General features: G+C 37.0%; 1 protein-coding gene across 1 annotated transcript; it reads right to left on the reverse strand.

Moving 5' to 3' along the window:
- Nucleotides 1-9,579: 9,579 nt before the first annotated feature.
- On the reverse strand, nt 9,580-32,365 carry hs3st2 (heparan sulfate (glucosamine) 3-O-sulfotransferase 2). Its single transcript, XM_014989333.2, has 2 exons — nt 30,086-32,365; nt 9,580-10,910 (listed from the first exon to the last, which is right to left on the reverse strand). The coding sequence occupies exons 1-2, from the start codon at nt 30,580-30,582 to the stop codon at nt 10,292-10,294; spliced, it is 1,116 nt and encodes a 371-aa protein (XP_014844819.2). The 5' UTR covers nt 30,583-32,365; the 3' UTR covers nt 9,580-10,291.
- Between the last annotated feature and the right edge of the window lie 39,724 nt (nt 32,366-72,089).

Here is a 72,089-nt window from a genome sequence, read left to right on the forward strand (position 1 = left end):
GTGTGATTGCAAAAAGCTTTGCCACAATCTCTGATAATTTCCCTCAGAGACGTTATCCCAGGCAGGCAGAGGCAATCTCAGTGGCTTTGGCTTTGATCCGATTATTGTCTCCTGTTCTCCAGAGTGAGGCCATTAGTTACACAATTACAGAGAGTTATATTCAAGAACGATTTAGCCGGGTTTTTTTTTCTTCTTTTTTTTCTCCCCATTTCTTTCAAAATGCCTACACAGTAACAGCCAATGAGGCAATATATCAGCTGAGGTCATTCTCCATTCGTGTGTATGACACTAATGGCATTAACTCACACCTTGAAAACAACCACGGCAGCTTTATGTTTCTGTTTTATTAAAGGAGCTTTCATAAATCCCCACCCTGGAATAACAAATTACATCCAAACAAGCAGCACACATTTACTGTATTGATCAGCGAGTAAAAACAAATGAAGAATGATTTCAATACTGTGTCAAACATGCAACAGTGATTTAGCTACTGTGTAAATTTTGTATAACTAGAGATGTGCTGATCAGGTTTTTTCCTGCCGATTCCGATCACATAATTATTATTATTTTAATCAAAAGCACTACCGGTTACATTATGTGGAAAAAGGAACCATGAATTCACCTTAATTTAGACAAAAACTTGTTTTTAATCACTTTTTTCAAGAACAAAGCAAAACAGGCATTGTGCAAATTGTACTGCTATCGGTAATACTATCTTTAGCAGACTGAAAACACGTGAAGGCTCTGAAGAGGCTAAATAATGCAAAGAGTCAAAATAAAACCTCTCAACATTGCCAAAAAGTTCAAGTATAAAACTTAAGATTCAAAGGCAAATACAGGTTCCATTACAATAAACAATCCTGAGTTACTGAATGAAAACTTCCTGTTTTCTAGCTGATTACTGCTAGCTCTGATTGGACGTTTCTGACTGAGCGGAGTAATTATGCAGATCAGGGAGGAGATCGATTATTTTTTCAGAGATTATCTGTCTCATGTTAGGACAGCGAAAGTTTTAATACGTATGTAAAATGTATATATTTTTTTTAAGTTAGATGTTGCAGCTCTAAGCAGAGGTTTGGTGTGAGAGTCACTACCAGGTGGAGCAGAAGCGGCGCTCCGTCTGTCAAATATTACTACCTGTAAGCGCGTAGCGGCGGTTCAACAGCGAGATCAGAACCAGCGCCTTACACCGCAGCTCGATGACTTAAATAATTTTCCAGGTTATTTGTTTAGCTTTCTGACCGTCATGCTAATCCGGGTGAGTGTTTGTAGCTGTGCGCTGCTTTACCTGCTATCTGATCGCTCCATATGTCTTTTTTACTGCAGTGAGCCTCGATATAGCCAAACTCCGTCAAGTATGGCTTTGTCAATTTTCCGCCGCAACATGCAAACTTCCCCATTCACTCAGTGCGTCAAAGTTCCACATCGCTTAGGATTTGTTGCTGCGCGTTTGCGCAGTGTGAAGGAAAGAGGAGACCAGCTGCACAGGCAGGCTGCGAAATGAGATGCAGGTGATCGGATTGTGTGATCGGCAACAAGAGACCGTGATCGGCGATTACCGATCATACACTTTTTCACGGAAATCGGCCGATTATGATCGGTGGCCGATCGATCGGCACACCTCTATGTATAACCGTACAGCTACTGTTTTTTTCCTCACCAAGTGACTGGATTTAGTTAGAAATGGGCTTTAATATGCGCTCTGTGTGGAGCTTTTGGAGCAGAAATAGCCATCTCAGAGTACTACAATGGAGAGCAAGAAGAAGCAATTCATTATAGAGTAAAAATACATTCAAATATATATTTTTAATTACTCCAATCTATATTTCTCAGAGCTGTGTCTGCTCTAAGAAGTTTTTATTTTCAAACTTTTTTAGATGTTTGAATGCGTCTCTTTATGGAGTGTATGTAAATCATTTGGTGTGACCTGTATGTGGTAAGAAGTCTAAGCAAGTGTTGGTCACTTGGCAAAGCTCCTTGTTGTGGTCGGCTCTTCTGAACAAGCTCCTGGCCACGTTTGCTTAGTAAAGCACTTTAATTATCTCACAAACGCAGGCTGGCTGCATTTATCAGGCCTCCTGGAGAGAGTGTCTGTTATCGCTGCCGTCCCTTCGTTTCCTTCAGGAGTCCCCTGGGTGTTATTCTGCGGAGAGAATTGACTTCCTTCACGATCTCACATTTAAATGGGAGGCAGAGGGCATAGCGTGGTTCTCTTCTGCCAAAAAAACAACAACAAAAAAATCAGAATGATTGTTTTAACTTGCAAAACTGTAGCCTCCAAAACAGCTGCTAAAATATTCTTTTGAAATGTACTTCTTACCAAACAAAAACACTTTCAGAAAATATCTACTGCCGGTTCGAGACTTGTTTGAGGAAAACATCGTCCAGTGAAATGAATCACCACTAAAATTTACTCTTTCAGTTGTGCTGAAATTTTTTTTTTGTTATTATAAAGAACTAGAATAAGGTGCTGGTTAGCTAAAATTTTAAAATCTCAAATCTTACTACTGAGCTGGAGAGTTGTGAAAGTGTCTCATGGCCAGCACCGATAACATCTTGGAGTCTCCTCTTGTTTCCTGGCAACTGGAAGAAGAAGAAATTAAGCAGTTGTGCACAAACATGGATCGCATCGTAGCAACCCTCTCTCCCAGAAATAAGGTTTCCTTTGTTATGTTTTAGGGCAATGTTTGTGTACACTTACTCATAATTTAATGTCTGGTGGCAAAACAATAAAAAGGAAACAATTTATGATGATGAACTCATTACAGTAAATACAAGTTTGACTATTTAGAGTTGGGGGAGGGTAACATTTACATAGCACTTTTCAGAAGACAAAATGTAAGACTAAGAGCTTTACAGAAGCTGAAACAGAAGGACAGACAAAAAAAATCATTAGACAGTCACATACAAAATATTAAAGTAAACAGCCAGGCCTGTCTAAATATGTTATATTATGAACTAGAGATGATTAAATGGATCTACTGCAACAGTCTTGCAATTTGTACCAATATTTATAAGCAATATTTTTTCAAGGAGCTTATGCCATGGACACCATATTCACGTTGGGGGCTAATTACCTTATTATTTTAAATTTTTAACATCCAATCCCTGATGTGGTGCCCTGCGTAGCTCTACATAAAAGATGAAGTGAAGCCATGGACCAAATAAATAAATACATAAAACTGGCAAGCAGTATTTTTTTTAATCTCTTGACATTAAATATGTCTCATCTACTTGATTACCTCATAAAAAAACTGTTTAAAAAAAAAAAAAAGATCTTTTGTGTCCCCAATTACTGTTTCAGAGGACAGCATCCCAGCTTTACATGTGAAAACATTTATTTGTTGCCTCAGAGAGTGGTATCCCAGGAGCTGGTACTCATCCGCCATTGCTACTGGTTAATTAGCCTTCTTTCTCCGGGGAGGACTGTTCTCAATCTGACCTTTACTGAAGGTAAGGCATGTTCAACAGACCACAGGAAATGAGGTGAGTGGAAAAGGTTTGCGATGGTTAGTTGTGTGCATGTTTGTGTGGCTACTCGACAGTGATCATGTATGTTCTTCCCTAATGGGAAACGTAGAAGTTTAGAGCAGAATTTGCCATTTGCATTGCATCAGGCTTGAGGAAATTGGAGACACATTGATATTATTTTGAAAAAAAGTACCAAGATCCATCTGCAGAGGAGATAAGTGTTTTTTTTGGGGGTTTTTTTTTCAACTGCTTTTAATTCAGAGAAACTGCTTGAAGTACCCGACGATGCACAGTGACAGTTCCAGGGAAAAAACCTGGGTGCTGATGACATATTCAAAAGGTGCATCGATGCAGATAGAGGTTAGCTTGCATGCCATCTTAGTATTTAATGAGATTTCCTCTGGAGGGGTTACAGGCTGCCAGGTTTCGAATCATCCAACAAAACGTCTGTTCTCATTGTCCATTGGAAAAAAGGGAACACGATCATTATCTGGCATGGCTTTGGCTCATTAATGGGGACAAGAAGATGTCTCGATATAAATACTTCAAATCTGTCCTCCACAAGTAGAAGTCATATTGTAGAAACTGAACCTCTCAGCAAGAAACAAGGCAGACATCTGTTACACACGGAATTGTCGAGCGATGCCATAAAAGTTTAGCCGAGCTGAAAAATTTCACACAGTGTAGCACTTCAAATATTACAATGCAAGGTTTCCCCCAGAAAACTTGCTAAGCCCGGTGGTCAGGGCGTCGAGGCGGTCCACCGGTGGTCAACCGTATTTTTGTATTAAAAGATGTTAAGTTGACAGGAAATGTAAAAGTATTACTGTTTAATTATATGTTACGGGAAAAGATCTCCAGTGAAATGCTATTTAAACCCACAACTAGTCTAAAAACAACAAATTTGCACTTCTGTTTAATCCAAATTAAGTCAGCGGCTCCATCAGACCCCCAAGGGCTTCAGGGGCCCCATAAATGCTAATATATTAAAACAGACCACAGATACAAATGTAATACTTGTTTATTGAGATTATCAATGCATTTAAATTTTGTTCAGTTGTTTAGGCATACATAAATTAAATGATTTTAAATTGTTTAATATTTAAATACAAGATTTTAAGGAACTTCAAAGAACAATATTCATAGTTAGATTGTTTTGTTACCATAGCAACAATCTGATGCTGTGAGTTTAATCTTTGAATTTACAAATACAAATTAATAAACTGCGATGATAACTTATTGCTTTTTAGGCTGACCAATTAAACTACTCCCTTCTCCCATATTTCACTAAATCTAACACAGAAGCTGTTAGAGGTGCTGATATTTTTAGCAACAAAAGGGGCCCCTAAATCAAATTCTGCTCAAGGCCTCATGCAGCCTTGGACCAGCCCTGCATGATGAGGTAATCTGCTGCACTACGTAGAAATGCGCAACAAACAGGAGATTTAATTCAATGCTGCTAATGTGGCTTTAGTAGCTGTTCCATTTCGTGTCTGTTGAGTTTTTAATCGTCACAGAAACTGTTTTGGTTGGTCGAGTTTAAGGCATTCGACCGTGCCTGACGGTCACGACTTTCTCAGATCTCCGTGCGGCCGTGCGCATTAACTCTAAGTAGACAACACATTTGATATGGTTTGATGGATCGTGTAACTGGAAAAATAATACTAAAAATAATAATAAAATAATGTAAAATCAGCGTTAAGCGTGACTCCAAGGAGAGCGTTAAAGCTCCTCACCGGGCTGAACCTGCATGATCAGGTTAGCGCTGCTCGTTATCCACAAACGCTCCGGCCAACCGGGACCACAGACATAAACTTTACAGGGAAGAGACACAGAGCCACACGCTGGACGATATGTTGAACATATATGCTCAGTCTCTGGCTTTTTGTCTGAATAAAAAAAGAAGAGAGCCAGAAAAGCTCAGGGTGGAGAAGTAAAGGAGCATCTGAGTCGATCTTGTGACACAACAAGTGACTGATGGTCTTCTGATGCTGCTCTTTTTGCCTGACCTCACATGCTTGGGACCTCAGCACAGTCGGTTCTGAAAATGGGGGTGGTACCAAGTAATTGTTATTTGTGGAAAACACTTATGACCTAGCAGAGCCTAGTAGAGTCGTGCAAGGTAAGTTCCAGTGTAAAACGTTTTTTTATACTTTTGTTCGCCGCAGTAATAAAACACCACTTATAGCGAAAACTTTATTTTATAACACAAAAGTTGGCCTTTAAGTAGATGTAATTTCTGCTCCTTTTCTGACCAGATGTGTCATTGGGACGCCTAAGGGTGTCTGGACTCATTTTTCTCTGAACAACCGTCTCACAGGGAAAGCCTCATTTACATTAGTGAGCCATGCTACAGTTAATTGTCATTGTTAAGCATTCCAGAGAAAAGTTTTTAGAAAGCAGATAGAGATTTATTGAGATTTGTAGCTATCAGCAGAAACTTTCATACTGATGGACACGTAACGCCTTTTCTTATCGGATAGACTTAAGGCTTACAAACAACACAAAGGGTCACCTCGATAGTTTGGCTGTTGAATCGCTGCTCGGGCTATCACCATTTATTTCTTGAAGTATTTATCGAGTTCAGACTGCCTGTTGTCAGAAAATGACATGAAAGTAACTTTTTGCCTTGAAAAAGGGGAATAACCAATCATAAGATATCAGCATTTCAAATTTTCAGGATGTTTAAGTTTTCCAGTTCTAAAATCTGATATTTGCCCTTTAAATGATCTTTGTTTTGTGTCAGTCTTTCATTTTGTGATCTTTACAACATCTCATATTTCACTGCTGCTTCTCTTTGAGATGTTTGGTGTTAAATTTAAGAGCTTTAGCAGCAGCAGTTATAAAAGCCTTTTGGACTCATTATGTTTTCATTTAATGAAGTGGAAAATAAATTCGCTCTCGCTTAATGGATTCCAGTATGAACTGTTAGACATTTCTGATGAGAGCCAGAGGTTTATTTTACCTCAGAGTCTTTCAAAGTTCATGACATTTACAACAGCTTCTTTGGTATTTACGTTGAAGGTTAGAGTGGTCAGTCAGACAGCTTTTAGTTTTCCACTGAACCTTTGTTTCTTTATAATGAGAAGTTATTACAATATATACACAAGTAGCATTGCAGGTGTTGGATTTGATGCCCTGGAAAAATATTCAAAAAATATATTTCAGTATAATGCTATGATCCTCTATAGGAGTTACAAAAAATGACTAAAATATTCATCTGATGTTTTATGACTAAAACAGAAAGACGCCATCTATAGGACTAATTAAACATTAAAGTATACATTAAGTGTCATGTGGTGTGTGTGCTGGAGAAGAGTTTCCTTAGTGCCATGTCATCCAGCCCTAAGCATTCTTGGGGAAAACTTATAATTAACTGAACGGAGATAAGGTTGAGCTTATTGCTAAACTGGTATATCTTCTGATGGCTCACTAAGTAGCAGCCAGCTGCAGACAGCACTGGCAGGTTAATCAAATATTAATAAGGAATATCGCAAATGACAGTTTAAATACTGCTGTTGGCCAACAGACATGAGTTCATCAGTTGGAAAAGCAAGTGAATACCCAATTTCCTTAATATGGTGGGTCACATTGTCGCATTAGCACATTAGTCTAACCGTGCCTGGATAAGGCGCCTGGACTCACAAGGCGTGCAGCAGGGGATTAAGCAGTAAAAGTGAAACGTGAATAGATAAAGTCAGAGAAATCTTTCATGCAGTAGCCCAGGCATACAGAGACTGGTGTTAGTTTTCACCCATTTCAGTCTGTGTGGTTTTCTTCTTTTAATCCGTTCACATGGGGCAATATTAGTTATTTTTATGTAACTATGTTAAAGTTAACTATGTTAAGCTGAAAGTGTTTGCATTCAGAGCTGGGAAACTCTGGTTTCACCACACCTGAATCAAATGCATTATAAGGACTCTTGGAAATTTAGCTTTTCCCAAGAAGGAAAAATAAATAAAATTGAAAAGACACATGAACAAGATCTTAGCTCTAGTAGTTGCATCTTAACTCCTAAAATATACCTTGACTTTTTGGATTGTGTTATTGATCCCCTTGATTTCTTATATAAAGTTATGCTATATATATAATTAAAAGCTAATATAAAATTAATTATTTTTCTAAACTTTTTTTTAAATGGACATGCACTTAAATTAAGACGGTTTTGTTGTTTCCAGTTTAGAGCATATTGAATTCAAAAGTTAATGGAAATCATCATCAGCATGCTGTTATTATTAAAATGATTAAAAGAGGACCCAGTTTAGGGTCTTGACCCATGAGGACTATTAACAAATGGTCCTGTTAGATGTTCTGGTTTTACATAAAACCCACATGCTGAAAAGTCTAACCTGACTCAGAGGTCTTGTGCGATTTTGCTGTAGGAATCTACATGACAAGTTTTGAGCTTATAATGCAAATTCACATGCAAATAGTTTGAGACTATTACTGAAGCATTATTGTTTTTTTTTTGTTGTTTTTTTTTTCAGATACTGTACCCATTATTACCCCCTTCAGAAATTCCCCATCTCTTCCTTGTCAAAGATGCGTTGATGGAAATCATTAATGACAACTCTGATTGGCTTCAGGGTGAAAACTCAAGAGGTTAATGCAGCTGCTCAGCACGGAGAGCCATTCAGAGCAGTGACAGCATTAAATCTGTCAAGGAAGAAAAAAAGGATTGCGAACGAAAATGACATCAAGACATGCAGAGAAGCATTTGGAAAGGAACATTTTAACTTTTAACAGGATCGCTGGAAACTGTCAACCTCAGTAATTCGGTATGTTTCATATAATCTTCTCGGTGGGATATGGGTGAATAGTCACTTAAAAGTACATTTTTGATTCACTCTGTGTGTAGAAGTTATATTGTCATCCCAGTTTTACTTCAGGGACTAACTTTAAGCTCTGATTCTGCCTATTTTAGTTCAAGTCATTCAGTAATTTATGAAGCCAATATATGCTTTTCTAAAGAATTTGCATGGGTAGCCTGGAAAGGTTCTTCAAATTGATGAAAAAAAACAAAAACAAACGGGTCATAAACTCTACCCTTTAGACCTGAGGTGACTAAGCCTGGTCTTGTAGAGCTAACATCCCGCATCTATTGGATACATTTATTCTCCAATACAGTGTATATCAATTGACTGAAATCCCTAAGCATGCCATTTAGCTCTGCAGAGGCCTGGTAACAAAGTGTTTATTTGAATTTGGTGGTTTAGAGAATTGATGCATCTAAAAATTGCAGAATAACAACTCTCTAGGACTGAACTTGGGCATCCCTGGTCCATACCTGCTTGTCACTGCAGTGCCTGTCTCCAGCAGAAACTGGGAAAGATTTCAAAATTCATTTTTTTTTTGGAACCAATGTGAATTGTTGCCCTCAGCTCTTCTTCTTTAGCTGGAGGGATTGTCAGGCTTTACAGCTGTTCTCTCTGCCCAAGTTGGCTGGCTGTTTTCTGTCATAGTCTATCATGCAGAGGTTCTGGGTTCTGCTCTCTACAGCAGAAGCATAGAGACAAAAACAGGGCTTAATTTAAGACTATACTGGATGTGAACAAAACAAAAAGTCACAATTAATGGAAATCAATTTCACAACCAAACTTTAACTGAGTTGATCCATCCATGTTAGTGTATTTTTTTGTGTCTGGACGTCATTTTTCGGCTCTCTCTCTTAAGACTTTATGCTGATTTAGTCCTAACCAGCTCAGAGAAGTCACTCTGTCATGATCTCATCAGGTAGAAAGGATGACTTGCATATGATCATTGCAGGTTATCATTCTCATTTGAATCAGAAAGCAGAATTTCAAAACAAAATCAAGACATTTTAGTGCTCTAAGGATTCCAAGCGAGATCGGTCAGAGTTTTAAACTAGCAGCAAAATATCATTAATTTGACATGTTATTTATTGACATAGACATAAATAAAAGGCTTAATAATAGCAACTTTGCAATCATAGTATCCAGACATTTTTTAACAGTCATGACCAGAGTGTGTATGCAAATGTGTGTAAAATGTCAGATTTCTGAAAAATTGGTGTTATACTTAAAAAGACACCATAAAATATGTCTTTTCCATGCAGCCTTACTGAAAAAAATGTATTGCCAATAAATGTTTATGGTATTTAGGACTTTTATTTTGATGATCACAATAAGAATACAAACACAGAAAAAAAAAACTAAAGTCCACCAAAATTTAAATATATATATATATAAAAGTTAAAGGAGATCTTTGATTAAACCTATTAATTTGTTAATTCTCACAGTATTTTTCATTTCTGTTTTCCACACTTTATGTCTGCAATAAAAACAAGTTTAACTGCAGAAAAAAACTGACAGGCTGATTTTATTATTCATCTGACATTATGGGGTGACTTCATGTGGAGTGCTCATTTTAATAGTAAGGACAGCAGATCATTTTCAGAGGAAATAATGAATAAATAAGGAATCTGGATAATAAATATTTAAGCTGCGTCATGATTGTGTGGATGGTGATGGCAAATGGTGGGAAAGCTTTGTGACGTTTTTTTGGTAAATAAGTTGATCCATTAAAATAGATTGAATAATATTTAATTGGTATGTTGATGAGACGAAAACTTGTTTGGTATATATTTTATGTATCAATAAATAAATTACACTTCTCCCCAGATGACCCACAGGATAAACCCATATTTATAGATTTATAATCTTAATACCACTTATTTGATCATAGTATGAACTCTGTTTATTATTCAGTTAAATATATTTTAAAGGTATTCTCAATTAACTTGTTTCCAGAGGTAGGCATTTTTTATAAACGGTTCTCTCTCTTTTTGTTCAAAGTACATTCAATCCCACTTGAAATCTTGTCCCACAGTCTCATAGAATTTGATGTTAAAAGGTCTATAAAACTCCTGGAGCTGCTCTATGACCTCCTGCTCAATCTGTACGTGAGTCCTGCCCTTGGATTTGCCGAGGCATCGAGGTTGGCTGCTGCTTTCGGGCTTCTTCAAACAGGGGAAACCTTTGGTTCGATTGAAGTAGAAGTGCTTGTCCGTGATTATCCGTTTCAGCCCTAGAAAGTCCTGGACACGGCCCATTTCCCCCGCTGGGTCCGTTATCAGCCGCTCACCGCTCACAAAATGCATCTGTGACAGTCGAAAATACTGCAGCCAGTTTTCCAGGTGAAGGATGTACATTCCAATCCGAATGGCGTTCCAAGACGTGTCCACAAGACCCAGGCTTCGGTTTTTGAAGGCTAGCTCTTCGAATGTGGGAATGTCAGGCTTCTTCGATAGAGTCTGGGTATAGTCAGAGATGGCTCTGGTGACAGGGTTTCGTACCACAACAATCAGCTTAGTATCATGAGACATGCTGGAGATGCGGTGAGGTGCCTCTCTGGTCACAAAATAGCTGGGAGTCTTCTCTAGCGTTATCTGGCTGTCGAGTGTGCGTGGCATCAGTCCCCTAGTGTGAGAAAAAAAAAAAAAACGTGAATAAGCTTTTTTTTTTTTTTTGCTCTTCTAGGAACACTTCAAAATGCTTTTCTTTTTATGGATATGTACGTCAGGGGAATGCTCCAACTGGAGCATAAAAACAGCACCTGAAACTTTATGCATATTAGAAAAGTTACAAAAAATAATAATAGGCTACAAAAGTAAAGTGACAGCTACTAATATCACAATGTACAGTTGGTATTAAAAGTCAAGAAAAAAAAATGAAGCCTTCTTGCTTTGACCAAATTGTACACTTACAAAATATGTGGTCAACAAAAATACATGACATCCTACTAAATATATTAAAACTGTGATAAAATGCATAAAGGTTTAGTATGCCAGAGCAAATTAATGTTGACTGTATGAAAGCTGTAAATTGTACGCTTGGTTTTATTTTATGACGCAGTAAACATGCTCTTAATAATTTTACTGCCTTTATGAAGTCATGCTAGGTCAGCAGTCCTTCATCATGACTTAGGGGAGTTTGTACAATCAACCTTCAACCGTGGTGGCCTGCGGCCTCAGAGAGTGAAATCGCTCAAACCCTAAGATTAGGAGCTTTAAGTTCTGTTTTTAAGAGCTGTTTCTTATCTGGGTTTTTTTTTTTTATTAATGTTGGCTTATTTCAAATGTATTTTATGTGGCTCTAATTGTAAAAAAAAATTAAGGGCATTTTGTAAAATAATCTTGTCTAGTAGAATGTGCAATTTATAAGTCAACCCTGTTTTGTTTTTTTTCATGAGTGATCAAAAACATTTTAATGTACTTCAAGCATTTGGAAAGCCAAAGTGCAGATTCATTAGTGAGGACAAAGCTTCTGCATTGCTTAACATGATGTAAGGCACATGTGTCAAACTCAAAGCCCGCGGGCCACATGTGGCCTGCCATGTCATTTTATGCGGCCCCCCTACCGTTTTATAGGTCCATAATTGACTTAAAATAGGTTTTGAGCACGAATTGACTACAAACTACATCTCCCATAATGCATTCCGATTACCAGCCAGCATTACGGCTTCTCGCCACTAGAGAGCAGCAGAGTCACCTCAAGCTGCTTATTGATTTTCCCTGCAAATAAAACTGAGACATCGACAAGCTAACATCAAAACGTCCAAAACAAGAAAAATCGATTTACAAGTAAGACTGTGAATGAAGATGTGTGTGAGTTGGTGTCAGGGCGGCAGGTCGCGCTAGACTTTTTTTGTTGTCTGTTATCTTGACCGACAACATAAAAAAATTGGTCCTGTACTATTTTTATCCGTGAAATTACAATCATATTAACATCGGCTATTTAGTCGCATTTTATGCGGTTTAGTTGATATTCACCGTGAATCCAGATCCCATCACAAATTAAACAGATAAATGTATCTACATTTTTCTCCGTAGTGGCAAAAACCACTGACTGAGGCCCCAATAACTTTTAATAAATTGAATTAAGCAACTTCACTTAAATTAGCATCACTTCACCCGCTGGGGTCTGAACAACTTCCTCCTGGTTCCCATCTGCAGAAAAATCTGCGCTAATTCATCAGTCAGCTGGATCTGTTTGATCCAAACAGATCAACTGAACTCTGTGAGTGTTTTACCCTGCGCGGTCCGGTGTGCCCTTTTACCAGGAATTTTTTTTTTTTTTGCGTGGTTTCGCTTCTCCGAAACAGTCAGATGTTACGTCTGCAGCTCCTCCAGAGCGCCGCTCTCCTGGGTAACGAGCACCAAGAAGGCTCCATTTGTTAAATCCGCTGGATGAGTTACTTCCAGCAGTTTCTTATTCTTCGCAGCGGCGGAGCCGCGTCCGCAGTGGTTGAGCAGCGGACTGCGCATGTTACAGTCTAATTAACTTCTGCGTCGTCATTTTTTTCCTCAAATGGATTAACACAACGTTGCATTCTCTTTAATTTTCTCTGGTCTGTAATGGAGACTTGAATTTAACGCCATTTCAACCAAAGGTTTGTAATGCGCTTCCTAACCAGACGCTCCAAAGCGTCCGGACCATAACTCTTCAACACGCTGTCAGCTCCCGTTCAGAAAGACGCATTTAGTTCAGAGACCATGAGATGATATTCAGAAAGGATTTTTTAAATTAATTGATTTCAGTTGCCTCTGAGACTAAATTTTTGCGTAAAGTCTATAATGTATATATATTACAGCCCTATCCCTACAGCTAGGAGTGCCCAAGTCTAGTTTTCCAGAGCTACCATCTGCAACTTTAGATGCGTTCCTTCTCTAACACACCTGGATCATTGACTCATTATAAGCCTCTACAGAACTGAGTTGCTGCTAATGAGGGAAGTCAACCTTTTGTCTGGGGTATATTTTAGCAGGGATGCATCTAAAAGTTGTAGTCTGAAGGACTGCAGCTGGGCACTCCTGATTTGTACCGTCAATGTGGCCTGTTGAGGGTGGCCAATATGCTGAAGTGGCCCTCGGTGAAATTGAGTTTGAAACCCCTCATGTAAGGTAACATTATTACCAGGACACTGCTGCAAAATTTGAAAATTGCATAAAATACTCGTCTGAGCTTTAGAGTGCAAGCAAAAGGGATTCAAAGAATCATTTTCAGAACTTTTTGACTCCGAGGAACTGCCTTAGATAAATGGATGACATGTCTTACTCTCGGCCCGGGTCTTGCGTCACCCTTAAATGAGCTAAACTAGACATCTGCACTACCAGTTCTGACCATCACAATTCTTTTATCAAATTTGTTCAACCTAGCATCAAGATTCTTTCTTTCTTTCAAGGTACTATCTATTTTCGTCTGGCACAGTCCTTCAATATTTGGCGGCTGTCACAACTGCATAATGTTCTGATTATTCCAACTCAAATCAAATGTATCCTCAGGGTTTTCTTCTGGGCATTCATAAGAGAGCAAACAGATGTTGCATAAACTTAGATTTTTATTGATTTTTTTCATGTCTTAGAGTTGAAACTACTCATCATTCAAGTTGGTAAATTCATATGCTTTGCTAAAGTATTTGCAACAAATTGAAAATTAATGCGAATAAAATGAAGATAATAACTTGTTTTACATTGTAAACCTATGAAATAAATCTAAACAAACAAAGCTATATGTGAGTCTCAGATTTGCTGCTGAGATAAAACACAAAAACATCCAAATTTTGGATGAATTTTCAGATACTCGACAGTGACAGGTCAGGTTGTATAATCAAAACATGCATCACAATTACCATCATCATACTGCACCAATAATGGGTCTGCAAGCTTCAGGCAAATGACTGCATTTGTCATGTCCATCAAGGAGAGGTTTCCGTCCTGCTGTAATACTTCATTTTGCTTTGGCACTTTGGTCAATAAAAGTTGATTAATAACCAAATGTGTCTGGCAGTTTGGAGACCAAATGCTTCATTTACCATTCAGAGACCAGCCATACATTCATGATTGTCTGTTTTCTCCAGACATAAATGTGACTCAGTTGCATCATCAGCCCAAAAACTCGGCAATTTAGGAGAAATAATCTCATGAGTTCTTTTGAAACTGGTCATTAGGTGAATGACATCAGAAGATGCGATGTCTAAATTTCTACAGTTACTGTTACAGAATGCAGAGCAGTTTCTTTATTTTAGGTACGTTACGACACAGTGCTGATGATAAATAGGACACCTTCTTTATTATTACCAGAGGAAGGGTTCGATTAAAACCTAACCTTTCTCAGAGCTTTCTCTCTCAAGGTAGGGGTAGCCATAGGTTACTGCTAAAGTCTTGGAAATATTGATCCATTTAGTTTTATTTATGATCCCCGAGTTGTTGGCTTGGGTGCCTCAGGGCCACCGGGGAACTATTAATCTTTTATGAGAACGACACCTTTCCGAGCAAACAGCTTTGCTACACACGCAGATGCAGCACACCAACACACACCGGAATAAAAAAATAAAAAAAAAGTTGCAGCTATATCCAAGATGCTTGATAATCTTCAGAGCCCTTATTTCCGCTGAAGGGAGGATCTTTGATTTCTGACTTGTCAGTTCCATGCATTTTTACTATCTTTAGGAAAAAAAAAGATCTGTATGTTCTGGTTCAAAACTGCAACTTGTCATATCAGAACTCTGAACTGACAACACTCACAGTGAAAGTTCGCAAATGTTGCTTTTCAAAATACTACTGCTGGCTGGATTTATGACGGTTACAACTCTAGTCTGTTGACTACATTTCCAAGCATGTCGCATCATTTGCATGAAGATGGTGAGACATTCAGTAAAAAAAGAAGATAATCAATCTGGAGAATAATTCACATTCAGGTTTGCTATTTTTGTTTGAATACAAACTACAAAGGTGAGCCTGTCCATCAGATAAAGTTGCAGCACCTACCTTGTCTGGAGTTATTGATTTTTACAGCTGTTCTGTTTGTTTACTCCCTGGGAGTCTTAGTGCCTGATAGATTAAATGACTGCTACACAGAAGATATAAAACACTGATGGAGCTGATAGAACAGACAAACACATCTCAAGGTGGAAAGCCAGTGAGAAATAATTAGATTTTTTTTTGTAATATAGAAAGCTGCTTGTTATTTTCTTAGTTACCAATGCTCTGTCTATAGTATTGTGATTAATGCAAGAGTTTAATTTAGAAAGTAGATAATATCGTCAAAGCGTTTGTCAAAGTCAGTCCCTGGTAAAAATGTATTTGCATTTGGTAATAAGATGAGATCTAGCAAAGCACTTTTTCAAAGGCGTTAATGTATGCATTACACATTTGGAATCAAAATGCATCTGGAGGCGTTCTGACTCATTTTGACAGGATGGTCTCAAGCTGAATCTGTCAAAGTTGGTCAATTTTCTTAAGAAAAGGCAAATTTTAATATGCACACATAATTGTTGCCGAGCAGTAGAAGGTCAATGATGTTTCCTCCCACCATCCAAAGTCATTCATAAAATGTTAACTGGCCATTTAAAACTGGCAAGTTACAACCAATGATAGGTATGACTGATGGACTGTTAAACAGCCACATCTGGAAACTCGTATCGTTTGAATAAATGTCCCCATCAACAACTGACAGCTTGTGAGCTTTCATAAATGAAAGACGTGAAAAGGAGCTCACAGCGGTTGATATACAGTGCTACTTATAAAATTTGTGTTGAACTTATGTAGTCTAAAGATTGAAAAACATTGATGGCCATTTGACAGCTTCTTGGTTTGCTAACGTGTTACTCTTGGCTAAAGTCCAGCAGGTTGTGGTGAAGTTCTGTGTGTGGAACTTTACCACAACTTGTTCAATGTGTGTTCATGGAAGAAATAGAGTGCCAAAAAAGCACCTTGTAGAGGTAGTATTACATCTTCATGCCAGCTAATGGCACAGCCAGAGCCCATCTGTTATCATTACATCACACCCTTGAGCTGCCTCAGCTGCCATGGTACTTCCAGAAAACACAATGACTCAGCCAGGGCGCATCGAATTGAAAATGGTCTTGTGACATCACACAGATTTCACCATTGGTAGCTAGGGCAGCTGCTACTACTAACGAAGACTACGGCAGATCCAGGCTTTAACGCCACATAAAGTATAGCATCTATTTATGATAAGGATACAGTTCCAGTACTTAGGAATAGGCATTTTAGTTAGATAACTTTGTTGCTTTTAAATTTATTGGGGAAGTTTATCGCTGAAGTTCTTTTTCACCTTGGTTTAATATGATGGTGTGAAAATTACTTTTCTTCCCACAATTATCACTGTTTCACATGCTCTGGCCAGCTTATGCCATGATGGTGTTCTGGAAAGGAAAAGTAGTTTACGATGAGGAAAACTCAGAGCGGCTTCAAGTTATTACTGATGTGCATGAATGTGAGTGGAAATGACTTTTCTTACAACTCTGAAACAAACAATGCTGTTTGTTTCATTCAAGGGGAACATCAAGTGAGTTCAGTTCAGTCTCAGTATTAACTGTGATGCAATAGATGGTGAACAAAAGATGTTCCCTGTAGCATCCTTGTGGATACCAAATTGTAATGCCTCTCCTCTTGGTTTTGTCTATATTGCCTTGAAAGTGTAAAAGTTAAAAGTGTAAGCTGAGGGCATACGTACCAACTGTGTAAACTGATAGACTAAACTGATCATTTTACTTACTTATTTACATTTTCTATGGGCAGGATATACAACCGAGACAACCAAAAACGGGCTTAATCATTAATAGTTCTGTGACTTCTAACTTTTCTCAGTCCATCATACATATAAGTTGCCACAAGATGTCATAAATTTGCAAGTTTGCTTTGGCATTTACATAAGATGCCAAACACCATGTCACTCATCAGGGGCAATGACATTATCAGTATGTCAACTGGTGAGTTACTTTGCAACAGGGTTGGAGGTACAGAGTACATGTGTGTGAATGAGAGGAGCACATGCGGAACGGTGATGCTACAAGGAGTAGAAGTAAAGAAGGTTCAGGACTTTAAGTGGCCCAGAGCAACGGAGAGTGTGGAAAAGAGGCGGAGAAGCGTGTGAATGGATGGAGAAATGTGTCAGGTGTGATGTGTAATGAAAGGGTGTCGGCAAGAATAAAAGGGAAGGTGAACAAGACGGTAGTGAGACCAACAATGTTGTTTGATTTAGAAACGGTGCAAATGAGGAAACGCTATGAGGCAGAACTAGAGGGTGCAGGGTTCAAGATGTTGAGATTCTCTCTGAGAGTGACAAGGATATGTAAGATCAGGAATGAGTGCATCAGAGGGACAGCAGATGTTTTGATTATTTGCAGATAAAGTCAGACTGAGATAGTTCAGACGGTTCCACTTGAGAGGCAGTGATTATATCAGATGCTGAGTTTGGAACCAACATGGCAGGAAGCCGAGAGGTCAACCAAAAAGGAGATTTAAAGATGTGTGGAAAGATTACATGAAGTTACTTAGAGTGAGGGTTTGTTGTGTTATTGGATGCCCGTAAACAAAGTCGGTTTGATATTGCAACCCATTTAAAGGCAAAAACAACGCTTTGTTTTTTATTCAGACAAATTATGACGACTGAATGAGAGAGCTAAGGGTAATCTAGCACAAAACTGGTGTTTACATATCTAAATATTTTGCATGTCCGGTAGTCAGAGTCTACTCGTTATTTGAATGGTTAAAAACAATTAAAATTCAAGTAGATCTAAAAATATGGATAAATAGTGAATTTTAATGCTCTATTTGCATTTTAATCTTTTAAGTTTGTCCATTTGTAAAGTTCAGAGCAAGGATATGAGATGCTTTAGATATGAGATTAAGCTATTGTCCCTTTAGTATTTTCTAAGTGAATCAATAACAAGAAATGAGGCGTCTTTTTTCTTTGTGTTTAGTAAAAGCAAAACTTATGGTCTACCCCTCATTAAAAAGATACTAAAAGCATTATGTCCACTAATATTCCACCTGCCAGTTGTATTTTAAAAGGATTAGTTATGTGTAACCACAGGAAAGGAGAAGATGGTGCAATCAAGTGATCAAAGAGGACCAGTCCTTATTTTCGTATTGAAATCAGGGATGCTTTCATGTCAGTGGGAGCAGTCTGGGGCGATGGGTTCCATGTTGTATTGCTGTAATGTTAATGAGGAACACTGAGGGGTGCCTTTAATATCTACAAAATCTTTTTTGATCTGGTATTTGTAGTGAAGCCTCGTGTTCATGTTCATTTGTCTAGTTTTAACTAAATTAGCATTCACAACTCACATATGGCTCTGTGTGACTGACTTTATTAGATGTTTAAGAACCAACAAAGTTTATCACTTGAAGTGGTGAACGTAGAAAGAGTAAATGAAACGACAAAAAAGATGCATGGCACGGCCCCATTTAATGTGTCTGCTGGTTATTGAGATAGCCAGAGTCAGTGGGAGAACATGCTACACCTGAGGCAGATTTCTAAATCAACCATCAGAAATGTACTTTTTGCTTCTTCTTTTTTTTTTTTCTTTCACTACGCCCTCAAGAAATTAATAACGCTGCACATGCTATCTGAAATGAAAAGATAAAACTGAGTTCCAAATGCTCCAAGTTTCTTGGCTCTTAGAAGATAATAATTATAAGCAATTAGAAAACCCACATAGGTGTACCCACAGACTTGCTCCAAGGGTTACTAAAGTTTATAGAAGTTGGAAACACTTGAAATGAAATGAGAAAACCTGTCTTCCTGCCCTGACAAATGGGAGAACCCGCTCGCACTCACGTGTCCAGACACACATCTTGATTAACAGACATTTCAGAGAAGTGCCTCGATTGATTACAGCCGTCTCACTCAGAATCAACAGCAAATTTCTTTGGGGTAATTTACAATCTTCTTCACGATTCTTGGCCAAACTTTAAGTCAGAATGCATTACAGGCCCGGCCCTGACATTTTAATCCCTCTGGGAAAATGAACTCAAGTGTGAAAGATCTGCTCGATACTGTAAATGAAACCTTCTACTAGGGAACATGGTTGAAAGCTAATTTGTGCAGGATCCTTTACCACTGCAATTGATGTCGTAACTGCAGTTCCCCGCCCCCTGCTTTTTTCCAACCTAAGCAAAGAACAGCTAATGGAAAGTAACAACTGAATCTGTGTAATACCAATGACACCACAGGCAGCCACTACAAACAGTCCGCTGAAAGACGAACTCTAAAAGATAGAAAAATGCTGCACTTTTGATCATTCTTATTACACGAGGACAGTGCTGTATTAGTGTTTATGCTGAAACTTTTTATTTCTTTGTGTGTTTTATGCATCTTACACTACTGGAATTTTTCCCTTTTACAGTAAGTTGAGAAATTAATTTATCATTTTTAATGTGAATATCTTTGGTGAGTGAAGATTGACAAAATGATTGTTACTGCTTGACACAAAAACACATTTTTTAAAATGTGTAAAATAAATGCTTTCCTGCAGCTTTTTTGTCTTATTTTTGTTGCCTCTTAGTATCTCTCATAATGAAATATTTTCCCTGGAGGCCTTGGTTTTCAGGTTATAATCAAGTTTCTACAAGAAGAGAATACTCTGCTTTCTCTCCTGATGACTGCACATCACTTACTCTGGTAAAGTCAAGCTATGAAAAAGCTAAATCTGCCTAATCTTGACATGTAATATATTAATTAACTATGTACCTAAAGCAAATGTACCGGTATTTATTATTTCTCTTTTTCCAGACCAATAATATCTGTGAATTGTCAGGTTTTCTCTTCAGCCCTTGAAAAAAGAAAGCATTTACACTTTAATTCGATTTAAATAGAAATACCAAGAACCAATGTTCACTTGTATAGGCTTTGTTCATTTCTACTTCGATTAATAAGAAAATATAAGTGCAACATTAAATCTAGAACTATTAACATGAGGAAAGAGACTGCTTATTCTGTTCCAGACAGGTGCATCCAGCTGAAAATCCTCTTCCTCTTAAGAACAGTGCAGTCTCATCAGTGATGCACACACTCTGAACATATAAAGGTCAACTTTGACTCATCTCTTTGTGTGCAATCAATGAACTTGAATTTATTGCAGCAATACCAAAATGATTTGATCTTAAAACATAGTTTTACATGGTGTCAGTTAAAGAAAAGTTCCCTCTGCTGCTTTCAGCATAACTTGTACATGTTCTGGTGACCATCTAGAGCCAAAACAATCAGAACTGGTCATCTAGAAAACAGCAACCTATTCAGATGCTTTTCGTTGAACATCATGCATAAAAACATATACATGCTTAAATGACAACTCCGAATTTTCTTTCAAAACCCACTTATGCTTCACTTACACTTTTTTTCTTTATCTGTTTCTCTTCCCTCTCTGTTCTGGACTTTACATAAGCTCCCATAATTAGACTCCCTTTTACTTTCAAACTTCCATCTTCAATCATGCTTGCATTTTGCTCCTATAAATTCACATTTTATGACTAAACTTTATTGAGTGCAAATGTTATGCAAACATTGATCACCAGATGTACCCTGGTTGGTTAATCACAAAGATTTCTATGGTCAGTGGGCTTTTACTTAATGCCACTTGCCTCTCATGGGAAAAAAGCTTAATGTTTGCCATTAAAAAGGTTTGATAATGAACTTTACCCATTAAACAATAGTCATTACATTCCATGGTTGTCTGCTCTCTGGGGTAATTTAGCAACAAAACATCAGCACAATAACTTTTAAAGACAAATTCCCCTGGGTTCATATTACCAAAGTGCACAATAATATAAAGAGAACTAATGGTATCGGTTTGCACTTTATTTGGAATGCAGTTATAAGAAGTAATGAACATATGTACCAAATCTTAGCATCCGATGAGTAAGGATTTAGGTAAGTGGAATTTAAAAACCACGTTTTTAAAACAAGCACAACAGTTTTTTTTTTGTTTGTTTCATTTTAAATTGCAAGCTATTAAAGTAAAAATGTCTTTCCTGATAACTGCTTTGTGTTATTCATATGGTCACACAGATTTGACAATAAGTAAATGTTTGATTTCTATATGATTTTCAGTCTTAACCAAGTTCAAACTATTAATCATGACGTCTCATGAAGAGGCACTTTCAAACAAAGATGGACAACCTGCTGTCCAAACCTACTGACAGTATCCATAACACAGATTCACAGAGCAGAGAAAATGTTCTTGAGCTGGATGACTCTCGTGATGTCTCTGGCACCGTACTTCCTAAAAATGGCATCGCCCTCTCTGCTGATATGACAGCATAAATCTTCACTGCTGAGGCCGCTCCATTATTAAACTATCACTCACTTTGATTACAGATGTGATATCTGATCATTAATCACAAGTAACAGAAACCTGCCACCTCCAAAAGTCTATTAGGAGTTAACAGTCCAGCAGTCCAGGTGATTACAGCAATCCTGCGCCCATTTCAGCTCAGCGAGGAACAGAGGTGAATGGCAATTTAGCATCACGGGAGCCACACGTCTATTTCTCTGATTTAATTGGAGAGAAATTGGCTAAAAATAAAAGGCTGGATGAGCCTGATGTTTCAAGGGACTTTCTTTTTGTCATCAGAAAGCTTCTTGGTCAAATACGTAAATCAAAAGTTTGACGACGCAGTGATGGAGAGGCACAAAAGTAAAAAAAAAAAAAAAAAGAAAAATCTACGTTGAACGAGATCCTATTTAACTGCTGTCATTTCAACTTAGGACTTTTCTCAAATAAGAATTACTCATGGTTTGTCCTGCAAGGGGAAATGACTGACACTTGCTCTCCTTGAGCAATAACACGTTCAATTGAACTGAGCTCTGAACTGTCACATTAACATGTGGCAAGGCAAAAATATCCACAGACACTGAAATAGAGAAGCCTTTGAAATCCAAACATTTACAAATGAGTATCAGTGCTCCTTCTGAGACTTTTCTTTGTTATCTTTTTAATAATACTGAACACATAAGATCATGGCCAAAGCAAGAATATTCTGCTGGGCGAAAATACCATGAATTTTTCAACGTTTTTTTTTTTTTTTTTTTTTAGAATTTTGTGGCGACTAACACTAGACTGAAAACACAGTTTAATTTTTTTTTCTTCTCATTATTCTAATGGTGTCGGTCAGTGATAGTCATGACAACTTACCTTGTAAAACCCTCTCCTCTTTAGTTTTTGTATTTTGTGTGCAGCTTTACTGCAGCATCTTAGCCGATACAAATGGAAAGATAAACACAGAAAAGCCTTCAGCGACTCTTTTAGGTTTTATAGTAAAGCCTCCAGCAATGTGACAGTCAAGGATATTTATATGGAGGGAGCAGACAAATTGCATATCTTCAGAACATTTCACTCTCGGATGATGGAAAAGTACAAAAGAGAGCAGAAAGTTGAGGCAGAGGAGGAACAACTCAGACAGGATTTGATCCTTGGTCAATAGGCATACGCTGAGTCTGACAAGAGGGGAAGGTTAACAAGCTGAAGATCTCCAAAAGGGAACTAAGAATGGCAAAGTACTAAATATATCCGCAGAGACATTGTCTGTAAAGGTGTGTTCTTTTATATTTCTGTGACCAAACAGAAACGGCTTGAAATTAACCCGAAGCTGATAAACATTCATTAATGTACACCATCAATACATAACACAAGAATCATTTAATTTACATTTAAGCAGGGAAGTAATAAGTGGCACATGCTTGTGAAAGTGTTGAAATGGTGAAAAAAAATGTCGGGTTATGTTTAATCAGGAAAGAAAACATTGCATTTACTAAGACTTAACGGGGTAAAACCTGTTCAGTAGTTTTTGCAGAATGAAGACGTGCCTTTATTTAGATGCATTTATTTCTGTATGGATGTCAAAGCATTCATGCAAAAATATAAAGACAAATTTCCCCAAGTCAGAACATATTCTACTCTTATTTCTTTTTATATGTATATAATTTCAATATTTTGCTCCAGGAAATCATTTTCAGGGTGTGTATAAATGAAGAATAAGCCAGTTTCGTAGAAGCAACTCTGCATTTAGTCATCCAGAACTAGTGAAGGCACGTTTTCTGAAATTAAACTCAAGCTACAGAATAGGGGAGAAAAGTTGACTGACTTTAGGTTACTTTGAACATTATTGTCGATACAGAGATCCCGATCTGAGGATTTCAGAAAAAGCTAAAACTATTTTCAATCACAACATTCTCTCAAGTTTACAGAAGACGGTCAGACAAAAATAACAACAAAGCAAGCACTAATGGGGATGAAAGTCACTTGTTGATGTCCATGGGAAACAGATTAAATTCACAGCATTTTTTTAGAGCCACATTACCCCATTTGCTCTCCCAAATGTGCACACATCAGCTTGGGGAAAATTAGGGTTAAGTGCCTTGCCCAGGGCATGTCAACATGTGGTAGAAGGAAGCTGAAATCGGGCCAAACACTATTCGATTTCAAAGCAACTGCTCTGCCCAAAATGCCATTGGTGCCCCAGAATTGACAGACTCAAGATAATAGAAAAGCCACAAATAACGTCTCGTTATTTGGAGAATCACTGAGACCAAAACCATGAAGCAGACGGGGTAAGTCAAAAACAAATAGATAAGGTGCAGCTCCAGAACCCAAGACTGAGGTGAGAGTTTGCACAGGCTCACCAAAATTGGACAATACCAATTTTAGAAAAACTGCACTTGGTCCCACAAGTCTCAATTTAAGTTGCAACATTCAGAATTTGATGCAAAAACATGGACGTTTTTCACAATGATTTCTGGCATGGTTTTGACCCCTAGTGGGGGATGAAAGGGTGGAGCTTAGGTTGATGTTACTTTTTTCTGTATTCACTGACTTTATAATAAAAGTTGTTTACAATGAAATGCACATCAGTATGTGGAGATTAGTGATATATATTACCAAAAGAAAGAATAATTCACTTCATTACTTTCTGCTACTAAAATAATATATTGATTATCAACATTATCTATAACATTCATTTACATTCTGATACACTGACAGATATGAGAACAGTTTTGTGTCTTGTTTAAAATCAGATGTAAGCTGAAGTGGAAAACAACAATGTAGCATAAATACCTACAGAATGTATCAGACGTTTTTAGTTAAATCATTGTGCAGAAAAATTATTCCTTTTTCTCATTCTGCTGTTTAGTGTCAAACAAGCTTATATTAGCTGGTTAATTGAATTGGTTTATCTGCCCAGACAGCGAATCCGCAGTATGTTGCTCAACAGACGTATTACCTTAAATATCAGTAATAGCCCATGCTCCTTTAATTTTAATCCACAACTTCCCAGCTAGTCCAATTTCCTTCTTCTGAACAAGAGAAATGCGCATGAATGTCAGGAAATGTGCTGAAACATTTAAAGGGGAAGCAGGAAAGGCAATGTTGGCTTTCAGAGCCTGGAGAAAACTCTGGTCATGTAGACATAAATGTAATCTAAAAATCACAAAAAATGACTTTATAATACAGGAATCTTAAGATGGTATGTTTTTGAAACCACAACTTTTTGAAATACTAGCTTCATATGCAGAAATGCATTATGAAATTACAGTGCATGAAATAAATGCAGTGGTTCAGTGTTAATGGATTCACCTTCAGGATTTTTCTGTGGACTGTAACTACTCCAATTATTTGCAGAAAATCTACAACATTTTTTCTATAGAGCACAACTAAAATATTCAGGGAAAACAATTTCGCTAGAAAAGCAGAAATACATGTAGCAGCAATACTTTTTGGCAAACTATTAGCTGGCGTTTGCAAAGCAGCCAATGCAGGAGCATCATTCATTTCCCTTGCTGTACCAATGAAAAGGAAAATAAAGAAGACTAGATGTTAGCTTCTCGTGTAGCACTAAGATGGTTTCTACTGTTCATTTGGTGTTTATACTATTAAAATAATCAATATATGCATGTACTTTCCCAAGTCCACACAAATACTGGGGGTCCTCTGTGCAGCTTTACTAGAAAATTTCTGGGAGCAAAATTCCCACACATCTTAATGTTAATGTGGCATGCTAGCATTGCTAGATTTTGCTTCTATTTTATTTAAGTATTGTGATATAACACAGCTGCTTTTCAGTGCGCAATTTTGTCCTTAGCACTTAGCTCAGTTCAGTTATTAATACATTATCTTGGGATATAAAGCTCCTGCATCACTCATAAAGATATAGGCTCAAACTGGCTACTTTAACTGGGGCTACTGTACAAGGGTGCAGGCATTAAATAATGAGCAGCAGGTCCCAGTCTTGAATCTTTGGAAAAATGCCTTATGTGTTGTTTTGTAATTAATGGTAACAAGTGGATGTCGAAGACCGGAATGGAGTGAAGACAGCACATTAATAATGCAGAGTTATGTCTCACCATCGCTCACGCTATAATGTGCAGTTTTCTACGTTAACTGAGAACCAATCGGCTTTCTATCCTCATCAACCTTCTGATGGTACTGTTCCAGAGCACCCTGCCTCCCCGAGCCAATTAATGTGGACGTTTGGAATATTTGCAGCTGCATCCTCTCATACAATTTCGACACTTCTCTAAGAAGTAACTGCAAGTGCTATAGACTTCTGTAAAATCAATAGAGCTGAGATGCCCTTTTAAGTCCTGATGGTGTATGGCAATGTGTTTTTGTTTGATCTTTATGATTCTGCAAGGGAATGGAAAAAGCAGAGGGGAAAAGAGTAAGGAAATTGGTGGCAGAGGAATGTCTTTTTCATCAGATCCTTTATCGTTGTGTGAATACCCGCACACAAAATAAATGAGGCCATGCGTGTGTTCTCTTCAGGAGCCACAGTAATGAACACTGCACCATTTTTCTTCTGAGCCTAAATGGTCTGTCACATGCTTAATGTAACAAGACAGACTGTGCAGAACAACTGGACAGTACACTGAAACTCTGGGTGAGTTAATTTGGTGTTCCAGCTTGTAGATTTCTGCCTGACTCCAAAGGACACATATGTTGATGTATACTGAAAATCATAACGGACTCACTTTGAGTTGGAAAGGTTAACTGATTACGGTGATGGTTACTTGGTATTTGGAAGTTGGTGGCAGGATTGTGTGAAAAAAGCAAAATGTGAATAATTTCTCCAGGATTTTGTAAAATACTCCATTCAAAATTATTGATTTGATCAAAGACATCAACGAGGCAACATGAAATTAATTAGTCGTCGTCTCTTGGAACAGAGTAGATGGTGAATACCATCAAATATGTCTGAGGAAAAGATTTGCTAAACAAAAGAAATGGGTGTAGAAAGTCACAATTTAATGTTTTTCTGAGCAGAAAAGAAAAACTAACCAGACTGAAATATTAAAAAATAAAGATTTTTACTTTTATGTTACAGGTTAAAGGTGCAAAACACAAGTGTAAGGACAGCTGCTAGGAGTATTTTTTTTTTCAATATTTCAGAATTCTGTGGAACCAGTGCTACTAAAAATACTCTCCAGGCCAAGCTGCCTCTGAAACACTATATTTTAAGGGAGACATGACTACAGACACAGTTTTTACGACGGATTCTTGTTGTAACCTTGAGAGTGGAACATCATTCTAGAGGGAACCTAAACCGGCTGCGGCTGCAGTGGTTAACATCATGTTAAAAGAAGGTTACAGAGTAAAAACAATTGCATATTTTTTTAAAAATAAGGATTTTCACAAGACCTAGTGTCCACATAGTATAGTAAATGAAAATAACAACTCTTAGGTAAATATGTTATAGCTGCAATTTCCCAAATTATAATTGTGCGAAAGTGCTTGTTATGGATTTTGCCATATTAAGTGTTGGCTTTTGTGGGAGCTCAGGTAATGTGACCAACATATTACCCAGCAAACACAAGTATTAATGTGCATGGTTACATTCAACTGTCTTAAAAAAACAATCTAAAAAAAATAACAGTTGTGTTTTTTGTTCTGAAAACAAATATATATATATATTTTTTTAAATATTGGTGCTTTGTTCGTCTTCTCCTCTGTTATCACCAATAGTTAACTTACCAACAATAAAAAATATCTAACTCTTTGATTTTCTGGGTTGCAACCAGAGTTGCACCGAGAAGTAGTTAGTATCATGAGATGAGCTGATGTGCAGTTCCACCCGGTGTTTGCTAATTGCTGCTGGCTAGTTTGAAGGAGCTGAGTGGGGGGAGGGAGCTCTGTGAGGTGGAAGCTCAGAAACTCAGAAACTGCAGCTCAGAGACGGAGCTGTGTCTCGAAGGTGGCGCTTGGTCCAATCCTGAAACAATCAAGGTAACGCTTGAGGTATGTTTGTGATGAGGGACTAAAAACAAACTCAAAAAGTTGATTTTGCATAATATTACCCCTTTAAACTACGACGATTTTACATGTTATCCATAAATTTATGCATGTTTTATAAGGTAGGCAAAAATTCACTCAACAAATGCTCATAGATGTATAATTTGTCAAATACACTGCAACCACTCAGTCTGCCATTAACACGTCAGTAAACTGAATTTTACAACAGGGTGTCATTTGTGGAGCAGCATCAAAGATAGTACTGTGCTTTTGTAGGTCCAGTAGTTGGTTTAATATCATTAACTCAGATGAATATATTGAGCTTCATTGAAAGTTATTCGAAGGAGCAACATGGACATTGTTCAGGTGGGAAACAGGAGACAAATCTGTCAAAGGTTGGTCAAAGAGAAGTTTTAGTCATCTAAGCATTCTCTTGTGAAGGTTTAGATGAGTAACACCTGTCAATATAGCTTCTTAACTTAACACTGCTTAAAAAGAGTAAGTGGTCCACTATAATAAGAAAAGCCAAACATTAGCTCAAAGGAAATAAAAGAAGCATATATTGAGCAGGGAATTCTTTTAGAGAGACAAACTATTCAGTCTTATACTTGACAGTCTGGTTTGTGTATGTACACAAACCGTAAGCAACTCGTCAGGTTTACAATTCCCTGCATCAGACTTCTGTCACATAAGTGGCCGATAATCAAAACTGAATTGAAAGAATAGTTTGCTAACAGTTGAAATGGTAGGAAAGCTGACAACTTAGACTGCAAATATACAGATTGTGTTCATACAAGAGACAGCCTGGTTAACGAAACCAGTCTCTTTAAAGGATGGTTTTTGCAAAAAAGCATTTTGTACTGCTGATCTGACAGTAAAAGTTTAAACAGTTTGTGTCCTGGATGTGTGGGGTCTGCAGTCATGTTAGCTGCTCTTTTCCTGACCCTGTATAAGTCCTGGGTGGAGGAAAGGTCGACCACGATGGTCCTATCTGCAGACATAATTGTTTGTTGCAGCTTAGACCTGTTGTCTTTTGTGGACGAGTAGCAGCAGAAAAAAATACATATGACTACCTAGAATATTCAGCAATTGATCTATGCATCCATTGCCTATTCATCCTGATGGGTTGAAGGGGAGGACAGGCTGGTGCCACCAGTGGTCACTCTGGATTGGGTGCTAAGCCCAATCCAGGTTTTAGTAACGTGTGCTTCTATCTTATTTGTGCTCTCTGTTCTTGAATAGTTCCCACTATTATAATCATTTCAGATGAACACATTGTTTTGTAGAGGTACAACACAATGTGGGAGCTGTAGAGGTTCAACTAGGGACAGCTAAAGTACCTGATTATCAACAGGCCTGCTTGTTTGCAGCCATCAGTAATATGCTTTTTTCTGCTCTGGCCAGTATTAAAATGAGCTGGATGAGTCTGTGTTCATTGAAATGCCACCCACAAAACTAGATTGCAGCAATTTCTGCCTTGTGTTTAGTTAATTGTCCGGATACAAGTTAAGATTCATGTCAGAAATGCCAAAAAATTCTTAGCAACAAGAACATGACAGAATACAACTTTATTTTGGACTGTGGGTTATTTATTTGATTATGTTAAGGGTAAAATCTATTCATATTAGCATATAAATACTTTGGTGTCTGTACAAAATATGCATGTGTGTGTGTCATTCTGACACAACACAACCTCTCTGAATTCTAGAGTCTAAGCCGACATTTTTTCTTCTTACTAGAAACCTTCTTATTTTCCTCGGTGGTGTATATGTGTTCTGGATGAACTAATTAATTTAAAACATGTGCTGTCTTCAGGTTCAAGAGCTGGTGTGTCTCAGGATTTCAGAATATCATGGAAGTGTAACCGAATTATTTCTGTAATTTGATTGCTGCAATATTAAATAGATTCATCACACAATGAAGTAATACCTGCCAACTGTTTAGTACTAGAAATGTTGATAATTATGGCCTACAGCTAATATTTTTGAAAAACTATGTTTTTCCAAAAGTATTTCCAACTACAGAAGAACAATAAACAGTATTTTATGATACAGAAATGTCTATTCACTTGAGAATGTGTCTGGAGCTTCACAGTAAATCCACTCAATACTTGGTCAGGGATGTTTTAGCATAAGTTACTGAATCAATATCACATAGCATAAGAACAAGCAGATTGTGACCAAGATGTTGAAGAAGCTATAGGCTCTTCAGCTGGTCTAGATTTTTGGATCTGATGTCTCTCAACCATCTTTAGTCAGCTGTGACTCTGGATTAAAGTTAACTGCACCACACTAACTTAACCTTCAGGACATAAAGCTCTGCTGGCTTAACACAGCAATATTGAACTTTACCATGTGTATGTGTGACTCAGGAACTTTGTGTCTGCTGTGAGTTTCATGGCTTTTGGAGTGGAGAACGATTTAAAAACGTTAGAACTGGCTTTAAGTTTGCTTTGCAGATGGAGCATTTGGAATGCATGAAGGACTAAAGACAAAGAAAAAAACAGAATATGTGCAGAAAGACTAAATTGTTCACATTTCATTTTCGAATTTTTGCTCACCTGTACCAATCCAGCCCCCTGTCGTAGTTTCTGTCAAAAAAGTGCGGTTCTGTTCCGAGTGCGCGCACATCTGGATGTATCCGGATGAACTCCAGCACCGCCCTGGTTCCCCCTTTCTTTACGCCCACTATTAACGCATTGGGCAGCTTCTTGTTCCCATATTTTTGCGCAACACTCATATTTTTCAAATTCGCGTCTGTCCCGTGAGCACCAGGCGAACCTTGCGCTTTGCTCTGGTCCCGGGGATCACTGGATCCTCGCTGAAAACCCGACCTGACATTCAGCGAAGCACAATTGTCCAGCTTCCCAAGAAGTTTCTTCCCTCCTGCGTTTTTGCTCGGCGGGCAGCGTTTCCCGTCGTAAGTCTGGTTTGTCATGACTGCGCCGCGATAAAAAATAATATTGTAGCATAAGTACGCACAGGATAGAGACAAAGTAAATATGAAGGCGAATCTAGCGCTGACTCTGTTCGCAGATGTGAGGAGCCTTTGCGCCATGTCTCCATGGGTTCAAAGTGCTGCATGATTCTCCATTGGAGTTTTCCTCTCCGGTCGGTCTGCGGTGAGAGCCCGGTGAGAAGTGTACAGATTCCAAAGTGAGACAGAGCAGCGCATGTGGACAGGGGTGGTTTTCTCCCTGGCACCAGCTGCGCTTATGTCCTGCGGACTGATGAAGTGATTGAAAACTTGGATCCGCAGAGGAAATGGGGTCAGTCCTCATCGAAAGTAGCTCCCTTCGACAAACTTGAGCGGAACCATCTGTCTTGAAACGCATAGCCTACAAGAGAAGATTTTTTTTTTTATGTTCATCATAATCCTCCTAGTCATCTTTTTTGAGTGCGGGGAAAAAAAGAAAAAGAAAAAAAAAAGGAAAAGATCGACTGCGTCTCAGTGCGCCCGAAACTCTCACCAGCGCAATCTTTCTGCTCGCCTCCGGGGAGGATTTCAGTGCTCATCCCTCCTCTTTCTCTCATTCTGAAGTTGCGAAGTTAGACACTTCCACCACCTGGTATAAATATTTAATCAACATTCTGACGTCACAATATCATAAATCTTTTGGCGTTCTCTCTCTCTCTCTTTTTTTAAGAAACATGCAGATTTTCCTGGAAATATCTGGGTGTAGAGATTTTCCCATTGGGGCAAGAGTATATGTGAATAAAAGTTTAATAAACAAACGAGTTTAAAACACATCTGTGACATCCAGCTATAAAAACGGTATGTGATGTTTGCACTTTCCTGTGGCACAGCTGATAAACGTGGTAAAACTAACATTTTTTAATTCAACTTTGAGATGTAAATGTTACCAATTTGTTTACAATTTTGTTTTAATTGAATTTCCGATTTTTTTTTACTACTATTATTAACTTTCTATTCTTTTCTACAGACCGTTAATTAGTAAAAACACCAACTTACCTGTGTCTACCAAAAAAAAAAAAAAAAAAAAAGAAAAACCTGCAGACTAATATGTCATCTTATTTCTGCTGTGTGTTTGCTTTTCACTTGAAACAGAATGATTCATCAAGGTTCGGAGGTATCCTCATGTTGATAAAAAAACGTTTGACACACATGGGTATTACTAGCCTTAGAAAGTCAAGATCACATGCGAGGTGGATGCAGACTGGAATGCAAAGTTTTTAGCTCCTTTACTCCCATGGTGGGGATTTAGCTTTGAGAGAATATTAACTTCATTGACAGCACAGTGCCTTCTCTGCATTTTATTGGCAACTCTGGTTAACATATATAAAAATAATATAAACCAAAATAAAACCTTTAAAAAAATTGCTTTAGCTCTGTAACCTCGGTTAGTTTTTAAAAAAGAGAAGAGCTGATGCGTATGGGATTCTTTAAACCCATTTTTATCAAAAGAAAATTTTTTGGCAATGACGATAGATGGTGTGTGATGGCATGCATAATGGATAAAGTGAAATGCTTGCTAGATGTTTGTATTGCAAGAAAAGCTGCTAATTCTTTTCTTTTCTTTTTCTTTTTTTTAAGTTGCGGTATTCTGTGATAGTTTATACTGCAGGAAGTTTTTATGAAACATGACAGTTTCAGGGCAGCAAACCGACTTTCAAGCTTTGCTTTTTGTTCTCATTCCAGCAAAAGAAACCATATTCTATATTTAAAAATCATCCCATATATACATCTAGTAGCGTTAAATAGATGCTACATAAGAAAAGCATTCAGCTAACTTTAAAAGTAGGCATCCTATTGTGCTGGACACTGACTGCTGTGTCCTAATTAGCATCACATCGCTATGCTGTCATTTGAGTGTGGCACTTCTGCCAGCTGGACTTCAGCCTAAAACTCATGTTTCCTGTAGGGAAATTTTTCTTGGGTGATTCACACACGCTTTGAATTTTAAAGTTCTTATAAACTACAAAGAATAAGTAACCCTGCTAAGCAGTATGCATTGTCATATTTCTCTTTCACATCACTAATACAGCAAATAATATCAGTATTTTTCACTTCTCCTTTACTTTATTACTGCTAAAAGAGAGTGGAATCACATTTGCACTGTGATTTAGGAACCCAAAACCAGTCAAATATTCCAGCCACTGTGTATTTTTATTTTTTTTTAAACTGACATTATGAGGGTATATGTTATAGGTGTTATTTTAGGTCCGGTTTTGCAGATAAACTTGGAGAAATAAACAAATCTGAAGTGAGAGATGACGAGGCTCCAAATTCAAGGCAGACAGTTGAGTGTGTCAGTTATGATTTACACTCAAAGATGGCTACTTCTTTCTTATCAGTTTGATGGAAAGTCTGCCATGACAAAACAAAACAAAAAAAAAAAACAGGTTAACTGAAAGACGATCAAATTTTGTGTGAAAAATAGACTGCCTTGACTATAATTCAACACAAACTTACCAAAAAAAAGGTGGATTAAAGAAAAAGAAAAAAAAAAGGAAACTGTAAAGAAAATGTTTTTGACTGGTGAAATTGTAAAAGTGTTTTACATAAGAACAGAGAGGAAAAGGAAATGTTAGTAAATTTAACTGCAACCAAGTCAAAGGCCAGATGCATATTGGTAACCTACTTTACACATTAAAACCATATTTAATATATACATTGGATCACTCTCTGTTTTGGAACATCCTGTCATGTTGGTTTCAATCATTTGCTGTTGATTTGAGGTGAAACTGAAGAATTTGAACGCAATCTTTTCACTCTGTGAAGCTAAAAAGCACTAATAGTAGAAATGACCTGACAACACGAACCCACTGACACATGTTTGACGTGGTTCACTGTTCTTTGTTTTGTTTTTTTTATAATTGTTTTTACTGCGGCCAAAAAGCTTAACTGTTGCCTCATGTGATCACTTACAGATCTGAAATGAGATTTACGGTGTCTATTTTCAAGAAGAGGCCTTATTTTTCAAATACATTTTTCTGTCTCTGAAGGTGATACACTGGGTCAAATAGTCGAAACTAAAACACAGCTGGGTCCTCCAATAGCACAGTGATCTAAAACGTGCGATAATGCTGATCTTGGAACGGATAAAGTAGTCCGGACTTCATTTGGATTGAAAATCCATAGACTATGCTAAGAAGGCAGGCCAGGGCCAGAAAACCATCCAGTGTAATTAACTGTACTGATTCTGCCAAGAAAGTCTGTCAAAACTACTGCAAGAATTATGTCCAGAAGTGTGTTGATGCTTACAAAATGAGTGTGGTTAAGCTACAGTTTCCTAAGAAAAAATCAGCCAAACAATAGTCAGGGTGTACGCACAAATTAGATCCAAATCTCACAATGGTCACTGATATAATTTGTCGTTTACTAATATTACTGTAGATCATTAAATCCACTCACACATAACACAAAAAAATGTAACTCTCTGGGTAACCCATAATTATATTGTTAAAGTGTCTTCAGCCACAGCATTTCATGTTAATGCACAGCAACAGGATAGATTACAGCATGCATTTATTTTAAGGACGCTATACAGTATCTGTTTTTGCAATGAAATTGTAAAGAGCACAAAACATATTTCCTTTACTAGTTACACTGATGCTACCAGTTGGTCCAACATATTTTATTCTCTTCCTTCCGTTGTCTTCTCCTCCCTCCTGTGTGTATTAGCAGCCGATCTGCACAGAAAAGACAAGATGAACAAAAGCCATGCAGTGAGTAAAGGCCGTTGAACAGCAGGTTACTGCTCTCCTTGTCAACCACAGTGTCAGATAATTGTTGCTGACATTTTGCCTTTGTTTTTCTTTTTTCCTTTTTTTTTTATCCAAACTTGTCTAATGCATCTTTTCCTTTCATTTTTTTTTTTTTTACAAAAACACAACACACAAGTTCAGAAATGCCATGGTCTTTGCTGTCTGGTGCGATATTCAATATTTGACAAAAATCAGCTAATTAGAGCACAGTTGGTTTTGACAGTGCTCAGCGGTTTCCCTAAACATAAAGTCTGCTCCCATTGCACGAGGGGAAAAGTCGAGATTCATAAAATTGCTTTTCAGTAGGTAAATAAAAGACTCCTAAATATTAAGAAAAATGATAAAACTCAAAGTAGATATAACTTCCGAGAACAAACGAAAAAATAATTTGAACTATTTTATAACATTTTGTGACAGAATCATTTAAAGGTGAAAAAAAATAAAAATACTTAATAGAAATGTTCATTTTGAAGTGCCACTACACCAGAAATACATTGTAAGTTACTCATTTAAAGCCAATCTATTTTTATGTTGCAGCCCTTATGATGGACAGCTGCCTTCAGAGGCGAACATCGGCGTTGTAAAAAATGGAGCCATCTATTTTCTTCAGGCGCTTCGCAACACAGCTGCTTATTGATTTAGACAAACGACGGGGCAGATGGATTTTTCTGAGTTTTATTTGGATCTCAGTGTCACAGACAAAGAGTCTCTTCGGTCAATGATTGATCACTGTGTAGAGAGGGGCTTCAACCCGTTTCTGCGGTCCGAACCCAACGCATTTTATTGATGGGTGAAGTGGATTTCAATGTCCTCTCAGTGCCTCTCAGATTTGTGTTCTTTGATTGCATCACAGCATCTTCGTTCCAGTTGGCCAACACTTCAAGGAAAACACACAAACATTGATAAGCTCACAAATCCTGAATCAAGCTGAAATGAGAAACCTCCCTCTTCTATAGGGCAGCATATCACAGACCACTCAAGCTGAGGAAGACCGAAAAAAAAAAAAAAAAAAAAAAAACATTGATAATGACATTGGACTTTGTAAATCTGCGCGCAAACAAACAAGTTGCTTCCACTATTACTTTGATGTGAGCCATTTTATAATGAATAAATAAAAACCATGTTTAAATTAATATTTACAACCCACTGCTAAGCAAAAGCCATCAATTGCTTAAAACACGAGTTGGTACTTTGAAGCACACTTGTTGTGGATGTTCCAATATTTCATTTCCTCTTGTCTAATTTACGACCCTGGGAGTTAATTAACAGCCACAAATATTGATTGAAATGTCTTGTAGCGTTTTATGTCCAACAAAAGATGAGGACGTTTAATTTGGCAAAGATTTCACAGACGTGAGCGTGAGCACATGAAGAGAGAAGTTCCCTCTCCAAATCATGCCGTCAAACAAATTAGCATGTTAAGCAAGGAAAAATCTGAAGGAATTGCATGTCTCTGAAATATTACACTATGTGTGGGTAAGAAGTTTCTGTTTGTGCATCATAAGGGCAAAAAAGTGGATATACTGTAGAGCAGGATATCCTCATTCAGTCAGTGTAAATTATTAACTCTAAAATATTATTAAAGTCAACCAGTGCCTAGTTGAATTTGTTCTTTTATTGAACATGAGATCCAAATCTCATTTTCAAAAGGGACCTGGGCAGAAATCTGTAACCCAAAAAACCCCCCTGGATTTTCTCAATAAGATGTTTTCTTGATTCTTGTTTTTACAGCACAGTAATTTGCATTATTTTGGGCCTAGAAAAGTTTATCCTTACAAAGGGCAGGAATAAGAGAACAAACAGGATAAATCATGAACTTATGATTGCCCCTGTCTGTAGCAGTTAAACTTTGACTAAATGTATCTTAGCCACACATGCGAGTAAACATTTTTTCAGAGCAGACTGACTATCTTGTCCGGTTAGGGTTTTACATTTTAGAGAAAATAGTTATGACTCAATTTAAGAATCATTGTAGAACCAACAGCATCAACTAAAAAAAAATAAATAAAAATACAGTATGGTTTTAAATTTGCACACAGATGGCCTTCTGAAGAAATGTTTTTAATGATAGAACTTAAAATGGGGAAAAGACATAAAAAATAAAAATGTACTCATAAAAAGTACATAAACAAACAACAGCAACAAATCAATTACCTTGAAATTTTGAACATAATACATTTGAGACAACCTGAGTCGAGTACTGATTCTTTTGATAAATTGTTTAGGGGTTAAATTTTTGTTGCCTCACTTTCCTTAAATTCAGTCACACTCTGAATTTTGTGGCAATAAACAAGAGTCCGTCCATTGGAGTCCATTTGTTTTTCATGGCTTTGTACCTTTTATCAGTCTTAAAACTGAACATAACTGTTTACCTCCGCCTAAGATTAAAGTGAGGATTCATTATGATCAGGTGCTCTCAATAGATGATACTAAGTGACAGTCCTGAATGCATCCATTAAAAAGTTTTTTTTTTTTCTCCTCTTGCACAACTCCACCAACAGTGTACCCTCCAAAACGCTGAGCATATCATCTGGTATGACCCAGGTGACTGAGATGAGCACAGTACCTATCTGTCTGTATCCATACATGAATTTTTAAAGATATCTGATACTGACTCCCCTGCAGCACACTCTTCCTTCAGCAGTAATTTTAGAGTTTCCTGAGAAGCCTTGCAGGTCATCAGACATCACAGCACTATGAGTTCTGTCAGTGCAGAAGGAATAGGCTTTGCTGTTACAGAGATGCTCGCATTAAAAACAGCAAATGCAGGAAATGTGTGCTTCTAAAAATAACACCGCAATACATAAAAAGTAGGTGCAGCATGAAGCTCCCAGAACTCATTATCTATATATCCCTCTTGTTAATACAAAAGCTACATCGTTGAAAGAGCATCACGGCTTCGCAGAATTATATTTAAATTGACAACATAATTTATTTAATGTAAAAAAAAAATAAAGGGAGCAAAGTATTCTGTATGATCCCTGTAAACACCAGTGTTTTAACTGGGAATCCATATGGACTGCCAGAGCACTTTACCATATCCATTATTGAAGTGTAACGGGGAATTTTTAGAGCACTCCGAATTTCTGCTGTATTCATAATTTATATTTAAATCCTTCTTGGTCCCCCACTACATATTCAGATCTCATTTGCTGTCATCCGTGCAGACTCACCACCTTTATCCTTGAGTAATCTAGTCTCAATTAAAGTTCTTATTGGGATTTGGGGGGAGGATTTCAGAGGGAATGTGATTGACAATGACTGAGAAAAACAGATAGCAGAAACAATACGTATATTCTCAAACAGACGGTGGAGGAATTGGATGGCATTGATTTTTTTTTTCCTGCTTCATTTTACTGTCACTGGGCTCCTGCTCCATTTACCATATTCTCACAAAGGAATTTCATTCATTTCTTTATGTTTATGAGGGTTTCAGAGTTAAAGAAAAGGAAGCCCGTGGGAGCTCTGAATATATCAACAACTTTTTAAATAAACAGGATTCTCCAGATAGTGCAGTACAAGTTCAAATGTAATGCAGAGACACAAGAGGACCTTGATGACTGAATGATTCATTGTGTTTTGCATGGCAGAACTGAAGTGCTGAAAAATTTAATTTGCAAAAGCTTCTTCAGAACAATAAGAAAATGGGGGATGAGAGAGGGAGAAAGGTCTCACAGGTCCTCTTTTATATGATGGCATCAGAACTGACGACTGATTACTGTGAAGGCTGAAAAATAAAACGAGAGTGAGAAATTAGTCAATTATGGCATTAAGTGATCTGGTAGGCAATAGTTTTTCTTTTGCTATCATTAAATTAAATTAAAAGTAATATAGTACTTAGAATTATATTATGCTGCAGAGTAGTAAAAGTCTTACTTTCAGAAAAGGACTATTACTGTAGGGAATCAGGGTGAATTTCCCTTGGGAGAGTCCAGATCAAACCTAATCTGAGGTTTCATCATTGCCATTTCTGTGAAGAAGGTGATTCAAATATCCGAACTGTGACAGTCAGAAGAAATATGTTGGTCCAATTAAAAGATTAAACCCATATCAATAATTTCAGGGCATAGCTGTATCTGTCCAAGTTCGAATTATTATTATTTTGAAATTGTCGCTATGTGATTATAGAGTTTCCAGTGTAATTTCGTGTAAATACATGTCACTACATGATCTGTTTAGTGAATGCAGTCAAATTGGTGCGTACATGAACTTTCACATTCTAGGAATAATAGTATTCCACAATGACTTTCTGTTTAAGACAGAAGCAGTGGAGTGTATATGAGGGGGAGGGGTGGAGAAAAAGTCCTTTTCTTCTTCTTCAGATTGAGTAGACTTGACTTGATGTCATAATGTAGAGACTAAAATACAGTTCCCTATTCCCTGTCTCAGTCAAGCTGAACGCATCGCGTTTGAAGAAGACGGTAACTAAGAGGATCCAGAAGCTGGAGCTGACACATCCACAGAGTGCAGGCTGGGATGTGACTCCACTGAAGCTTGAATCTTTGCCTCACTATCAGTGTAAGACGGCTTTTGAAGCGAGTTGAAAGAACTTAAATCTGATGATGACTGGCTGCACCTCTTCATCTGTGACTATGAGTGTGTGTACGTAGCATACCTAATGAAAACGCTGCTGTTTCAAATTTCCTCCGAAGCTGCCTGAGATTAGAAAGCTGATATCCATCTGCATGGACAGCAGCCTATTGCACATCAAGTAAAGGACTGAAACTATTGCATCACTTTGGAAGCCATAGGTGCTAAATCAGTATTCATAAGTCAGATCTTTAAGTAATGATCCTACCTGTTCGTGAGCTATGGGCACAGATGAAGCACTGTGGATCTGTTACATGGATCAAAAGAACAAATGCGTTACTCTGGTCTGAAGGCACAAAAAAATAAAGCCAATTTCGACATCTTCAGGCATCTGCTGTTGGAAAGAATGTTAAATCATTAATTAAATCATATTGTTGCTATCAAATTCAAAGAACAGTTAATCTTATAAAAATGTAACTGACTGGCTCTAGTTTTTGCTCAGTAATACAAGACCACCAAAGACTTGTGACTTTATTTAGACGTGACTCCTTTGACTTGATACCCATGGATCAGACCTGATGGAGCCATGCTTTTGAAAATGGCAGCTGATTTTGTAGCAAAACCTGTTACAATTCTTTTTAGTCTCTTGATCCAAAACAAAGAAACCCCTTTATTCTGGAAGTCAGGTTTTGTTACTCCCTTATCAAAAAGAAGCGACCCAGCAGCAGGTTTTAACTATCTAGAGGTCAATGTCAAATTTGTGTCTCGACTCTCGTGTTTGCTGTCCACCAGAAGAGTTTTCATGCTCAAATGAATTACTCTCAAAACTGCAATCAGGCTTCAGGAAAAATGACAGCACCATCACAACAGGAACAAAAGTGATTCCTGATATGCTTATTGCTTTTATCAAAAGCAGTACTGTGCGTCTCTTTTTATTGATCTGTCAAAAGCTAATGACATTGTTGATCATGGTGTTTTAAAGCACAGACGTCTTTGCTTGGGACAGTCAGATCAAGTAGATTCCTACAAATTATTGAAGTGACAGGACTGTATAATGTGACAGTCTGTGTTCTTAATTTTGGATTGTCCAAAAGGAGGTGGCACAGGGTTCCATATTAGGTCTCCTCGTGTTCATTTTGTATATTGACGATTTAGGACAAAATATGTCGGGTGCCATTTATGCACTTTTATGCTGATGACAATTATTTACAGTTGGAAAAAGATGGAAAAACAACTTATTGCAGCAACATTTTTATCTTAGATTACGGAGACCTGGTGTATACGAATGCCTCTGATCGGTGTCTTCTCGAATAGTCTTTGTTTAACCAACCATTTCAGTCTGTACAATCGAGCAGGATGGCCTCCTTTTTCCACCAGGAGGTTGGATCATTGGTACAGCGTCATTTATAAGGCCATGCTTGGGCTGCTGCCTCTCTCCATGTGTGATTTAATGACACAGACAAGCATGGATTCTTACTATTTGCATTCAAATGATAATTTCTTGCTCTCTGTTCTGTTTTTACTCAGTTCTGTCTACATGGAACATGTTGCAAAATGACTGGAAATAACAGAGCTTATCTCATTGAGCACAGTTAGACTCAGACTAAGAGCCCTAGAGATGGCGTCCTTAAGTTGTGACTGTTTTTAGTAATTATTTGTATGGCATTTTAATTGTGTAATAAATCTCAGTCAGATCTCCCTTGGAAAAAGAGGTTTTTAATCTCAGTGGGATTTTTCTGGTTAAATAAAGGTTGTTGCTGTTTTTCGTTTTTCTTTTTAAAATTTACACTCAAGATTTAACGTCTGAGACGTCCACTCGATTTGAAACTTGCATGTCTTGGACTTTTGTACCCAACTTACTTGTGACTTGCAAACCGATACCTTGGTAACTCTTCTGCTAAAAACGTTAACCAAGGTTTCCAAGAATCCGTGAGGTATACCTCATGTTTAAACAGGTCGGTGTCAGAAAAGTGTGCAATTACTGAAGATGTTTTGGATCTATTTGGTTGGATTTTGCATGAGTTATTCGTTCTGTCAAGCTGTCTGCATGAATGGCCATTATTTTGAAAGTAACTGACAGTTTTACATTACATGTTGGAGAGCCAAAATGTGGAGAAACTCCTCTTTGTCTTCTCATAGTTTTGGAGCTGACAGCACCCTCAAATTAAAGCTGTCAGTCTACATGTCTGCTTCCTGTCAACTTGTTACTCCACATCCAGTGCACTGACTGGAACAGTTTGTATCCAAATGTTTGGGTAAATTTGACATCACTCATTCAGTGCAATGTGTATTTAGCCCAACAGTCGTTTTCTAGCATGTAAATTATATCATCAGCTCTGTGTCTGAGGTGTAGGAAACAAGAGAAAATTGAGGGCAAAGACACGAAGTGAGGATGGAAGAGTTCAGGAACAGAACCACAGACAGCGTGAAAGTCTCTGGTGCTAATGTGGGGCCTGAGTGTGTAACCTCACTCTCAGGGTGCTCTGATTAAAGAATGATTTATAGGCCTGTTGGAGAGCCCTCTCAGCAATCCGTCTCCTCAATGAGATTTTTTTCCTCTTTCAAGAGGTTTGGTAAATCAAGCCATCTTTGCGAGAATCTCATGTGGACAATGTCAATGTGTTAGTGAGAGGGAGTCATTAAATGCTATGATCATAAAAAGACATGGTGTGTGTGTGTGTGTGTGTGTGGGGAAGGGGGAGTGTAGTCGAGGGGGAGGAGTGTGTCCGTAGATGCATAAAGATACTTATTTATCACATACGGTGTTGCTTGTGACTCTGTCAATGAAATAAATCACCTTGTGGAAACACATAGACATGCATTGTCTTAACTGATTGATCACTGGAATAATTCTGATGTTTCAGGTTAAAGATTCATTTCTATATGAAAATGTGTAAGCTGTACAGTCAGTTAAAAACATTTGTGGTACTTAGAGGCAAGACATTTTTAAGGTAACAGCTTATACACAAGTATGCAACTTTTGCGACATCATAGAAAAAAAATCTAAATAAATCTGTCAAAATATTAGGGAAAAAAATGCGTGTTCCTCTACAAATCCAATTCATCATTCAGTATCATTCACCAAGTAAATTCCAGTTTTGAACATAGTTGGGCTTTTGTTTTGAACAGAAGAAGCTTTTAATGTCTATTTTTTTCCCCAAACAAGATAAAATAACTAATTTATTTTCAAAAAGTATTGAATAAGATATAAATATCTATTTAGATAATAAGACAACAGGGAACCACGGTATGGAGTCGCTGCATTCTCCTCTGGCACGCCCATTAATCATTACGAAGTCATCCGAAGACTAAATCCCATCTCTCAGATGGTGTCACATTGCTGTTTGTTCACAGCGTGTCTCATGAATCACAAGTATGACAAAATGAAAAGCATTTTGCTCTTGAACATCTCTGGAGATCATCCACAGTATCCATTTTCTTTGGTCACAAAAATCATACTTAAAGCCACAGTACAAACTATTAAAGTTTGTACTGTGACTCATTTAATAAGCAAGGTTAACACCAGCTCTGTGTGATGCTTCCCAATTATCTCCTTCTGTTTACCCAATTATATTAATTAGAATGCATAGTATTTACATCCCCCAGGACAAATAAGCCATTGAGCTAAACCTATTAAGCTCATGTGAAAATAATTAACCCACAAACTGTTGCCATTGTCTCTTCATGCTGTAGTAACTTTTAGGAACAGCTTGTAATCGGCTTATTTCCACCTGAAAAATATTTAGTGTAAGAAATATAAAGTCATATTTAAAACAAAGGAATGTCAACTTTTAATGAAATTGAAAGTTGTCTTTTATAGGCATTGATTTTTTTTTTTGCAATTGTGTGCTAATAACTTAATACTAGCATATGTCTTTTATATAAGGAAGCCTGAAAACTTAGCAGACATCTGAAATGGGACAAAAAAAAAAGTACAATAATTATATCATAAAAGCTATGCTAAATAAAATTGAATTTAAAAAGGTAAAAGACAAATAAATATAGTTGGAAATAAATAAAAGGGAAAATTATGCACTGACAACTTTATTTGGATGTTTTGAAGCCACTTTTGGCTTCAACACTTCCTGAATTGTTCATGGATTCTGGTTGGAGTAATGCTGCACACTGGGAAAAAAACAAACAAACAAAAAAAAAACTCAGTTTCAATGAGTTACTTAAAAAAAAAAAAACAATGGATGGATATTGTAGAATAAAATAAAAATATCCATGTAAACCGTTTTTGAAATGTTGCAAAATGTATGTGTTTTTACTTTTAAGTTTTTATTAAATTCTAAGAACAAAAACTCTCATTAGTGCCCAATGAAAAATATGTTGAACCTGTGACACATCCAAAAAAGAGGGAAAAAAAAGAATAGCACACTTTGATTTTACAAGCAGAGTGTCTTTAATCTAGTCAGTAACAATGTAAACAAAGCAAGCCAAGGCTCCTCTCTGTGCTTCACTCTATATATTCAAATTTGCCCTTTAACAATGTAGCCCACGTATAAAGCTAACCTGTCTGAATAACAGTGATTAAACTGGGCAAACGGCTTGCTCATCATTATGGCACAAGGAGAGGGCAGTCACAGAGCACTTGAAGGTGCTTAACAGTCATAGAACACAATATTTTTTCTCTGCTGATTAGCTTACACGGTGCCGAAGAGCATGGGCGACATACCAAGATGATAGGAGCAACACTTTAAAATGCGACAGCACCTTAATGACTCGAAAGAGATTTAAAGGCGAGCGCCGTAATTCCATGTTTTTAGCACAAATTCCCAAGCAAGCTTATTCCACCTCAAGTGAAAACACGTCATCCTTGACTGCCGTGCAAAATGAAAGAGCAGCCTTGGCAAATACACAAAGGCGGCTCTCAGAATCCCAAGCCATAGAGAAGCCAGCCTGCGATCGTGCTGGGGCAGCTCATCCTGTTCAAATCACAGCATGAAGTCTTTGTGATTAACTAGGTAGCCCATCTTTGACGGGTATGACAAGACTGCAAACAAAACATACTGAATATATAATGGGTTTATCTGTGGGGATGATGTGTAGCTCCTTAAAACTATGCTGTCTTCCGGGAAGAAGTGCCAATTATAATATTAAAGCTGTCTCTACCAGTGACCTTTTTGCATTTGCTCGGTGTGCTATTACACTCAATCAAGAAAGGTCAGCTGTGGACGTGGGGCCCATGCAAAACTGCCTGTTTTATATTGTGTTCGTTGTTTGTGCAACTTGAGTTCCTTCTTGCTGCCCACAATTGCCTGAAACTTTGACTGACTTTGCTCTAGGATGGGATTTTACAGACAACTCAAACTAGGACATAGAAACAGACTTTGTATGCCAGTATGGCTAACACTAGTGCACTTTTAATTACTTTGTAATTTATGTAACATTGAAATGTTAATGTTTTTATTTGGATGTTGACAGTTTCAATGAGTTCCTTAAATCAGAGGGGGCTTTTATTGTTAAGCTCAATTATTATGAGTTTAATAACATAATTCAGACTTTCAAGTATTGTATGTTTGGTATTATCTTAAACATGAACTGTGACTTACAATCTGCGCCCCATATTTTTTCCATATGACTCCTGGAAAAAGATCCCACAACCCCAAATGCTAATGAAGTGGCTTAGAAAGTAGATGGATGGACATTAATTCATCTTTTGTTTTTCAGTCAGTTCATAATAATGTTTTTCCCCCACACTGTTTGGTACATATATATATATATATTTTTTTCCAATTTTAAATGTATAATGCAAGAAAAATTAAATAAATCAAAACTTTATTTCAGAATCTTTAGATAATAATCAATCTAAAGATTGATTTAGATTCTAAAGATTCTTTAGAATCTTTAGAATTTCTAAGATTTAGAATCTTTAGACTCTAAATCTTTAGATTTAGAATTCAATCTAACATTTGAACTCGCTCAAATAGGTATTTGAGCGAGTTCAAATGTTTCTGAACACACCTGAAACGTTTGAACTCGCTCAAATACCTATTTGTTTATGTGGAAAGGGCGCCCCTTGGTGGACAAAGTGTGAATTTCTTGTTAAGTCAAAATACGGGCACAAACAGAAATGTAAATGTTTTTTTCTTCGTTCATCTTTTTCACTTATAGTGACCAGATATTAGGCTGAAAAGATATGTAAATGCTACAGAATTCTTTAACATATATTTTGTTCACATGTTGGAATTGATAAATCATCTCCTTTAGCACATTTATTTTATACTTATTTATGTTTTATCATATTTATTTGTACCCATTTTAATTTATTTGTCTGCCACCCAGAGAAAAAGTGAAATATTACTTTCATTTCCTGCTATAACTGCCCTAATCTTACAGCCTCTGAATTTCTGGGAACTTATTTCTGGGGGAAAAAAACTAAACCTGGCTCCTCTACATAATTACTGCTCAGTTAATACAGCAACCAAAAATATACTGCACTACTATAGGTGGTAGTATATGTTTTGTTTAATTTACATAGCTTTTGAGCTTCAAAATAAATATTATTTTTTCTATTGCATTTTGAAAATATCACCCTACAAGTACTCTCACAAATACATGAACTTTTAAAAAAAAGTTGCCATACCACTTTTGCAAAAACATCAGAATTCTATAATATTTCCCACAAAGATCTCAATAACTGAATATTCCCAAAGATTTCTTTAGGGCAGTATTGTGTATTTTCCAGGCACATAGCATAATTTGAAGGCTGCCAAGGGAGATTCAAGGATTTTTCAAACATGCATGAAATAGTAAAAGCAACACTGCAGGTATGTTTTTGATGAGGGACTAACATTATGGCATGATATAAAGTTGAAAAAGTCAAGTTTCAAAGTACCCGTCCTTCCTCCCTTTTGAGTACTTTAATTCAAAAAGTGGAACTCGTATAGATTCAATAGACACAAGGTAATATATTCATGGGTTCGTTTCTGTTCAGTCTGACGATCCTGGCTTATAGCCAATGACAATTAAACATCACAAAAGACTTTAATACAGAGCTGCCACCCTATTTAAAAGTAAGTCCATGCATTGACTCAATATTTGCTCAGAGCTCTTTTTTCATGAATTACTTCAGCGCATCATGGAGGCAATGAACCTGTAAATGCGAGATTTGCTTTCTTCTGAAAGAGGACTTCAGTCTGCAAGCAACTCTTAGTCATTTTCCTCTTTTTTTGAGCATGTTAAGATTATTGTGGTACAAAAATGTGTCTTTTTCATTCCTTGTTCATGTGTGTGATTTTATACTTCTATCACATTTGAAATAAATAAAATGGCTTAATAAAAATGTGTAAATATGAATTCAATTGTATGTGTTCGTGTGTAAAATGACACTGTACCTCAAGTTCTTCAGAGTAGTCACACGTATTGTTGCCATGACTTTGCGTTGGAGCTTAGTTATTCAAGACCATGTTCAGGAACATTAATATCAGAGTGAATGACTGTCGTTCGTTCACCAGATTTTACTATTTTAAAATTTCCATCTGTTTTCCCTAAGGCAGGTGAAAACACAAAACGTATAAATTACAATTATGGCATAAAATCACAAGGCTACACCAAACAATCACCCTGTTGACACACCTAAATTGAACAGACATGTCATATTGTGTCGCTTTAACTGTCCCATTTCAGATGCTAATTCATTTCCTAAAATCCTTCATCAAAGAACAAACAGAAACCCACCCAATATTTTAAGCTGTTCGAAAGCATGTTCAGTTCCTTGATGGTCCTAAATGGAAAAGCAGACTCACCAGATTGTAGATGATTTAATCATTTTTAACTGTAGCTCTTTGATTAATGTGGTCGTCTCCGTCCAAGAGAGTCTAAATTCCCGGGCCCAAACAGCACACTTACTTTGAATTCCACACTGTAGCAAAGTTGGCAGTCCGCACCGTAAGAGCCACTGAATAAATATTTTACCACTTTTGAAAAACTTTCATCTGTGAACATTTGGGCCTGGCCAATCAAATCTCTTTTGTGAAAAAAAAAAAAAAGTTGTTTGTGAGTGGAGCTCCCTGCGAGCGGGGCACACACTTACTGTGTGAAGAGAGACTGTTAAAGTTTGATTCATCATTTCCTGTGGGTGGAGAAGTATCCACTGCCAAACACAGAGCTTCATTATAATAAAACGAGGGAAGCTATTGGTCTCTGTGGAAAACGGCCATCTGTAGTAAAGTGCTTTCTACACAACATAATGACATCTACACACCAGCAAAAAATGTTTTGATGCTCGTGAAAGTAATTATGTTATGTTCTAAAATGGCTTAAAAAAAACAAACATTTATGATGAAGTTATTAAAACAGGAAATCATATTGCTCAAATAGATCAAAAGACTGCAAATGCTATAAACTACAGTTGTTTGTGCAGCAACTTAAGTTTTTATACTGCAAGCCTCTTACAGGAGTTTATTACTTCCTCTTGTGTCTTTTCAAGTATTCCCAGATAATTGTGTCGGTACGGTTGGTTTTTGTCAAAACAAAGCTCTCAGTTCCAACATTATAAGCACTGAATAAAATATGGCGAATCCCAAATTTAGCAAAGATACACAACAACTTTTCATGTGTCCACTGCATCCATTGCACCCTGCTAAACGTTGGCTGGAGCCTCTTTTGCTTTTAGAACTGCCTTAAATTATCAAAACGAAAATTCAACAAGGTGTCGAAAAGATTCTTCAGAGATTTTGGACTGTAATGACACGGCAGCGTCACACAGTTGCTGCTCATTTATTGACTGCATATCTTTGATGATAATCTGCTATCCCAAAGGCGTTCTCCTTGCACTGTGATCTTGTGACAAGAGCTAGAAAACACTAAACTCTCGTGCTCTTGTAATGTTTGTGCCAAAATGTATCGATGTAACAGATAAAACTGAAACTCATCGGACCAGACAACATTGTTTCAATATATGCTAACAACAGCTAGCACCAGTGCGCTGCAATGAGAAGGTCCTGGGTTTAAATCCCTCATTAGAGTGTCTGTGCATGGAGTTGCATGGATACTCCAACTGCCTCCCACAGTACAAAAACAGCCATTTGTCTCTCCTGATTACCCTCAGGAGTGATTAGTAGGCTGCATGTTTCTTTTGTTTTTTTTTTTTGCCCAGTTGCCCTATGATAGACTGGTGCGTGTTCAGACAGTCACCTGGAGTGGTCTTTTGCTGTAGCCCGCCTGGTTCAAGGTTCAGTGTGCTGCTCATCAAGGACTGAGTTGCAACAAGAAGAGATTTGAACTACTGCTTAGTGGGCCAGTGACTCTATAAGATACATTTGGTCTTGCTTCATTTTTGTTAACTTTAATTGGTGTTAATTAGTTATATTCATGACTGTTTAAGCCGCATAGACAGCTGTGAACAATGGTAATAAATCCTGGTCAAATAGACCATTTTACTGAAGTGGAAAAAAAAAAAAAAGAATTAAATCCAAACATAAGCAAAACGTTTTACTCTCGAGTGGTGCATGTGTTCATGAAGGTTTCCGTTGGCCCCTTTGAAGTAATACTGCAGTACAACAAACCCTAAGGACGGAAGGAAAACACCGTACAACATATTTATCCTTACAGGAAAATGTGTTCCTTGATTCTGCTAGCAGTTATTGGATGCAGACATCCACTGTTTGAAACTGGAGAAACCTTATTGATGGAGAAGCAAGAACCCACCTGTTCGTGTTCCTGTGTTGCATTCAATGGCCTCTGCAGGGATCCATTCATGACTAATCAATTCACAGATCAAAGCAAGCTGAGCAGGAAATATCCCCTACAGCCTCATTGCTGGCCTATTCTTTCCTAAGGACATGTATTAATAAAAATATATGGTCACAAAAACCCTACGTCCACTGCTGCCTTCCCATCGATCCAGAGTGTTTCATGCAGTACTGGGTTTTATGCATATAATGGAACATTAAAATGTTGTTTATTAATAATGTAACAGATTGAAGCTGTTGCAGCACTGCTGAAATCAATTGGTTGTGACAGAATGAGATGAAAGATGCCATGGCTTGCCTTTTGACCCCGTTTGAGCAATTTTAGGTCAACATTTTAAGTGAATGTGTTATGACAAAGTCTTAAACACCTTGCATTTTAAAGCCAAGATGGGATCATATGATAAAAAAAATAATGAGGTTTATTTTTCATTCTCTCTTTTTTTTTATTCATGATGCAATGCATTTTAGGCCTTTCTCAGAAGTACTTCAATGAGATATTTACCCATTCTGGAAACTGAACACAGGGAAAAACCTTTCTCTGTTGTTCACTTGGATCCTTACAAAAATAAATTATAGTAGACCATCCATTAGCCATGCTTTGAGGCCGATAAATGTTTGAAATTATTGGATACAAAGTGACTTAATAGGGTGCTTTATTGATTTTTATAGGCTATAACACTGCAGCTACTGTCGGACAAACAATATATCCATGATAATCTTGAGTTATTATTGTTCAGTTTATCATCCATGAACAAGTCAATATATTATATCTTCAATTTACTCAAAGAGGAGAATGATGAATTAATGTATGCTTGTGGGAGTTGTTTTCTTTACTTTCTTCTTGCTTCCAAGACACACACCACACTTTACGGAAGAAGATTAAAACAATGTTGCACAGTTGATATGGTTGCTCCTTATGACATTATCTAAACATCTGTGGATGTTTAGATAATGTGGAAAACCCAGGAGCAATACAGGTATAAGAGAACATACAAACTCTGCTTATAGCTAATAAATACTCCACCAATCAGGTTTAACCGTAACCCAAACCCCTGTTAATGTAACTCATCTCACAATTGAAACACTATATTGCAGTACGAATTCCTGGCTGTGGTTTAGAAACAAATAGATTTTTTTATTTTTGCTGTTTTGTCTTTGTAAAAACATGATTCTAAATAGTTATATTATCAAGATTTTTTTTTCTTGGTATCATGGTATTGTGACAAACCAGTGTTTTATTTAAAATACTTCAACAATTGTCCACTGTGGTTTTAAAATAAATATTGGCAGTGAATTATGTGCACGCCCTCCAAAGTGGGTGTGGATCAATCTGTTTCCACAGTAATGGGAGAGCATCCTCTGCCACCCTCCAGACCGTCTGTGGGTTCCACCACATTGCTTTTGCCTGATGGTAGATGTCAGTGAGAACAGAACAAATAGGTTTTGAATGAATACTGGCAAATTGAATTCCTTCCTCATTTGTTGGGTGCCACTGTAAATGGATACTTATTGACGTCCATACTTTTCTTGCCAAGAGGAGCAACCCTCGACGTTAGAGATCAATAATAGCAACTGAGACATTTCAATTCTGGATCTGTGTGAACAGAGATGGAATAAAATAGCAAATATGAGATAATAGGGTGGAAGTAACAGGAGACGGGACTTTTCATGATGACTGAGCCCATAAGCTCCCATATGGCCTCCTTGGACCAGTGTGCTTTCTTTATCAAGTCCCTTCGTATTATTCATTTTTTCATGCCAACCCAGTGATATTGTCAAAACAAAGCCAACATGAAGATTATTTTAAAGCAGAATATTGCGTAGTTGTTGAGTATAAAATATTGCCCTTAGATCATTGAACTAATAGATTTGCATGTGCCACATGAAAGAAATAGAGCTCCATCTGTTTTGTTTTTTTAAGTCTGTAGCTTGTTTGCAAATCTTTACATTGATTTGTTTTTAGGTAGTTCTCTGAAAAAAAAAGGAGGTGGGGTGAATTAAGCACAGCATTGCAAAAGTGATTATCTCCATTCTTTACCCTAATGGTGAATTTGACACAGAATGCTAAATAGAAAGGCCTGATGAGCCTGGGGGCATTTTGGAAGAAACTGGCTTTGCTGCAATCACTGCATGAAGCTCTGGCAAAATGTAGCCAGGGACATGTTGTCAGAAATTATGTCTCTGTCTCCTTGAGTAAACAAGCCAGCACACATTCATTAAAGAGCTCTTGACTGGAGCTCAAATGTGTATTGACCAGCTCAGGGGAAAAAAATAAATAAAAGGAACCATTTCCCTGTATGAACTGTAGCCATTTGTTACAGTTTAGGATTGATTCTTTGTCATGGCAACCGCCACTGTGTGGTCATGAAACAAAACATTGTATCATCTCAGCAAAAATTGATTTAAAACTAAATGCTCCCATCAATATGTGACAGGGTGCTGGTGCACTTTTGCGCATGTCAGTTATTTTCCCTTTTTCAGAACTCTCATATGTCATTATTCATAAAATTGCATGTCTCTGTTGCATCCTGGAATGGATGTGTAAAACACACACACATTTTTTTTTTTTAACAAATTATTTAACCAGTCATAATGTTGTGGTTGCCTAGTTACAGGAACCTATGACGTTAATGCAATCCACTCATCTTTTGACTATACTTGCTCATCCTTTAGGATTGTAAGGGACTGGAGCTTGTGCAAGCTGACTTGAGCTGAAAGGCGTCCAACATCAAGGACAGATCAATAGTCTGTCACAAGTTTAACACATAGACACAGAGATATATTTACTAATATTTAAGTGAAATATATTTAAATATCCATGTGACAAAGTCAGTGTCTGCAATACATTTACTAGATTATATCTCTCCAAAGACTAGACTTTCATGGATATGCCTGTACACGTCTCGATTTAGCTCAAAAAGAAATGTCAGCTTTACTTGAACCATTTCATCTGATCACCGTTTAATCACTGTTCAACCTCATTCAGACACACACACACCCTGATCTTTATATAAATGGGGAGAAGGTGGAGAAGATCCCAAGTTTTAATTCACTTAGAGTGCATTTCACGGAGTCTTGCGTCATTAAAGGGGCGGTATCATGTATTTTCTTGGCATATATTCTATCATTTTATAGCACAATCAAGTAGGTTACCCTCAGTTGCTATAAATATTCTGTATTTATAAAACGACTTAAAAATAAATTGACTTAGCTTTTTTTATAACACCTTCATTTTGGGCCTCTGTCGCTCCTGCTGTTTCTGACGCAGCATTCAACACATCCCATTATGCCTTTTACAGCATTCTTTGGAAAATTTGGACTGAGAAGTATTTGTCTGAGAAGCTCAGCATACTCTCAGTTCCATTAGAAATATATGAAAGAACCAAAACAACTCTCCAGGTATGTTTTAGACCAGAGGATAACAATACAAAATGATATAAAGCTCAAAAACGTCAATTTTACATAATACTCCCCCTTTAAGAAATCAACACAGATGTTTTATTTTTTATTTTTTAAAAGGGGAATTAAAGTGCAAGAGAATACCAGTGGAAGCTGATGGTCAGCTTCTACCACTGAGAGCATGTTAACCTACCACACTCTGTGGTACTCTAGCTGCGCTGCTGCAGAAAAAAAGAATCTCCAAGGGGTTTTTGAGGGTCACTGGCTGCCCTCTGACCTGCTCTGGAGCTGATTCCTCACATCACCCAAGAGAATCCTGCAGGGCCCCTTTTACCTCCTCTTCATCACATTCCCCCCCCCAGGTAGATCAGAACCTGAAACAAACACGCCGTGGAACAACGAATAAAACTTCCCAGTCAAGCAGCTATTTTTCACGAGTAAAGAAACAGGGATTAAATCCATTCATTTTTTTTGTTATAAAAAAGCCTTTTCTCTCTTTAAATTCTTAATTTTTAACCACAAATCTCAAAATTAAATTAAATCTAACATCAACTATATATATATATATATATATATATATATATATATATATATATATATATATATATATATATATATATATATATATATATATATATATATATATATATATAGGCAATTTGGCTCACCCATTCTATCACAAAATTATATCAATAACTTTGTCACTTTTGCTTCAAATTAGTTTTCTATATGTGTAGCTCAGGACTCCTATTGGGTGCCATTTTAAATGACTAATATTTTAGGAAATCTGTAGTTTAATAATTTCTAGCAAGATATAAAATACTCATCAAATCTGAAATCTACTCTCAAAATATATTCTTTAAAACAATTTGGGAATTATGAAGCAGGATTTTTTTTTTCTTTCTATTTCATGCTGTTAACCTTCTGCTGAACAGCTTTTTTCAGTGAACCCCTGTGCTGTTTGTTTGTTGCACAACTGACACTAAAAGCACATTTATAGGGGGGCCCATGTGGATCCACAATTTATGTGAACTCTGTTTGAGCCCTAAAAGCAACAAGAAAGTTCTCTCTTCCTTCAAAAGATGAGGCAGTCTTATTCTACAAAACAACTCTGACACAGAATAAGTATTTCATTTAACACTGGTTTGAGAAGCCATTACCTTGGCACAGACTAGACAGCTTTATTTAATCTACAAGCTGCCTTCTCTGTCCCCTTCCCAGACTGGCACAGCAGGTGCTTGTTCATTCAATCTGCAGGGGCTGGCATTCGTTGAGAAATTTGATTATATCTGGAAGCCTGAATAAACTGGCAATGAGCAAAGTTCAAACTGGTGTGTACGTGTGTATCAGTGCAACGGACTCAGATTGGGTGTTGCAACAGAAAATTTGCTTTAAATATGCTTTGCTCTGAGTTTTCTGAGGTCGATGCACGTTTCAAACAAGAATAAACAAGTGTATATATCTCTTGATTCTTTCAACGTTCCTTATGCTCATTTTTCTCCCCATCAAGTCATGTTAAACTTGCGTCATTTGCTCCACGGTTGACTTTAAGTGTGTAACCAAACGAATAGCATAGATCACATCTTTGTAATCCACCACTCACCTCAAGGATTCAAGCAGCATTTATATTTTTAGATTTTAGTTTTCTAGTTGGTCAGAGGTAAACATGCACAATGACTCCTGCATAAAGGTGGCCATTCAGGCTGTAGGATTAAATCCCAGCAACCATAACCAGAGACCAAAAATGTTGCATCTCTGCAGCAGCTCTAGGAGTATTTATCAGTCTTAGATGGAATTGGGTTTATGTTGACTTGCTAAACATTTAAACATACAGGGCTTAAACACACATCAGCTTACATACTGCTTATATATATATTTTACCATTATTGAAGTAAAAGGCTTCAACAATAATGTCAATGTTAAAAGGAGTTAATACCGACAATTAGCTGGTATAAGTGGGGAATCTGACTAGAAGCAAAGGAATCATGTTCCACAGCAGGAAAAACATACTCGGGCCTGGACAGATGCAATGAATATTTTTCTACCGACAGATATTCTGATTTGTGCGTCTTCACAGCATTGCCTCTCTCGTCCCATTTCTCTGATAGACGGAATATAAATTGAGAATTTATATTGTTTTCTCCTCTAGAGTTTGATTGGTGAAAAAGAAATCTTGTGACTTTTGAAAAAAGCTAATGTCATTTTTTAATGGGACTTTTTTCTATTCTTGTCCTCTTAATAAATAAGACATAGTCTATATATATATATATATATATATATATATATATATGTGTGTGTGTGTGTGTGTGTGTGTGTGTGTGTGTGTATGTATATATATTTTATGTATCATAATATATTGTTTGCCCTAAAATACACATCCACAGGAGGGAGGTCAGAGGTGTGACTGGTGAGCTGCCAGTTGTAATGTGTGTGTGTGTGTGTGTGTGTGTGTGTGTGAATGGGTGATTAGTCTAGTCTATTTGACTAAGCATGTACAGACTACTTACCCTTATTGTAGGGTTTTTGCTAAATTGCTTAAATATCTAATAATCCTAGTGTACACAGAAGTATGAATTTTCAAAATAGAAACAAACATATAAAGGAAATAGTTTTGGAAAGTCTAACTTCGCAAAAACAAGAAAGGTTTGGTCTGATTTATTGTCTTGACAGTGAGGAAAAAATAATTAATAAGTGTATATAATGCATGTAAATATATAATTTGAATTATCTAAACAAGGATTTATAGGCGCTGAATCTATTGCTTTGGAAGTTACCTTTTTATACCACCACATGTTACGTCTTCTCTTCTTCCCTTTGTGCTAACAAATCGCACCAACCTGGCACACTAAACAGACACTGTGGAACTGTTTGTTTTCAGCATCCTCTTCTGGAGACAAAGTCAAGACTAAATGTTTGTTGTAGCTTCAAGGTATTTCTCTGCAAACTACGCCTTGGGTCTATTTGGCTTGTGCTGTAATTATTCTGTTCTATATTTCATGCTTGTTGGTTCTGCATACAATACACAGCGATCACAGAGCCAACACATATTTCCTGAAGCTGTAATTGAATAGAGGAAGGTAGAAGGCAGCTGTGACTGCAATGTGCTGCAGATGGCAGTAGTTGAACAGGCACAGGCACAGATAAGCTCCCCCCCCCCCCCCCATCTCCAATGTTAACTCTTCCTGCAGTGACAGATGAGAACACAGAGCTTCCCCAACAGTGTAGTAGTACTTTTAATCTAGTTCAGATTTATGATATCAACAAGGGAAAATTCTCCCTTGCTTCTTGTCAGGGATGAAATGGAGAGTGAGGAAAGACATTAAATAGGGAGGAGGGTGTTTTGGTTGGGAATAATTTGCCCAGTATTCGCCAAAGTCAATACCTCATGTGATTCATCCCCAGCACCTTTAGAGGTTCGACTAAGGAAAAGCACGAGGTGAACAGATACCGAAGATCCACATCGGACAGGAATGAATTGAACGACAAAGCGTAAATTGCAGCAACACGAGGAGAGATGAAAGGCAGAACCTGAAGAAAGTTCAAATTGGAAGTTAAAACAGGCCCTAAAAAAAAAAAAAGATGATGAACAGCCTATATACATTTACTTTATCTAGTGCCTCATTCAACATGTTCACCCTGTGGCTGGGTTCCTCATTTCCATAAAAGTCTGGGCCTTCATCTGTTGAGAGAAAAAGAGAGAGAGAGAGAGAGAGAGAGAGAGAAATAACTTGCTGCTTGCTTGAAGAGAACACAAACCATGACAGAGATTGCATCATAGCTTTATTCTGGAGACTCTCCTATGAGGTTACACTTGACATATTCATTCACACATTGCCGTGCCGTGCAAGGACAGACACATTAAACATTGATCCAGATGAAGTCAGTCCTCTGCCGCTGCTGTGCAAAGCAAAGCTGATTAAGAGCACATTTCTAAACAGGTCATGATGAGCCAATCAGGCGAGTCAACATTAGCCACCACTGAAAGGCAAATTTGAATAAAAAGATGGGTGCCTGCAAGAATAGCTAAGTCAACCCATGAAAGATTTATATACTAGAGAGCACCAAAGATTTACAGTCTCATCTAGTGTCAAAGTTTGACTATCCTGCCAAATGGTTCAAAGCTAAAGCTGTCCCGATAAATTAATGTCACATTGCACCGTGGAAGACCACTGTTTATCGCATCTCAAAGATCTGAGCTTGACCTTAATGATTTGTGAAACACAGAGTTGAATTACCGCGTTACTTGAGACGACCACTGCAAGCCATACTGCATGTTATATTTTGATTGTGCGGGCAGGAGCCAATACCCTCTCTGCCCTCCTTGTAAGGAATCTGACACCGGCAGAGGGACACTCGGGGGAGGCTTCGGCAGGATGAGGCATTCAGCTGAACGGCGATGCCACACACAGCTCTGTAATTTGTCTTCCCCCTTCCTCTGGATGCACCTCATGAAAACAAATGAACTCTCACCTTTGCTGCTGCAGCCAGAAGGCATGCAACATCATTGGAGGCAACAGCTCCTTGTATAATGTCAGTGTTGTTGGAGCTCTTAAGCACCGGCGCCTTAGGGCTCCGTTGGACATCTATACAGTTGTGACTGGAATAAAAAAATAAATAAAAAAATAGAGAAGATGGAATAAATAAATAAATAAAAGTGAATTGTACCTCCTAACCCATGATAGCCACTGCTGTTTGCCATCAAAGTTTGTCGACAAGATAACAGAATAAAGCTGGTTTAAGAAATACATTTTAGGTCAGAGGCTGGCTCCTGTATAAGCACTTGTGATGCAGAAAGATCGTAAAACAGTGGGTGACCTATTGATTTTAAAGTCTTTATCAGTGTTTCTATTCAGCCAGTGGCTCAAACACTGTGGGGAGAAACATGTCTGTCATCTTTATGTGAACATTTACAGTGCCCAAGAGAAACAGAGTGTCAGACTCTCATCTATTGCTTTCTGTCAACCCTAGAAATTTTTTTTAATCTTGTTTGTGCTTTATACATATATATATATATATATATATATATATATATATATATATATATATATATGTCTAATCTGACCCCCAACAGAATTTTATGAATGTAGTATTCAAAACAGAGAATTATGTTTTATTTTTATTTTTAAATCGAACAATGTTGCACGAGCTCTTTTATTCCGCTTCTGGGTTTTATTACAGTAAATGCGGCATGTTGTAATATGGCTGTAACAGAAAGTACAATCGAGGGGTGGGGTGGGGAGTGAGTAGCGCAGCATGTATTACTTTTAAAAGTAAGGGTGTGAGATTATTTCCATTAAGTTTTTTATATATATATATATATATATATATATATATATATATATATATATATATATATATATATATATATATATATATAGTGTGTTGCGGCTGTAAAAGCTGTGATCGTGATTTGAGCACTGATTCTTGTTTATGTTCCAAATAATTTTAACCAACCCGGGCGGTCCGTTTAAAAGCTTGTCTGACAGCTGTTGATTTTCATCCTCTTTTATAAAATTGCAGGGTCACTCAAGTAATCAGCAATTAACTTATATATTGTTGTCAGAAAAGTGTGTCTTTATTCCGTCAGCAACGACCACTTCTGGCAGAAAGAACAAGCATTAAAAGATAATGGGACAATTGTGAGTCTTGAAGATTTTCAAATAATTTGAAAATGTCAGCAAATGCCTCAAAGCACTAGAGAATGAATCAAACCAAGTTGGTGAGGCAACAGAATAGATACAAACCTAAAAAAATAAATGAAGCATTATGACCTTATTAAAGTGAGAAACGGATTATTACCACGACTGCAAAAATGATTGCCAGATTTGAACAAACTATAATACTTCTAAATCACAATTATGCTCGATTGACTTGATCTTCAGGTAAACAGCAAATCATATAATGTTATCATAAACTTTGAAGTTACTAGACAGCACAGTATTTATTTTTTATTTTTTCAGCTTTCGTGTTTCTGGCAGTATGAGATCAAACGGTGGGAATAAAAAAAAAAAACAGGGATGAGACAGATTTCTATCAGCCAAACTGTTCACTTAAAAGCTACAGCCTGTCTGGGTCATGATAGACTCAACAACCGGAGTTCATGTTGAGGTTAATTATGTCTTTCTGTGTAAATAAACACGGATTGTCACTTTTAAAACCTGAGGCATCTCATTTCCACTGACTGTGATTGACTTTCTTTGTAGGTTTAGGGGATTAGTTTGACCCGTAAGATGAATTGGATCAGCTTTTTGTACATAGTTCAACAGTGTAATTATGGCAGAACATCAGGGCACCATTTACTGAACAAGTCTGTCTTGTCATAGTTTTCGACAGCAATGAACTATTTTCATGCATGGTTTTTTTCTGTTTAGACAACAGCTTAAAATGAACTATTAATTTTGGACTGTTTTGTTATACCGTTTCCATTCCCTACGAAGAGTATTCTGGCTGTTGTTTAATTAAATCTTGAATATGGACTTATTTTTTCACTCTGTAAGCATTTCTAGTAAGAATCCAAGGCACCTGAAATTGCAGCTGAATGTTGCAATATCAGGATAAAGGATAATGTTGTAAAGTTGTTAAGTTCATAAGGTTAAAATCTATATGGTTATTTATCAAATGAGGATGTGGAAGCCAGGATACATTTTGTCTGAGAGCTTTATTCTGAAGATCTAAAGTACCAACACTACCCGAGAATTTAACAGCTCAACTTATATTAGCAGGCTGTGTAGGGATTAAGCAGGGAAGCATTACAACCAGAGGCATGCAAGCACTAGAGAAAAAGATAATGATCTGTGAGTTCAGCCTTGAAAAAGCATTTGAAAGGCATTTGAAAATGTGGTGGAAATTTCTGGTTTAGTCTGCCTTGTCCATTTTATTTAATTTTATTTGCATTATTTTAAACCTGCTTTTTATGTTTTCTCCTACATGTTGATTTTGTTAAGCAGTTTGGTCACCGGATATTGTGTATGTGAATGTGGACCATATAAATAAATGATAGATTTAAATGAGTGTGCAATCAGTGGGGAGTTGACACCACCTATTTCTGACCTAGAGTAAGAAGACAGTTTTATGTCTTTTGTGTAGTACTTGGCTGTTTTAGCTCTCCATAGGATTCCTGCATTTTGACTGGTTCATGGTTGGTTTTCACCCAGCATGCCATACATTCAGGAACTGACACTGCTATGTGGTGTGAGCGCTCAATGATTTAGCCCATACTGTAGACATCAGCAGACATTTTTTGCTGACAGAAGAGACATGGTAAGAACTGTATTTTCTTCTCCCCCCCCTCAGCTTGGGAATGATTGTTCCTTTAAATCCCTGATAAAAAAAAGTACATATCAGGCATGGAGGTCATGACTCAAACAACGTTTTTTTAAACATCATAAAAATGTTTTAAGATTGAAAAATGTATTGATTTATGACTTATGCTTTCATTTCCTTTAATCCAAAATATAATTTAAATAAACATTCGGTCTTTAAATTCAACAATCCATACAATTACATTGCAGCTTAAACCAGAAACATATACATCCAATAAATAAGTTAAGTCAGATCAGTTGGAATTACCAACATTATTATGTTTGTACCAACATTCCTATTTTCTAAATGTCACAGTCAGAGAGAAAAATATGTCAGAGATTCATTTATTATTGTCTTCAAAATCAGAAGTTTATGTACAGAATGGTTACTATTTCTTTAACCCCTAGAACCCGATGGACCCACCGGTGGGTCCAGCTTCCACGACCTCGGCTCGCTCTGTAAAGAAAGGCTCCACGTGCCTTTAAATTTTTTTTTATTTTTTATTATCCGCTAAAAGAGGCTTTGATCTTTCAAAAACTATTCCGCATAAAGGTTTTGCCCAAAATGTTAAGTTTAAATTTATTTATACCCCCTGAGGGTATAAGAGGTTTAAACAATGAGGGAAAGATGGTGATGTCATAGCTTTGGAAATGCCAACTGACATATTTGAGTTAATCCTAGGCGCATTTTAAGAACACAGTTGGATGGATCACAGTGAGTTTTGGTTTGACACCTTTGGAAAGTCAAAAATGAAGTGTGGAGCTGCACAAGTCTGGTTCATCCTTGGGAACAATTTACAAACGCTTGAAGGTGCCACTTTCAACGGTTGTGGCAATTACAGGCTACGTAACTGCAGACATCATGGGTATGTAAACTTGTAGTTTTATAGTTTTTAGATTTGAAGTGTTCCCTTGAAAACGCCAGCCTTTTCTGTCATGATGAAAGTTCAGTTCAATGTTGATTTTTTTTTTTTTTTTTTAGATTTATCAGGTATTAGCTTAAATGTCAGAAAAATAATTATTAAATCAGCTTACGGCAATGTAATGTAAATGCAGATTGACAATAATTAAACTTTTAGACATTTAAATAGCTACTCCTTTCCACTGAACATGCACCAGCTTTGACAAAAATATTTGGCGTACAAGAAAAATGTGTCACAACACTTGTGACAAATGCCAGTGTCAAAGCTGACTGTTAGCAAAAACATTAAAATATTTGGCTTTGCCTTGTCTCTTTCACTTGCCTTGCAGTCAGAATGAATGGGATTGAATATGGAGGAGTGGAAGGTCAGTGGTACTGAGTGTGCAGGTGTGCATGTGTCAGAAGTTAATAGAGGCAACGGTGGTTTTGTAACGGATTACAGCAGCTCTGTCAAAGGAAGAAGGGAGGCAAGGCCTGCAGCCCATTCATCACCAGCCCTGTCTACTCCTCAGCCTTAGTCTCCTTAAGCCAAGTGATAAAGGTGCATGTCAGCTCCTCTCTGCTGCTCAACTGAATCAACTTCCTGCTGAATCCTAACACACAGGATCGAGTGCCTTCGCAGCGTGACACTAGCAATAAAAGCACTCACACTTGCATGCGCTTGATAAAGTGGTATGCAAAGAAAAAAAAAAGCTTCATTCATGTTTTTTTTTATTATTATTATTTTAAGTATGTATTTTAATTAATTTTTTTCTCTGGTTCAGAGTACAGCTCTACACAAATTGCTGACATTTCAAAAATCAGTTCAACAGCTTATTCGTATCGTAAATATGTGCATATGGCCTTGCAACATGCAGTGTTTTAAGCATCCGGATCGCTAATATAACCTCACTCAGCTTATAAAACACTTGGAAGTAATATCTGTCTGACCTAGATTACAACATCAGGATATATTTTTTCCCCCCATTAGTGACACAAGCTTATATTTGCTCTCAACTATGTGTAGGTGGCAGTTGGTTGAGTCATTTCATAAAGGATAAGCCATTAAATCACACCATGTTCTGGTATAAGTGTTGCCTTTTCACGTTTTAATGAATGTTTATCGTGTCTGCAAATACTTGTCAGACATGGTAAACGTTTAAAAAGTGAGTCAATCGTTTCGAATTGAAAAAAAACAACCAACTATATAAATTCCTAAAAAACGAAATCAATAATCACTGTGCAAAACATCTTCTACAAGCATCACACAAATCCACATGTCTAACCATATAAACAATTAACTTGTTTTTGCTATGTGGAATGACCAGACATCGCATTACCTTCCTTTATTATCTGCAACAATAAAAAAGTGTCTTCAGTCATCTCTGAAAACATAAAAAGATAGACATCTTTTCAGACTAAGCAACTACTCACAAACACTGCAGAGGAGCTAATAAAATATAAAGGTGATTAGGTCCTTGTCACACTTAATTAAAGATCTTAAGGACTTTTCATTATTTTCATCTTACTGACTCATTCAGAACTCCTTTATTGTCATTGTGCAAGAAAGCACAACAAAATTTAAGAATGTCAAATCTGAAAAGTCTTTTGTTTTTTCAGTTTCAAGTCAAACACAGATTTTCCAGGGTCTTACAACATGTTACAACTTTTGCCCTGTTGGTTTCCTGTTCATCTTTTGACAGTCCACGTGTACTATATTAGTACAGATATATATTCACAATCCACTGACTTCCCTGTTACACACAGATAAGATCTATTATTTAAACACTCCACACAATGACGCAGATTCTTTACTTTCTGAAATTGAAAGTGGAAAGGATTTTTCTTTTCTCCTTTGGTGAATCTGATCCACTTCTGTAGAAATCAGAGCAGCTCCGCAACTTTCATTCGTAATTATTGAGGTTTATGCTTCCTTTATTTACAGATTAAAGCACGACTCTAATACAGCAATAAAAAGCTCCACGTTACTGCTGTGGTTCCTTCAACAACTTGGACAGAAAAAGTCAACAAGTTTCTTATCCTTAAGTACCGATAGTATATACAGTGTTGTCTTTACTTTTGGCCCAAAAAATGTAGACATTAAGCCTGCTGTTTTCCTGTAACAGCTAGCAAATTAATCACAATTGGGCTGTTGTTCTAGGAAACAATAGCCCAGAACAAAGAAAAGAATCCTTTAATAGCATATAGGACTAGAGGTGCACTGCAACGTCTTAAAGGAACCAGTCAGCGGCGTCTCATAATGAAACTTTACTTTTAATTCTACAGTCCATTTCATTTAAACCCCCTTCATTTTGTATGGGGTCCTTGAGGTAAACAAGATGAAATGCTGTCCCAAAGTGAACAAATGTTGTGCAGAGACCTGGTTATTCCTTCATTCATTTCGCAATCAGTTCCCTTCTGTGCCTCCAACACAATAAGGGTACTTGTGTTAACAACTCTGCCCAGTGAAATCTAATCCAGCTACTTGAAGTCTGGTCTGAAATGAAATTCTCTCCGCCACCTAACAATACATCATCTTTGAGATGCAGTCCATATCAAAGTAGTTACAAGAACTGAGACATTTGAGGTGAAACAAGGTGTACTGTCCTCCAGAGACATCAATTTTTTGGACTGATGAGGATTAGGATGGAGAAAATTCTTTCTATGATGATGGGATCAAACAGATCACATGAATTATTAATCATCCACATTTTGTCCATGATACCCGGAGGAAAAAGCTGCTACTTCTAACACAATCTACTTCTCATTAATTTTAAGGAAAGTTATTCAGTATTTAATATTAACTTGGCACAAAGAAAAACTACAAATGTGTGCCCCATCGTTTGACCTTAGAAAAAACTGATGAAAACACTGATTTATTCAGCAAAATGACATCCACTATGGAAAAAAAAATAATAATTTAATAAATAAATGAACTTTTATTTTGCTGTAGCAACAGAATGGACAGTGAAAGACAAAGCAGTGCTTTTAAATAAGAAGATGCTTATAAAAGTTTTCACAGTTGAGTTGGAAAGCACTAGAGAGTGGTTGGTAAGCAAGTTAGAAATTAATGTCAAAACCAGATTCTAAACACTTTAGTAGCTCAGTTAGAGTAAAGATAATGTTCATAGTTGAAACCATAAGTTTACATACACCAAAAAAGAAGACATAAACACCTTTTATTTTACTATCTGAAAAGGCTTGCGAGAGTGAAGCAGTCTACAAACCTAAGTTACGACAGTTCTGTCAGGGCGAATGGGCTAGAACTCCAGCAAACTATGAAACTTGTGGAAGGAAACCCAATAAGATTTGTGAAAAAAATGTGCACGTGTCCTTAGTAGGTTTGCTTAAATATCTGGTTTCAACTGTATTAGCCAGATTAATCAGAAAATGTGTGATTCCATCAAATTTACAGTAAGTCTCAAGCATCTAGCATGCAGAGGTGAGTGAAACATAGTGTGTGTTTAAGTAATCATACATTTCTGTCATGAGTCAGTTGCAGTGATATCTGCTGCAGTCATGAGGTGAAAATTGTAGACATAAACATAAATCTGTGGCAGCATGACTTATTTGATGGTCAAATCGTGTACACTACAGTGTCAAACATATAGTTAAGTGATGTTTGAGAGTTATTGATTATTTATTAATTAATTATAAAGGCTCTTGCTTTCTTACGCCATGGAATGATGAACAGAAAACTGGAAAAGCAAATATCCCAAGGAGGAAAGTAATCAGACATAAACAGTGTGTAAGAGTTGTGTATAATCAGAGAATGAGATCATGATGTAACTCAGCTGACCAAGATGGGAAGGTAAATGCAAATGCTGGAATATGACAAATCTGACCTGAAGGCAGGACATTCATCTAAACCTACGAAAACAAAGGAAGACATAGAGAAAATAGAAATACTAACAAATAGACAATAAAATGCTACAGATACCAGGAAAATCCTACCCAAGAACAGATGGTCTTTTTTTCAGGTGTTTATACTGTTGCAATTACTTTAAACACACACTTATGTTGACCATTAATCAAATAACTCAAAGGATGCATTCCAACCTTTTCTGCATTTTAAAGTGCTACAGAACATCTCCGAAAAGCATTAAATCAAATCGCTGCTGTCTTGCTGAATTATTGTCACTCTACATTTTCTGTGTAGAACAACACATGGTGTGTGTTTTGCCTCAATTTTCATTAATATAACAGCCTTGAGAGAAATATTAATGTGAAGCAAACAACCAATCTTAGGGGCCCAGCTCGCTTGTGTTGATAAAAGCCTGTGCCACATTACAGTGTGATGTAAACTCACTGCAATCAAATGTTTTTTTGTGCTTTTTTTTTTTTTCTACCTCGGTGCTGCTGGCATTTGTACCTAAATTTTCCAAGGAAACATTGCTATGATTTTAAGTGCTCCACGTCAGAGGATAAAGCTTTTTTTTTTTTTTTGTTCCTGCCTGCCATCTTGAGAGGTTCCCCTCCAGTGAGGATGTAGACAATGCCTAGAGCACTTGTCTGTGATGGTGAGAGCTGATGAAGGAATACAATGCCATGGCCAGCGGTCAGTAGTGTTTATGAGGAGTGCCATCACAGTTGACAGCCTTCCTGTTCTATGATTTATACACTTCCAATCACAACAGAGAAGTAGCAACTTGCCTGCAGAAAAGTGTTAGTGTTTGGAGATTGCTACGTCCTTGAACGACTTCGAATGACACAGTTCAATATTGACATTGAACAGCTGGAAAACCAATGAAATGTTTGTAGAGACACATTTTGTCAGGGAATTATCTTATTTACAATGGGACACTTTCATCTCCTCACATTTGTCATTTTATGTTGCAGTCGTATCGCTAAATAGTTCAAGCAAGTCGTTCCCTGCTTTCATGCAATATTACCCTTAGGACGTTCTTAGATTTGTCATGTTATGTAGAATAAGTGTTTCTGGAACTCTGTGCCCAGAATCATTTTGATGATGTGTAAAGTTAAGTTTGGCGAATACATCCACAGTCTCACATCTCAAAGTGTTCATACAAAACAATTTAGTGAGAGGCTAGGTTAATGCTTGCATGTCTACTCTATGTTTTGATATGACCAATTAATATTTCACCTTGTAACATATTTTGGTATAATTCTGAATAACAGAAAAAATATTTTCTTCTAATTCAAAGAATTAGCTTTTTGCTTTGAGCCTTGCAAAATTCACTGGCGAGTGTTTCATCTGTGCTCTGTGTGGAATAAATCACAAATAAATCACAAACAAAATTGATGGTGTTTTTTGTTGTTTTTAACTGCAAACGCCATTGTGAAAAAGGAAACAAAAAACACACTTTGACTGGTTTGGGGGGAAAAAAAACAGATTTAAGAGAATGGTTTATAGTTTTGCAACACTTCCAGGTAAATGATTTGCAAAACATGGCTGAAAGGGAGAGGCAGACATTAAACAGCAAGTATTGAAAGGGAGCAAATCTGAAAGGGATATCTTTACAAAAGCCTTATTCTTGATGTTCAACTACTGTAGTATTGTATGTTTCATTACTGATCACCTTGAAAAGTCATTATGTCTGAGAATCAATAAGATCATTTGCAATAGTTTTGAAGCCATGCCTTTGATTTGGTGCCTAAACTAGATTACTTTTTGTATAACATTTTCTATTTCTATAGGATAACTGGTAGTAACCCATAAGCAATTTTAGCATGGTGCCTATATAAACTTTGCTAGACTAAAATACCGTGGCCTCGAATTCACAATGAGCTTCCTATATGGCATTTGATTGGATTAAATAAAATAAATATGAACTATGTCAGCTAATTTATGTACATCTTAATTTATGTACAAATTAAGAAAATTTTTACATGAATCTCACTTTTCATCCACATTTAATCCATACTAAATATGTATAGGCATATTTACTTGGAGTTATGATGCAAAATGTGAACAATCTCATGTGAGGCCAATTTACCTCAACAGTCCAAACCTTAATTCTCATATTTTAAAGTTCCTTCTTTGATTCCATCATAACAATGAACGTTTTTGTCTTTTTTTTATATCTTAGTTTTGACTATAGAGATTTTAAAAAGTGTCAACAACCACAAAACGGCCTCACATGGTTTTTTTTTATTTTTTAAAGATAACAGAAATACTGTACACTTTGCTAGCCAGATCTGCTTTTATTTCATTTCAGTTTTATTTTCAGGGTTCATTACGTTGCCTCTTATTCACAATTACATACACCATAGACTAAATAATTTAAATTTATACTTGCTATTATGCAACCTCTATCTTGTGATTGTAACTCAAATGAAATTCACCCGAAAGAAATGCGAGGCAAACTAAAAATAACTCCTCTCATATTGTTGTGCTGCCCATTAGGAGGTTGATTCATTTCTGTGTTTGACTTTCTCTTGCTGTTCTCTTGCTGCAACATCAGGGATTTTGTAACACACCCATTTGCTGTGTAACACTGTGGCTAAAGCACACAGCAATGCCATTTCTTCTTTTAAAGACTGACATATGACTGGAAGATTCCTTTGTAATTTAAGTGACAATTAGTCATGACACCCCATAAAAGAGGCAGTGATACAAGAAGAGCTTTGGAATCATTATTCAATTGGTTATTTAACAAGTGATACATTCAGTCCTTGATTCTTTAGACAGTTACAGTCACATGTTTTTATCACCTTTTCTATTACGTGACGTTTTTGTTCTTGTGAACTGAAGATAAGACTAATTTGACAGTTTAATCCTATGAATTGATGGTATTGCTTGAGCTGCTTTCTTTCAGAACATGGCATGAATTGATAAAGATTCTTCTTCAGTTTACTTATTCCCTGTGACCTTCAACAAGGTGCAGAAAGTTAGAGAAATATTTATAGTTGTTAATTTATTAACCCTTAACAAATTGCTCAGGTTGGAGACAAACATTATTGGTTTCGGTATAATATTGATTTTCCAAAGACCGAAATTGTATGTGAACAAAATACTAACGTAGATGTTTCTCACTCTGTCTAAAGTGTTCCAAGTGTTGTTTATAATGTTTATTGAACAACTAATTTGAATGTTGATTCCTTAATATACTAATTACATATACATACCACAAAAAGTGGCTGATTGCAGTAGTATTGTTTGTAAGATAATACAGTCAATAGCAGCTTTTTCATGAATAGTGCCCTAGGCGAGCCCCTGCTTCTGTCAGCCACCATCAAAGCAATTGACATGCAGGGTTAATCTATCTGAGGCCGGATGAGGTACAGAGCAGTTCCTCACACAGCATTTTAAATGGTTTAAGCAGGAAGTGGCAAATTTCGCGTTGACTGCACATGCATAAAAGCAACAGAAAACTTGTTTAAGGTGCAAACTGACAGATGGGTTATATATTTTTAACTGTTGCATCTTCATCCCTTCTTGCTAATGCTGCCCTGGGCTACTGCCGGTAATGTCCATGTCAAATACCTTCTTGTTATTGGTCATGAATTCTCCTTGAAATTAAAAGATAAAAAAATACAATGAGTAACTACTCACCTGGTGAACTTTTGAAAAGCCTTTTCTTGTATTGTTTTACTTTATTAGAAGAAAAATTTATAATTTGACTTGGCAGGTGATTTTCAGCTTCCAAATTTTTGGCTATGTAAATGGATATTTTACACGTCTGAACTACTTGATATGTAGAAAATATAACTTCCAATACTTAAGTTTTTTAAACCTGGGATTATTAGTTTATACAATAGTCAGGTTTTAACATAATTTGTGACATTTGAAAGCATTTTTAGCAGTGTAAACACACACTTTTTATTGTTACTTTTACTAAGCTCTCATTCAAAGAAGAAGCCAAGAAACATATGTCAACTTCAGTATCTCTGGTTTGCTAACTTTAATTAGCTCATCTTTAGCTTAAGGCTAATGTTAGAAAGGTTAGCTTTCACCCTCAAACACTTTGCACACTGCAATTAGGAGTCTCTGAAAGAAAAACAGAAAAGTAATAAAGTTAAAACTCACTTCATTTATCTGCCTTCTTTGGGTCTATAGTTTAACTTTAACAGGAAGGATTATTTTAATGCACATGGGCATGAATGAACAATCTGAAATGGTCAGAAATTATCACAGTATTACAGATGTTATTCCTCCTTATTCCTCATTAAATAAATCTAATGTTATTTTAAATGTATGGTTAAAACAAAAAACAAAAAACGTGGAAAATGAAATCCCCTGGCCATTGTTGTTTGCCTTTGTTAGGATGATGTTCACATTTTAACTAGAGGGACAACCTGCCAACAGTTTGCCATCATAAATGGTTAGATGGAGCAGTCATACAAATGAATAAAAATTATCAAGTTCACATTCAACTGGTGAAAGAATAGACAGTAATATTGCCATGTCAAGGAAAAATGACAAAGAATTATTAGCGCGAAGGATTTTATTTTTCAGGCATCATAAATTATCATGGCCTGATCTGAGTAATAACCAGTATGTTATCTATTGTGTTGCTTTTCCAATGTTCCAACAAGTTTAGCTTGTGTTTTTCACTGAGCCACCCTTTGGTGATAAGGACTCACTATATCCTGGAAGAAATGGAAAAACCAAACCAGAATCTTTATCTCTCGACATAGTGGATAAACCTAACCTCTGCCTGAGTGTTATCAAGCACCTTTGAGCAGGACCATATTTCTTGTTCATGTGAACATTTACCCTCTGGTCCTCCCCGAGTGGAAAGCTACTGTATATTCTAAATCACCCATGTGGACAAATGTTCTCTTTGCGCCAGTCTTTGCCTATGATAAATCCTTTAAATTATTCCGTGCATGTTCAGAGGAAGAAACATTGGTTTATTCATTCCACTTCTTTCAGCGTAGAGGAATATAATTTACAACATGTAGAAGAAATGACGGTGGCGCAATCTTTACCTCCTACAAGTCTAATTCACAGTGCGTACTCGGAAGAAAAAAACAAAACTGCTTAGCCGCACACTCATCAGAACTGTATAATTAAGATCTTCTAAGAAGCTATTAAATTACAAAAAATCAGCTTGCTGGAGGGAGGAGATGATTTAAAATACCAACACTGTAATTAAAGCACATGAAGTAAAACTGCGAGGTTCAAAGCCTAAACAGGTGTGTCAAGGAAATAAAAAACGATGTAATGCTCACTGAAAACATCAACGCAATACAAGAGGCTTAATGAGTAGCCTAACCAATGCGTGATACAATCTTTTGAGGACTGTTCAGAGTATCGGATTATGGTTGAGGGTTCGTCAATCACCAGTGTTGAAGAAGCTCAACTGTTTAAGATTCGAGAGCTTCACTGTTGTATCCAAGAAATATTGTGTGATAGATTTTTTTTTTTTTTATGATGTAAAGCACTTTGAACTGCCTTGTTGCTGAAATGCGGTATACCAATAAACTTAATTGATTGATTAATAAGTCGACCACCGAGATCTTCTTTGCTCATAACAGGCAGCTAAATGCCTCATGGTGTTTTACTTTTTGAAAGAAAACTCTAACAAGATCTTTTTTTTTAAAAAATATATGTTTTATTTGCACATAAATACTTGCAAGGTTTATCGACCAAGGTGCATGGTCCTTCCAAAAAGTCATTACTATGAGAACGAGAGGGAGTGGATTTACATATGCATGACCAACAGAATGCAGATGTAATTCTCTGCCAGCACTATTAAGGGTGTTCTCCATTCACTGCACATGTTTTGTGAACAGTATGGCATTCTAATTTTTTTTCATTTCAGACGTATGGGGCACACTCTCTGCAGCTCGAGCCCTGGAGCTAGAGACTGCATGTCTCATCTACTGCAGGAGCCAAGGCCATAAGAATAATTTGTTTGGGAAACCCATCATAAAATCAACTGGAAGTATCATGTCACTCTGACTTATGTCGTGGCGGCTCATTTTATCTTTCGAGTCTAAAGAATAACAGAAACATATGGTTTAGTTTCCCACTCTGAGAGTCTTCCTCTTAAGAATGAAAACAGAGATAGCTCGGCGAGAATTCTCACAGGCTTGCAGCGCTCCGCAGCCTAACTGAGTCTTTTGTCACATTTCACAGCAAAGCTGGTTAACAGGTATATTAGAGGCACAGTCACGCTTTTGTGTGGTAAAAATGGAAAATACCAAGAGCTGGACACATGTTCCACAGAAATGAGCAAATTTTGTCAATTTAAAATAAAAAAAAACAACTCTGTTTGTTGTTTCATTTTATTCAAGTTGTAAGACCGTGAATCTTAAGACTCACATCTACGTATTTACATTGTAAATTAGAAATGTGCAATGCCATGTTATAAAAGGAAATAGAAAGCCCATGTTCCTGATACCAAAACTGATACATATTCTTTTCATTTACCCATTAAATACTATTATTTAATAGTAGTACTTCTACTCTATTAAATGCTTATTGAACTGTTAATATTGGTAGATTTCGTCATACTCGAGGAGGCAGCTTTGACAGAAAGCCAGCTACAAAACGCAGTGGTCTCATGTTGCTTTTTATAAAGTCTCTCATCATTTTTATGGATCATTCAGATATTTTAAAAGTACAGGCTGCAAAATACCACGTTTTGTAAGTATTCATGCTGTGCCAAGTTTTTGATGTGCTCCGCTGTGTATTTGTTTATGTCTTGGAGACAGAATATGTGATTTATAGTTAGACTGGTGGGGGTGGCAGCAAGGGAAGCTGTTATGTTCTTCCTTTACTGTTTGTCGTGCGCTGCTGCTGTTCTCTCCAGCTTGCTGTACGTTCACCCCGATACACACCCTGAGGCAGTATGCCTTTCATTATTTCTTTTGAAACTTTCATCTGAAGTCTCTGAGGGATTAGCCCTCTTGATTCCTGACACAGTCAATGAAAAACAAGCCTCATATACAGGAAGGCTTACAGCCGGAGAAGCGGCACTCAGCCCTCCCTTCATATCTCAGTGTGAAGCTGTATAATGCTTTACACAAGATTTTTATTCCATTTTGGCACATTCAGATTTGCATTAATTATTATGTGTGCAAGTTTTTGGGGTTTTTTTTTTTCTCCGTACAACTGGTAATACTATATTTCACCACATTTTATATACACTGCTCAAAAAAATAAAGGGAACACTCAAATAACACATCCTAAATCTGAATGAATGAAATATTCTCATTGAATACTTTGTTCTGTACAAAGTTGAATGTGCTGACAACAAAATCACACAAAAATCATCAATGGAAATCAAATTTATTAACCAATGGAGGCCTGGATTTGGAGCCACACACAAAATTAAAGTGAAATGTTCCCTTTATTTTTTTGAGCTGTATATAAATGCTAATTGGTGAACATGTAGTTGTGGCTTGTATTGCCAAATCAGAAGACAAACTAAAATTTTGAGTACCTTGCAAACTAAATATCAGTTGTTTGCTCTTGCCAGCCAACACCCAGCATGTTGATCTGCATTTGTGGAACCTTTTGAGCCTAGTGTATTTCAATGACTGGCTTAGAGATAAAAAATAAATAAATTTTTTTACCTAGGTTAATTCGACAAAGATTTCGTTTATGTAAAAGAAAGCCTTTGTGTTCAAGGTTTAAATGTTAAAAGATTGAAGTCCTCTTTATCAGAATTCTTTGAAGACTTCTTATTCCCTATATCGCAATATCTGTGCATGCATTTTGTGCCTGTCTGAGTTCACTGATTTTAGTTGAAAATCCCACTTTTTTTAGAAAAACTGCAAGTTCCTTTGTTCAGTGCTGCATACCAGATCCCTGTGTGCTAACACGAATGCACTGTCGAACCAGCAAACACGACAGACAGGAGAAAGAATTATGAGGCACACTGAAGGGGAGAGACTGTGCTCCCAGTATTAATATTGAGCTTATTTATTGCTAAGAGGTCGTTTGGTGACCTACAGAAAATTATTACTTGACTTTATAGAGCTTTATAGTGATTTCCAGCTCTTTGTTCGTGTGTGCGAGTTATTCCTATATAGCAAATAAGTTCGAAACACCCACAGTTCACCATGTGCTCAGCACCAAATAGGAGACAGG

Source organism: Poecilia mexicana, unplaced genomic scaffold, assembly GCF_051168715.1.
Source record: "Poecilia mexicana isolate PSO_F unplaced genomic scaffold, ASM5116871v1 scaffold_8, whole genome shotgun sequence".
Taxonomy (NCBI): domain Eukaryota; kingdom Metazoa; phylum Chordata; class Actinopteri; order Cyprinodontiformes; family Poeciliidae; genus Poecilia; species Poecilia mexicana.

Coding starts and splice junctions, on each gene's coding strand:
- hs3st2 (XM_014989333.2), bottom strand. CDS start 30,582: ATGGCGCAAAGGCTCCTCACATCTGCGAACAGAGTCAGCGCTAGATTC. Junction 10,911..30,085: donor AGGGGGCTGGATTGGTACAG/GTGAGCAAAAAT, acceptor TTCTCACACTAG/GGGACTGATGCCACGCACAC.